The sequence below is a fragment of the Anomaloglossus baeobatrachus genome, chromosome 1 (assembly GCF_048569485.1).
Source record: "Anomaloglossus baeobatrachus isolate aAnoBae1 chromosome 1, aAnoBae1.hap1, whole genome shotgun sequence".
NCBI lineage: Eukaryota > Metazoa > Chordata > Amphibia > Anura > Aromobatidae > Anomaloglossus > Anomaloglossus baeobatrachus.
The window spans coordinates 651,548,483-651,620,571 of record NC_134353.1 but is presented as its reverse complement, the minus strand read 5'-3'; the positions used below and the strand labels follow the sequence as shown (position 1 = coordinate 651,620,571).

General features: G+C 48.3%; 1 protein-coding gene across 6 annotated transcripts; it reads right to left on the bottom strand.

The window, feature by feature from the left end:
- Positions 1–18,880: 18,880 nt before the first annotated feature.
- Positions 18,881–53,956, bottom strand: HNRNPC (heterogeneous nuclear ribonucleoprotein C). 6 transcript variants are annotated; one of them, XM_075319923.1, is made up of 11 exons: positions 53,752–53,956; positions 36,044–36,073; positions 35,458–35,569; positions 30,836–31,111; positions 30,417–30,492; positions 23,736–23,783; positions 23,497–23,654; positions 22,042–22,125; positions 20,950–21,060; positions 20,217–20,350; positions 18,881–19,376 (listed from the first exon to the last, which is right to left on the bottom strand). In XM_075319923.1, exons 3-11 carry the CDS (start codon positions 35,462–35,464, stop codon positions 19,296–19,298), a joined length of 975 nt encoding a protein of 324 aa, XP_075176038.1. In that variant the 5' UTR covers positions 35,465–35,569; positions 36,044–36,073; positions 53,752–53,956; the 3' UTR covers positions 18,881–19,295. The 6 variants fall into 6 exon arrangements, with proteins under 6 accessions (XP_075176038.1, XP_075176043.1, XP_075176041.1 ...); XM_075319928.1 differs by lacking the exon at positions 22,042–22,125; XM_075319926.1 differs by lacking the exon at positions 35,458–35,569.
- Positions 53,957–72,089: the final 18,133 nt, after the last annotated feature.

The window sequence follows — 72,089 nt, the reverse complement described above, 5'->3', positions numbered from 1 at the left end:
TGCGACCCACACAGAGGTAAAGGAGGGCGAGAGGGAGGAACCCGCAGCCTCAAAAGCAGAGCGGGCGAGGTGCTCCACCTGTCTGTCGGGTCCTTAATGGAAGAACCATCGGGTAAAGACAGGAGTGTCTTTGTGGTAAGGCGGGAGACCGGGGGGTCGACCGAGGGCGGATCGGCCCAGCCCTTAGGGGCAGGTGAGGCAAAAGGGTACCGAGAGTCCATGAGCTTTCGGTTACCGAAGCGTCTGTCAGGCTTCTCCCTTTGCTTTGTGAGGATATCCTGAAACTCTGGGTGATCAGCGAAAACCTTTTGGGGTTTCCTTGCCCTCTTAAAGGTGACCGCATGGTCAGTGGTAGTGGATGGGGGATCCTCCACATGCAGAGTTTGGTTGATTGCTGCTATAAGAGAGTCTATTGCAGTTTGATCATCTCGGGGTGATGAAACCCAGGAATCCTCCTGGTACAAACAGCATTCTCCCTCCTCCAGCTCTTCAGAAGCCATGGAGCGTGTGGGAGAGCCTGCCCTGTGTGCTCCGGAGGGAGAGCCCGCTGGAGACACCCGGCCGTGTGCCCTTTTCCTGATCCCTGCAACCGGTGAAGCATTTGCCTGGATTACCTCAGAAGGATCCTCCATAGGGGTATCCTCAGGCTGCGTTCTGTCCAGGGACCCAGAAGGGTCTGGAGGACGACATTGCATAGTCAGAACCAGGTTCTGTGACAGTTTTTCCATGGATTGGGGCAGAAACTGTGCCCATTCCGGTGGACTGGGGGCCCTAGGCTCTGGGCTGACGGTTGCGGCAGTGGTGGCAGGGGGGTCTTGGGGGGCTATAGGGGCACAGGACTCAGAGAGAAGAGGTGTGTTTACGTGGTAGCTCAACGTGGCAGGCAGCGCAGGCTGAATAATAGACTATGTGAGCCTTAGCCCTCTTAGTGCCTTTTGAATTCTGCATGTTCCTAATAGGAGTATGCCAGGAGGGGGAGCAATGCTCAGCAGAGCTACAATTGATAGCAAGCACCTCACCAGAATCAGCCGATGACACTGTCCTCAGGAAGGCTTAAGCTCTATGAAGATCTCGCATGCTTCCCTGGGGGGGCGGGGCTTATCGCGGCCACGGGGGCGGGGCTTAGCGCTAAAAGAGCGGGAAGATGAGTCAGTGTGCCCCCCCTGCTGTGGGTAGTGAAAACCGGCGGGAAGGGAGCTTCTGATAGTAATCCTCCCTCTCTCTACAGTCAGCACACAGCTTGTCAGCTGGTGGTTATCAGCTGGCTTTTGCTGGAGCAATTAAACAGAGCAGATAATACACAGCGTGAGTCCCTGAGCCCTGGGGCCTCCCCCCTGCCACCGGAAGTTATCTGCAAGACTTTCTGCAAACAGCAGAACTTCTCCCCAGCCAGCAAGCTAGAGAAAGTTAACACTGTGTGTGCAGGATCCTTGCTCCTTGCACATAAATACTGTAAATGGCCTGGGAAACTTCCCTTCAGCGTCCTTTCTCCCTTTGTCTGGGAAACCAGTCAGGGGGATCTCACCTTAAAAACACTGCTTTCCAGGCAGTGAAATAGCAGAGCCAGCTTGCTGTGTCGTCGTCATATTCAACTCAGAGCCTGCAGAGAGGGGCTGAGGAATCAGTGCCATCTTCATCTCAGAGCCTGCAGAGAGGGGCTGAGAAATCAGTGCCATCTTCATCTCAGAGCCTGCAGAGAGGGGCTGAGGAATCAGTGCCATCTTCATCTCAGAGCCTGCGGAGAGGGGCTGAGGAATCAATGCCATCTTCATCTCAGAGCCTGCGGAGAGGGGCTGAGGAATCAGTGCCATCTTCATCTCAGAGCCTGCGGAGAGGGGCTGAGGAATCAGTGCCACCTTCATCTCAGAGCCTGCGGAGAGGGGCTGAGGAATCAGTGCCATCTTCATCTCAGAGCCTGCGGAGAGGGGCTGAGGAATCAGTGCCATCTTCATCTCAGAGCCTGCAGAGAGGGGCTGAGGAACTGGGCTTTGGAAAATCAATGTCTGTGGAACCCGTCGTCCAGCCCAGGATCCAGCGTCGCAGGAGGGGGTACGTGTAGGCAACGCTTCACGTTCCTGCCCATTGATGGTAGTGGGAGATCGGTCCCAAAAAGAAACAGTCGCCCTCAAAAAATAACAAACCTTGAAAGGAAGTACCTCCTACAGACTCTAAGCTAAAACTGAGCTTGCCTGGCCCGGCCAGGGGGTGTATACTGCAGAGGAGGAGCTATGCTTTTGCATCTACTTAGTGTCCTTCTATGGATAGGCAGCATAACACCCATGGTCCTGTGTCCCCCAATGAGGCGTCAGAGAAATGTAGCTAACAATGTGAGATATAGAAGGAATCCAATCAATAATTAACAAAAAGAAAAATTCCTAAAATTACAATTTATACCAAAATAAACATTTTATAAACTTGTACCTTTTCTTATGCAAATTTCGTAAATCTTCCATGGGGGCGGGCTGCCTGGGGTACGTTGTTGTCCTCCTGTCGATTTACGCCGCCCCCGAACGCTGAATTTCAAAGCTCAGGACGCCGCCCCTGGGTGCCCGTGGTCCCGCGCATGCGCTGTTAAACTGTAGCGGTGCCGTGCACTGTGTGCACGTGTGACCGTTGGTGACACTTTGCGCGGGCACGAGGTTATGGGCGGCGCTGTGAGTGTCATCAGCAAGTGCCACCCATAACCTCGTGACCGCACTTTCCCCTATTACTTCAGCGTTATGCGCAAGCGCTCGCTGGCCCGATGACCGGACGTCACCTCCTTCCCATCCTGCTCAGCAGCAGGAAATAGATGGGAGGAGCGGACGGAGCAGGAGAGCATGACACTCACCGCGCCGCCCATAACCTCGTGCCCGCGCAAAGCGTCACCAGCGGTCCCACGTGCACACAGTGCACGGCACCGCTACAGTGGAACAGCGCATGCGCGGGACCACGGGCACCCAGGGGCGGCGTCCTGAGCTTTGAAATTCAGCGTTCGGGGGCGGCGTAAATCGGCAGGAGGACAGCAACGTACCCCAGGCAGCCCGCCCCCATGGAAGATTTACAAAATTTGTATAAGAAAAGGTACAAGTTTATAAAGTGTTTATTTTGGTATAAAAGGGGCCACAAGAACTATAGGAAGCTTCCTAGAATGCAGCCCAGGAGCTGCAGAGGGGGAAACTTTTAGCTTTATAGCTAAATTTCTGATGACAGGTTCCCTTTAATGGCTATATACACAACAGACAACAGGATCCACCTTTCACAGTGGGTGCTTTCACAGCTGCCTTTCCTCCCGCTCCCTACACAATGAGTTTTAGGCCTAGTGCGCACGCTTCGTTCTTTGCTGCATTTTTGCGTGTTTTTCATTTTGCGGTTTACCTGCGGTAATGTACATCGCCGCCTGCGGTTTACAGGGAAGTGATGTCAAGACAGGAAGAGGAAGCGGAGCAGAGTAAACACACATCACAGACATACAATACACACAGATCGCACTCACACACAGACATATAGAATACACATAGAAATCAAACGTGGGCTCTGCCGTATTTTTTTTTACTGTCCAGCCGAGGTAAGCACACAGTGGCGGCCCGGTATTCTCAGACTGGGGAGGATGGGGGGCAGGGTTAATGCCCTCCTCCCTCCCGCAGCCGAGAATATCAGCCCGCAGCTGCCCTGGGACTGTCGCATCCATTATGCGGCAGTACCAGAGTGTCCCCAGCTCTTCCTGTTGCCGTGATTCGGTGGCAGACAGGGTAATAAGGCGTTAATGGCGGCGAATCGCCGCCACTAAGTCCAGGCTTGATCATGGCAGCGTCCATGTGACAGCTGACATGATCAACCTGTAAGTAAAGTAAAAAAAAAAAAAAAAAAAATCCTTTATTTTAAATAAAACACAAATAAGGCTGCTTTCACACTACGTTTTTTTAACATGCGTCATGAACGTTTTTTTGCTGTAAAAGCGGATCCTGCTTTTACAGCAAAAAACGCATGCTAACGCATGTGTTATTTTGCAGGATCCTGTCACTGGATGTTTAGGGGCGGGCATTGGAGTCATGTGATCGGGAGTGAGGGGAACTAAACGTGCCAGACTGGGAGCCGGCTTCTTACAACTGCAGAGGTTCGTAACCAAGGTAAACATCGGGTAACTTGCTTGGATACCCGATATTTATCTTGGTTACGAGCGTCTGTACACGTAACCAACGTAAACATCGGGTAACTAAGAGAAGTGGTTACCCGATATTTACCTTGGTTATGAGTGTCCGCAGCTCTCAGGTGGGAGAGAGACAGGAGAGGGAAGGGGAGAGACAGAGAGAGAGGGAGAAATGAGAGGGTGGAGGGAGAGAGTGAGAGAGGGAGGAGACAGAGGGACTGATCACCCGAGACTGGTTTCTGTGCATGCTCAGTAGAGCAAGCAGGATCCTGTCTATCAGCATGCCAGCGTTCACATGCGTTTGCATGCAGTTTAGTCAGGATCCAGCAATTTGCAGTATTTGGACACAGCTCAAAAACGCTACAAGTAGCGTTTTTGAAAAATGTTAAAAAACTGCAAGTCGCTGGATTCTCACTATAACGCACGCAAACGCAGGTGAACGCATGTTAACGCGAGTCCATTGCAAATGCATTGAAATGAAAACGCATTTGCACTGGATCCGCTTTTGCGTTAAAAAAAACGTTCATGACGGATGTTAAAAAAAAAAACGTAGTGTGAAAGCAGCCTAAGCCTCCTCGTTCACCCTTTTATTAACCCCCGAAACACAGCTCCGGCGTAATCCACGTCCTGCGATGCTTGCATCCAGCCGCGACTGACACTGCTGAATGCAGCCTCGCAGCGATACAGCAGAGGTAACCACAGGGCATTTCCCACGGCTGGTAATATGAACTCACCGCTCGGGAGAAGTCCGTCCGTCCCAGAAGGAAATGTTTTGGTTTTTTTTTTTCAATGTGCTTTACTGCATTGAATGCAATAAAGAGAATTTTGTTACTTACCGTAAATTCTTTTTCTTATAGTTCCGTCAAGGGAGACCCAGACCATGGGTGTATAGCTACTGCCCCCGGAGGACACACAAAGTTACTACACTCAAAACGTGTAGCTCCTCCCTCCTAGCATATACACCCCCTGCTAGCCAGTCCTAGCCAGTTTAGTGCAAAAGCTGAAGGAGGACATCCACCCACAAGAAGAGACAGAGTAAAATCCGGAAGAACCGGAACCTCTGTCTACAACAATAACAGCCGGTGAAGACACACGGAACAAGAAACCTGCCAACAGGCAATAGGGAGGGTGCTGGGTCTCCCATGACGGAACTATAAGAAAAAGAATTTACGGTAAGTAACAAAATTCTCTTTTTCTTTATCGTTCCTATGGGAGACCCAGACCATGGGACGTTCAAAAGCAGTCCATGGGTGGGAATAAACAGACAACTGAGAAGCAGGCAAACCTAACTTCACAAATGGGCGACAGACGCCGGACAAATGCGTCTGCCCAAGCCCGCGTCTGCCAAAGCATGAGCATGCCTTGGGTAGTGCTTCGAAAAAGTATGCAGACTAATTCGAGCTGCAGTCTGACAGACCTACTGAGCCGTAACCTGGTGCCTGAAAGCCCAAAAAGGCGCCGACAGGTCTGATCAAATGTGCTCTGATCCCCGGCGGGGAAGGCACTTGAGTACACTTGTAGGTCTCGGAAATGGCCGACCTAAGCCAACGAACCAGGGTCGGCTTAGATGCCGAGAGACCGCTACGCTGACTAGCAGTCAGCACTAGAGAGAGGTGCACCGCCTAATAACGGCGGTGCGAGACACATAGATCCGGAGCGCCCTCACCAGATCCAGGATATGCAACGCTTCCTCAAGCGATGAACAGGAGCCGGACAAAAGGAAGGCCGGAAAATTGCCCCGGATAAGGTGGAAGCAGTAACCGCCTTAGGGAAAAAAGTCCGGAGTCGGATGAAGACCACCTTGTCTTGATGCAAAAGACCAAAAAAGGGGGTGACTCCGAGAGAGTGCAGCCAGAACTCTCTGGCGGGAAATTATAGCCACTAGAAAGACTACTTTCTGTGAAAGATGAAACAAAGAAACCTCCCCAAGAGGCGCAAAGGGGGGTTTCCGGGAACCGGGAGGACCGGATTAAGGTCCCAGGGCTCCATAGGCCGCCGGAAAGGCGGAATGATGTGAGATGCGCCCTTAAAGGAGCGCACCGGAGCCAGCCGGACGATACGCCGCTGGCACATACTGACAGAGCCGAGACCTGTCCCTTAATGAGGGATAGTCCTAGCTGTAGACCGGACTGTGGAAGGGACAGGAGGGTCGGCAAGGCCAAAAAGGTCAAAGGACACTTTGGAGCTCGAGTCATAGCGGAGATGACTTCAGGAAGGATATCAGAAGTCGCCAAGATCCAGGACTCAAGAGCTACGCCGTCAATCTGAGAATCCAGAATTCTGACGGAAAAAACGGACCCTTTGAGAAAAGGTCTGAACGGTCTGGAAGACGCCATGGCAACCCAACGGACAGAAGGAGCAGGTCAGAGTACCAAGCCTGCCTGGGTCAGTCTGGAGTATGAGAATGACCCGACGGCCCCCTTTACTGATCTTGCGCAGGACTCTGGACAAGAGGTAGAGGGTGAAATACGTAAAGAGACGAAGCTGGGATCAAACATGAACCAGTGTGTCTACCGCAAAACCTGAGGATTGTGGACCACGGTTGGACAGCTGAAACAGTCTGCCTCGCAGTTTTCACCTCTAGCATGTGGGCTGCGGATACGGTGGACTAGGAGTCCCTTGTCCACTGAAGAATGTTGAGCCGCCAAGATTGCCAGGCGGCTGAGTGTCCCGCCCCGGAAGCTGATGTAGGAAAACGCTGTCACGTTGTCCGACTGGACTCGAATGTGCCTAGCCGACAACAGATGGTGAAGGCTTAGAGAGCTAGAAATACAGCTCTGATTTCCAGCACATTGATCCAGAGGGCTGATTCGGACAGAGTCCAAGCGCCCTGCGCTCCACGGTGGAGATATACTGCTCCCAAGGCGGATAGGCTTCCATTGACGCCACCGTCTGACCAGCGCCTGTATAAGGTGTCTGATAGAACGACGTCGACCGCCAGCGGAGGGACTACTGATCGACTAAGAGCAGCTTCACAAGTGCCGACAGAGTCTCGAATTGCGTCCCTGAGAACCTCTGGTTCGAAGTCAGAGTGGACTTGGACAGAAAGACAAGCCACCCGAATAGGTTAGAGTGGCGAGAGTGAGCGAAGCACTCTACTAAGAGTCAGCACTGGATGAAGCCCCAACAAGAAGGCCGTCCAGGGCAAAAGATCACTGCCAATCCCTAGGGGTGCAGGACCCTAATCACAGCTGCCCCAATGAGAATACTCGAGGGGCCATGGCTAACCCCAAGGGAAGAGCCACGAACTGGACCACTCCGATTGTCAAAACGTAGTCAACGCTGGTGTGAAACTGCGATTGACTCCTGCAGATAGGCATCTCTGATGCCGATGGCTGCTAGGGAATCTCCTTGGGTTCTTGATTGATCCGGTGAAAAACACACGGAACAAAACCGAGACTCCATGTGAAAACGCCACACCTGACTATGCTTGAAAAGCTAAAGATCCAGGTCGGAAGGCACCGCCCTCTTCGGGGACTAGGAATAGATTTAAGCAAAAATCTCAGAACCGTTCCCAGTCGGGAACCGGTACAATTACTCCATTGGCCTGCAAGAAATGCCACGGCCTGTGAGAAGGCGGCGGCCTTGGAGCCGGGAGGAGTTGACAGAAAAAATCTGTTTGGCGGGTGGACAGAATTCCATCCTGTAGCCATGGGGGATATAATCCCGCCCCCACTGAACGGAGACGTGTTAGAACCCTACGTCGCCAAGTGGAGAGAGCCTGCCACCGACCAAGGAGGTTGTTGGCGTGGCTAGATAGCTCGGAGGAAGCTGACTCAGTGGCAGCATCTCCTGCGGTCTTCTGAAGACGCAGCTTCGAGCCATTTGGTTCTATGAACCTAGGCCGAGCTAGAGGACGATCAGATAGAGGAACGGAAACCACCGAAACCTCAACTGATTCCTGCCCTGGACAGGTTCCCTGGTTTAGGTTTGTGGCAAGGAAGAACACTCCCCGCCAAGAGCTTCCTTAATTTCATCCAGTTGGTTCCGAGGAAACTGGTCCCTCCGAAGCCACAGGAGCCTGCGGATAGCGAGGAAAGTAGCCAAGACCACCGCCGTGCGGTGTCCAGCAAGGCAGACCTGGCAGAGGATGAAAAGACTGAAGTCTGGAAGTTCAGGCAACCGTTTTGGGCATAGAGTCCCTGTGAGGGAATGCATCTCCTCCAGAGAAGCAGAGAAGGTATAAAAAAACCGCACTGCTGTAAAGCTGAGGAGAACGAAGCTCCTGCCGCCCCCATACCGACTTGGCCAAAAGGACAACCGGGCGGACCGCAAAACCTTAAGTGAGGAGCCATCAGCCACTGACATAACGGTCCGGGCTGAGCCACCTGAGGTGAATGAGCCCACTTCTTGACCACCATTGGTGGACAGGGGAAACACAGTCCTCAGAATCACGCTTCATGGGAAGCGACTGTCAGAGCGGAACCTGGGCTGGTCACAGGGGCCTGAAAACTGGAGTGGTTAAGGAACACACGTTGTGTTCACCTAGATAAGGTAACTCCGGCGGATTGAGGTCCAGTACAAAATTAATGTACCGTGGGATCCTTATAGAGGTGCCGTCAGCCACTGATACAACTATCCGGGCTGAAAGTCTAGACACCGGAGTGGCCACCCTTGGCGAATGAGTACACTCCTTGACCCCTCTGATGGGAGGGGGAGACAGGCAGCAGAACCCCGCTGTGGGGTCTGCAGGACAGGCTGTGGGCTTGGACGCAGCGGGCTGAAAACTGGAGTGGTTAAGGAACACACTCCTCGTCCTGTTAAAGGTATACTGATGCCTTTCTGCCAGCGGGGAATACTCCCGTGATACAGGCGGATGGAGGTCCAGTACAAGTATAATGGACGCAATCCAATCATTCGCATCTGCGTCACCTACGGACGGATCATTGTACATAAAGTAGCGTCCGAGCCCCTGGTAGAGACATCCTCCTCGTCCAGTGAGTCAGCTCGTAATCGGAGCTGCGGGACGGGGAGGACAGGGGACCCTGCGTCTCCCTGTCAGGAGGACGGGGTCTGAGCCCAGAAGGAGAGTCCCTTGTGAGCTTTGCTGAGCGAGCTGAGGCAGAAAACGCCCTGAGAAGGGGGCTGCATGCTCAGCAGATGCCGGGACAGCAGACCCCTGGAAATAGGATTCCCTCAGGGGTCAGCCACCGAAACCGGAGCAGCTGGAGGGACCATTAATGAGCCTCCAAGCTGAGGGGCCACAGATGGTTATGAGCTCGGTACAGTCGTACGAGACTACCTGCAGTGGATAATAAAAACAGCCTGCAGCCTCGCTCTGTGAGACATGCTGCAGAGGTGGGGGCTCTGTCTAGAATGTCTAGAATACCCAAGACAGGGGTTCAGCCTGGGGAGACTCCAGGCTGAGGCACCACCACATAAGAACCATTACAGTGTGGGTCTGTGCCGGTTCAGGTAATATGAGTTTACATGCAGAACATGTAGTGTACAGCCTTGGAGCTTTGCTCCTAGTGTGAGACATGCTGCTGAGGAGGAGGTTCTATAATAAAGAATTAACTCCTTCAGAATGCCCTGAGAGTGTATAAAAGTGCACAACCAGAGGTTGTGACTTATCAGGCCGCTATTATGAGTGCCCTCCGGATACCAAGCCTGGACCCCCAGCCAGATATTCACTCCCTCTGCACTGCAGAGCAGCCAGCGCCGACCAGTGTACTAAGAACGCTGAGAAAATGGCGCCAGAGTGAGGGGGGGGGCGGGGGTTAACCCAGGAGCGGGAATCGGAGGGCTAAGGAGATGTACAGGGGAGGGAATCATCTCAAAAAGGAGTGTCCTCCCCTGTGCAGAGCGGCCGGCGGGCGGCGCTGCAGTGTCCCCCTGCATGACTGACATGCAGGGGAACGAAACGAAACTAGGCCGCGGCTGAAGCCGGGGCCTAGAGTTAAGCATGCGGCCGACAATCAGGCATCATCGGCGCGGTTCTCAGTAAAAACCGTGGAACCGGCCGGAAACACAGTAAAAAGCAGCATTATCAAAGTAAATCACTGTCCCCCCCAATAAAAGTGCCCCACATTGCAGAAGGACCCTCTGAATAACGTCTCTATACTTAGCTTTGAGACGCAGGGCCCAGTCCCTGGTGGGGTGGGGGTTCAGTGCTCCGTCCAGCAGGGTCCTGCAAAAGGGCTGCGGATGGAGGCCGGTCTCCTGCAAGGCAGTGAGAACCGTGTTGGCTCTAACTTCAAGCCAGAGCCCCTAAGGGATGGTGAAGGAGCGCGGCATGAAGGGCTCCTGCCCTGAAGTCAACCTTAACAGCACCGCCGCCAGGGGGGTGAGAAGGGACATGCCGGGAGTCCAGTGGACCCGCTTTTCTTCCAAATCTTTAGAAAAAATGAAAAATCAAAACAGGATGCATGTGTGTGTGTGATCCTCCTGACACAAAGAATGAAACTGGCTAGGACTGGCTAGCAGGGGGTGTATATGCTAGGAGGGAGGAGCTACACGTTTTGAGTGTAGTAACTTTGTGTGTCCTCCGGGGGCAGTAGCTATACACCCATGGTCTGGGTCTCCCATAGGAACGATAAAGAAAAAACACATGTACCAACCCGCACGCGGCAAAACCGCAGCAATACCGCGGTAAAACTGCGGCAAACCGCATGCGGTTTTCGGGTGCGGTTTTTTACCGTGGGTGCGGTAATCGTTCAGACCCTGCGGAATTTTCATAAGAAAATTCCGTTTTCCAGTGCGCACAGGGCCTTACACTGGATCATTCTCTGGCCAGATGATGGCCTGGATCACTAAGACGGAAGTAATAGCCAGATCCCAAACAATTGTTTGTTTTATAAAACAAAATTAAGTAAAAAAAAATAAAAATAAAAATTGTGTCTTCAGTCTAGGAGTCCCTCTCCAGCACCTATTCCTTGTAAGGTGGTCATGAGTGGAGTCTTAGGCTATGTGCCCACGGGACTCTGCATCCGCAGCTAAATCCGAAGCATTCCCCCGGAAACCGCACCTTTGCATAGGTGCGGATTTGGCGCTGATTTGACGCGGATTTCGTTATGGATTTTGCTTTTTTTTTTTTTTTACATTCACTTGCATGGTCAAACTCCGCAGGTAAATCCACAGGAATAATTGACATGCTGCTGATTTTTCCGCAGGGAAATCCACATTATTTCCGCTGCGGAAGAAGGGAATTTTGTTTACTTACCGTAAATTCTTTTTCTTCTAGCTCCAATTGGGAGACCCAGACAATTGGGTGTATAGGCTATGCCTCCGGAGGCCGCACAAAGTATTACACTTAAAAGTGTTAAGCCCCTCCCCTTCTGCCTATACACCCCCCGTGCTCCCACGGGCTCCTCAGTTTTGGTGCAAAAGCAAGAAGGAGGAAAAGAATTAAAAACTGGTTTAAAGTAACTTCAATCCGAAGGAATATCGGAGAACTGAAACCATTCAACATGAACAACATGTGTACACAAAAAAACAGGGGCGGGCGCTGGGTCACCCAATTGGAGCTAGAAGAAAAGGAATTTACGGTAAGTAAACAAAATTCCCTTCTTCTTTGTCGCTCCATTGGGAGACCCAGACAATTGGGACGTCCAAAAGCAGTCCCTGGGTGGGTAAAATAATACCTTGTAAGAGAGCCGTAAAACGGCCTCTTCCTACAGGTGGGCAACCGCCGCCTGAAGGACTCGTCTACCTAGGCTGGCATCCGCCGAAGCATAGGTATGCACCTGATAGTGTTTCGTGAAAGTGTGCAGGCTCGACCAGGTAGCCGCCTGACACACCTGCTGAGCCGTAGCCTGGTGCCTCAAAGCCCAGGACGCGCCCACGGCTCTGGTAGAATGGGCCTTCAGCCCTGAGGGAACTGGAAGCCCAGCCGAACGGTAGGCTTCGAGAATTGGCTCCTTGATCCACCGAGCCAAGGTTGATTTGGAAGCCTGTGACCCTTTACGCTGGCCAGCGACAAGGACAAAGAGTGCATCCGAGCGGCGCAGGGGCGCCGTACGAGAAATGTAGAGTCTGAGTGCTCTCACCAGATCTAACAAGTGCAAATCCTTTTCACATTGGTGAACTGGATGAGGACAAAAAGAAGGTAAGGAGATATCCTGATTGAGATGAAAGGGGGATACCACCTTAGGGAGAAATTCCGGAACCGGACGCAGAACCACCTTGTCCTGGTGAAAAACCAGGAAAGGGGCTTTGCATGACAGCGCTGCTAGCTCAGACACTCTCCGAAGTGAAGTGACTGCTACTAGAAAAACCACTTTCTGCGAAAGGCATGAGAGAGAAATATCTCTCATTGGCTCGAATGGTGGTTTCTGAAGAACCAGCAGCACCCTGTTCAGATCCCAGGGTTCTAACGGCCGCTTGTAAGGAGGAACGATGTGACAAACCCCCTGCAGGAACGTGCGTACCTGTGGAAGTCTGGCTAGGCGCTTCTGGAAAAACACAGAGAGCGCTGAGACTTGTCCCTTAAGGGAGCCGAGCGACAAACCCTTTTCCAGTCCAGATTGAAGGAAGGACAGAAAAGTGGGCAAGGCAAAAGGCCAGGGAGAAAAACCCTGAGCAGAGCACCACGACAGGAAAATTTTCCACGTCCTGTGGTAGATCTTGGCGGACGTTGGTTTCCTAGCCTGTCTCATAGTGGCAATGACGTCTTGAGATAACCCTGAAGACGCTAGGATCCAGGACTCAATGGCCACACAGTCAGGTTGAGGGCCGCAGAATTCAGATGGAAAAACGGCCCTTGAGATAGCAAGTCTGGTCGGTCTGGTAGTGCCCACGGTTGGCCGACCGTGAGATGCCACAGATCCGGGTACCACGACCGCCTCGGCCAGTCTGGAGCGACGAGGATGACGCGGCGGCAGTCGGCCCTGATCTTGCGTAACACTCTGGGCAACAGTGCCAGCGGAGGAAACACATAAGGGAGCTGAAACTGCGACCAATCCTGAACTAAGGCGTCTGCCGCCAGAGCTCTGGGATCTTGAGACCGTGCCATGAACACCGGTACCTTGTTGTTGTGCCGGGACGCCATGAGGTCGACGTCCGTCACCCCCCAGCGGCAACAGATCTCCTGAAACACGTCCGGGTGAAGGGACCATTCCCCTGCGTCCATGCCCTGGCGACTGAGATAGTCTGCTTCCCAGTTTTCCACGCCTGGAATGTGAACTGCAGAGATGGTGGAGGCCGTGGCTTCCACCCACATCAAAATCCGCCGGACTTCCTGGAAGGCTTGCCGACTGCGTGTGCCGCCTTGGTGATTGATGTATGCCACCGCTGTGGAATTGTCCGACTGAATTCTGATCTGCTTGCCTTCCAGCCACTGCTGGAACGCCTTCAGGGCAAGATACACTGCCCGTATTTCCAGCACATTGATCTGAAGCGAGGACTCTTGCTGGGTCCACGTACCCTGAGCCCTGTGGTGGAGAAAAACCGCTCCCCACCCTGACAGACTCGCGTCCGTCGTGACCACCTCCCAGGATGGGGGTAGGAAGGATTTCCCCTTCGATAATGAAGTGGGAAGAAGCCACCACCGAAGGGAAGCTTTGGTCGCCTGAGAGAGGGAGACGTTCCTGTCGCGGGACGTCGGCTTCCTGTCCCATTTGCGTAGGATGTCCCATTGAAGTGGACGCAGGTGAAACTGCGCGAACGGAACTGCCTCCATTGCTGCCACCATCTTCCCCAGGAAGTGCATGAGGCGCCTCAAGGGGTGTGACTGGCCTTGAAGGAGAGATTGTACCCCTTTCTGTAGTGACCGCTGCTTGATCAGTGGAAGCTTCACTATCGCTGAGAGGGTATGAAACTCCATGCCAAGATATGTCAGCGATTGGGCCGGTGTCAGATTTGACTTTGGAAAATTGATGATCCACCCGAAACTCTGGAGAGTCTCCAGGGTAGCGTCGAGGCTGTGCTGGCATGCCTCTAGAGAGGGTGCCTTGATCAACAGATTGTCCAAGTACGGGATCACCGAGTGACCCTGAGAGTGGAGGACCGCTACTACAGTAGCCATCACCTTGGTGAAAACCCGTGGGGCTGTTGCTATGCAGATGTTCGTTTTCTATGGCGAAGCGCAAGAAGCGCTGGTGCTCTGGAGCAATCGGTACGTGGAGATATGCATCCTTGATATCGATCGATGCAAGGAAATCTCCTTGGGACATTGAGGCGATGACGGAGCGGAGGGATTCCATCCGGAACCGCCTGGTCTTTACATGTTTGTTGAGAAGTTTCAGGTCCAGGACAGGACGGAAAGACCCGTCCTTCTTTGGGACCACAAACAAGTTGGAGTAAAAACCGTGACCCTGTTGCTGAATAGGAACAGGGACCACCACTCCTTCTGCCTTCAGAGTGCCCAGCGCCTGCACAAGAGCCTCAGCTCGCTCAGGAGGCGGGGATGACCTCAAGAATCGAGTCGGGGGACGAGAGGTGAACTCTATCTTGTAACCGTGAGACAGAATGTCTCTCACCCAACGGTCTTTTACCCGTGGCAGCCAGGTGTCGCAAAAGCGGGAGAGCCTGCCACCGACCGAAGATGCGGAGTGGGGAGGCCGAAAGTCATGAGGAAGCCGCTTTGGTAGCGGCACCTCCGGTGGCCTTTTTAGGACGTGACTTAGACCGCCATGCATCAGAGTTCCTTTGATCTTTCTGAGGCCTTGTGGACGAGGAGAATTGGGACCTGCCCGCGCCCCGAAAGGACCGAAAACTCGACTGCCCCCTCCTCTGTTGGGGTATTTTCGGTTTGGGCTGGGGTAAGGATGTATCCTTTCCCTTGGATTGTTTGATGATTTCATCCAAACGCTCGCCAAACAATCGGTTGGCAGAAATTGGCAAACTGGTTAAGCGCTTTTTGGAAACAGAATCTGCCTTCCATTCCCGTAGCCACAAGGCCCTGCGGAGTACCACCGAATTGGCGGCTGCAACCGCCGTACGGCTCGCAGAGTCCAGAACAGCATTAATAGCGTAAGACGCAAATGCCGAAGTCTGTGTGGTTATGGACGCCACCTGTGGCGCGGACGTGCGTGTGGCTGCGTCGATTTGCGCTTGACCTGCTGAGATAGCTTGCAGCGCCCATACGGCTGCGAATGCTGGGGCAAAAGAAGCGCCGATAGCTTCATAGATGGATTTCAACCAGAGCTCCATCTGCCTGTCAGTGGCATCTTTGAGTGAAGCCTCGTCTTCCACTGCAAGTATGGATCTAGCTGCCAGTCTGGAGATTGGAGGATCCACTTTGGGACACTGAGCCCAACTTTTGACCACGTCAGGGGGAAAGGGATAACGTGTATCCTTAAGGCGCTTAGAAAAACGCTTATCTGGACAAGCATGGTGATTCTGGACTGCCTCTCTGAAATCAGAGTGGTCCAGAAACATACTCTGTGTACGCTTGGGAAACCTGAAACGGAATTTCTCCTGCTGTAAAGCTGACTCCTCCACCGGAGGAGCTGAGGGAGAAATATCCAACATACGATTGATGGACGCAATAAGGTCGTTCACTATGGCGTCCCCGTCCGGAGTATCAAGATTGAGAGCGGCCTCAGGATCAGAATCCTGATCAGCTGTGTCCGCATCATCAACTAGAGATTCCCCCCGCTGAGACCCTGAACAATATGAGGATGTCAAGGGAATTGTCAAGCGAGCTCGCTTAGTCGGTCTGGGGCCGGGGTCTGTGTCAGAACCCTCAGCCTGGGATCCATGAGACACCCCAGGAGAACATTGTTGGTCCAACTGAGGTGGGCCAGGGGACAAAGATCCAACAGAGTCCCTGTGCTGAGATACCGGCCTGGACTGCAAGGCTTCTAGTATCTTAGCCATAGTCTGAGAGTTTTGCAAACTCTGTCCCCGTCACCTGAACAGTGTCAGCAGGTGGCTCCCCCTGGGCCCCCCTTAGCAGAGGCTCTAGCTGAGTAAGTGCCACAGGGGCCGAACAGTGCACACAATGAGGGTCAGTGGAACCTGCCGGTAGCGTGGTCATACATGCGGCGCAGGCAGCATAATAAGCCTGTTTTGGCACCCCTGCCTTTCGTGGGCGCCATGCTATTATCTTCCCTGAGTAACACAATAGGGTATATAGCCAGAAATCAACTGTGCACCATACAGTGTAAAATATGTATACCATAAACATATAATGTTACACTACTGCACAATGGGGCTAGCACCACAGGTGCTGCTTACCACCCGCTTAAAGCGGTTGTGAGGCCACCAGAGTCCCTGCCTGAGTCTCCCAGACTTTGTCCCCCTCTGTAGCGTCCAAGGAGCTGACAGGCATGGCTGCCGGCGTCCTGAGGAGAGGTGGGAGCCGTGGGCGTGGCTCAGAAAGAGCGGGAGCTGGTGCCTGCACTGTGCACAGTGAGGGGAGTGGAGTATGCAAAGCATGCTCCAGCCCTCAGTGCTGCTCGTTCTGTGCAGCGTCCCACCCTTCCCCTGCCTGTCAGGGCTGTGGGCGGGAGGAAAGGAAACTAGGCCGCAAAAACTGAGGAGCCCGTGGGAGCACGGGGGGTGTATAGGCAGAAGGGGAGGGGCTTAACACTTTTAAGTGTAATACTTTGTGCGGCCTCCGGAGGCATAGCCTATACACCCAATTGTCTGGGTCTCCCAATGGAGCGACAAAAAAAAAACGCAGCGTGGGCATAGCAGTTCCCAAATGCCATAGAAATGGCTGGGGAGTAGCTGTGCTTGCAGATTGTTGAAAAATCTGCAGCAAATTCCGCGCATTTTTCGCAGTGTGGGCACAGTCCCGTGGGCACAGCCTTAGGCTATGTGCCCGTGGATTTTGCCGCGGCAAAATCTGGATTTTCTAGATAAATCCGCAGGTTTTAGCAAGTACAGAGACTCCCCATGTTATCCTATGGGACATGGGGAGTGCTGTGTCCATGCTGCGGTATTGTGCGGCTGTGGAACATGCTGCGGATGTCCCGCAACTGCAGGTCAATTATTCCTGCGTAAATCCCACCTCTCCACTATGGAGATAGAGGCCGGGACTTCTGCAGGTAAGTTGCATGACTGTCCGCAGGTTTACTGCAGATATTTTGCTGGAATCCTGCAGCTATGTATAGCTGCGGATTCCAGGGAGCTGCTGCAGGAAACCTGCGGACATACCTGCGAATATATCTGCAGGTACATAGTCCTGTGGGCACATAGCCTTAATCTCTGTTTCTGTCCAGTGGTCAAGGAAGACAACCTCGTGGTGTGTGGCCATGAGAGCCTTTAACCCCTTTCCAGCATAATAGTATGTCATATACAGCTCCCTGACCCTGAAGTGGGTAAAATGGACTGTTTTTTTCAGGTGACTTATGCTTTAAAACCACTACTATACAAGTAAAGGCGGCCTTTTTCCCCTTCCAATAAAGGCTGTTTCGTCATTGAAAAATATGCAAAAAACACTTCAGTTTACCAAACACTGAAGGAAAAAAGCAATTCCTGAAGTGTTTTGCACTGAAAAACTGATGATTTTGGCTGACTGAAGAGACATTTAGCCAGATCATTTGCATTTGTCACTTCTGGCTGATTTAATCAAAATTGAATAGCCGGTTGATGAATTATGAAAAGAAAAAGCGCACACACAATTTGCTGTCTAACTGGTTTTGTTACTTTAGTACGAAAAGTTGCATGTTTTGCAAAAAAAAAAACAAAAAAACCTGGAGTACAGGAAATCATATCAGGGAAAAGTCAAGAAATGCTATGATTGATTGGGCCCATTGTGTTTTACTTAAGGCCCCGTCACACACGGAGATAAATCTTTGGCAGATCTGTGGTTGCAGTGAAATCATGGACATATTGTTCCATTGTACACAGCCACAAACCTGGCACTGATTGTCTACAATATTACTGCAACCACAGATCTGCCGCAGATTTATCTGTGTGTGACAGGGCCTATACTCTTGGGGACCCAACCTACTCGAGAAGGATCAGGTGCTTTAATCCTGCTCCATAAAGCAGATAATGGGGGAAGTAAATGCACAAATGCCATAATCTTATCGCACTTGAAATGTAACATTAATAGTAGACTAGTAGGTGAAGCTATATAAGGCTAAGTTCACATTTCCGTTTTGTATCAGTCACATGCGTCGCTTGACGCATGTGACTGATGCGCTGTACAACGGATGACAAAGAACAGAATTCTTTGTCGGATTCCGTTGTGTGCGGGGGGCGGAGTTCGGGTGGGGAGGGGAGCAGAGCCGTGGCACTGAGGAAGTCAGTGCCGCAGGGACTGCAGGACAGGTGTGTGTGTGTGTGTGTGTGTGTGTGCGCGCGCGCACACACGTGCGGAGTGCGGGAGGGGGCGGGGCCGAGCGGGGCAGTGTCTGCCTCCCTGCACACGTAACCAGCCTAAATATCGGGTAACAGCAAAGCACCCGATGTTTACCTTGGTTACCCGATATTTACCTTGGTTACGGGCCTACACCGCTTAGCGCTGGCTCCTTGCACTGTAACCAGGGTAAATATCGGGTAACCAACCAAAGCTGGTGACGTGTGCAGGGAGCCAGAGAGCATGCGCAGCGAAATCCAACGGATCTCGCTGCTCAAAAAACGTTACATGCTGCGTTCCTCCCGCCCGGCGGTCAGTCGTTCCACGACTGATCAGTCGGGCGGAGGGTGCAACGCAGCATCATCAGTCACAATCCGCTGCTCATACAAGTCTATGGGAGCAGCAGAATCCGCTAAACGGATTCCGTTGTTTACAAGAGCAGCGGATTGTGACTGATACATTTTAGCGGAAATGTGAACTTAGCCTAAAAGAAACCAAGTATTAAGCATTTTTTGTACAGATTTTTGCTTGCTTTTTTTTATTTATAGGCAAGACTATTACGTTATAAAAACAAAGTTTATTTCTAAAGAAATGTCATTTTCCATTTCAAATTTTACACCAACTTCAACTGTAGCAACACAATGCTAAGAACGTTGTCAAAGGTATACCATAGTGGATATGTTTAATCATGAATGAAAAATGAGAAAAAAAAAACAAAAACAGATAAAGACATCCTAAAAGAAAAAAAAAAAAATGGGGGAAAAAAAAAAAAACCAAAACGCTAGAGACCGCAAGACAATGTAAAAACAATAGTTATTCTAGAAGTTGCAAATAGTTATCAAAATGAAAAGGAGGCAGAGGAAATGCAGAGTGCATAATAAACAGGCTTGAAGAGCTGGTGGTGCGACTGATGGTACAGGGTGAAGCTATGGATAAACTATACACAACAGGCTGAAGAGTTCATTGGGGACTTTAAGATTCTTCCTCATTTACGCTGTCCCCTTCATCTTCTCCTTCTTCTGTTTCTTTATCACCATCTTTTATTTCTTCAAGCTAAAAAAAAAAAAAAAATGAAGTCATTTTAGTTTGATAGCAAGTAGTGTCATGCACTTTATCTTCAGTAGGACAAGTGTACCATTGAGAGATATTACGAGGAGCATTTAATATCTATTTAATATATTTAGTATTTAATATATTTAATATAATTACCATTTAATATCTGTATCATTAGACAAATCGCGCACTTACCACAGGTAAAAGCAACGCAACAAATACTACTGTAATATAATCTCCACCAGCAATCCGTAATGAATGTGCAGTGTCAAAGTGGCCTTAACTGACAGATTTCAAAGTCATTAATATTGACCACTGACAGGGAACGCTATGTGAAGGACCAGTTAATTAAGGGACATTATGACATATTCAAGGCAGTTTGTAGACTTAAAAGTAAAACACAATTATTTGCATTGTACTACACTAAAGTGTTTTGACTGCCACAAGTGATAACTATTTGCTTATCTTTTAGTAACATGGAATTGAATGTAAAGCAGCCCCACATTAGTGAAGGACGCAGGGTTTTTTCCTTTTTTTTGTAATTCACTCAATCTAAAAAGGTTAAAAATCCATATACTCACCTTACCGCTCACTTCTGGTCCCTCCACGTCACCAGTCCAGTTCTCTCCAGGCCAGCGTGAGCGGTGGCGATCTGAAGATGCGGCTGAGTGCGCTATTGTACATCTATAATCTTATGCTTATTGTGTGAGACCCCAGAGCATGAGGGACACTTGCCTTCACAGAGGTGAACTGGTAATTTTTTATATTTTTTTTATTATCTGAATTGTGTCTGAGCCACTCATCTCTAGCGACTACCAATTAAAATAGTTCAGTCCTTACCGTTTCCTCTCCCTGATCATCGTCATCCAACAGGTCTCCCTCTTCTCCTGAGTCACCAGCTTCCTCTGCCACCATTTTCACATTTGTTTCATCTTTCTTTAAAGAGCTACTCTGATCATCATCTAGTTTGGTCTCTGAAGTAGAAAAATGTTCACAATCACATTGCTGCACAACAACTGCTTCTTGGGCTACTTTCACACATCCGGTTTTTGCAGTGCGGCTCAATCCGGCTGTGAAACCTATGCAACGGATGCAGCGAAAACACCGCATCCTTTGCATAAGTTTTTACATGCGGCCCGTCCGTTTTTTTTCCGGTTGCGGCACGCTACTGAGCATGTGCAGTGGAAGAAACCGCATGCGGCGTCCGGATGTGGTTTTTACCGCATCGCGCCGCATCCAGCGTCCATAGGCATGCAATGAAAAATGTGACGCGATGCGGTTTTTTCTGCCGGAGCAAAAACGTGCCAGGGAACGTTCCATCCTGCCGTCACATTGGCTAAATCTGCCGCATGCGGCAAAAACCGGACGGAACGCAAGCCCATGCGGCACCAATGCAAGTAAATGCTGGAAAAAAATAAACCGGTGGCAAATAAAAAAAAAAAGTGGTTTCTTTTTTTTAGCAGAGCGTCGGATTGTGCCGCGCACTGCTACAACCGGATGTGTGAACGTAGCCTAAGCATTTAAAATGGAAAACAGCTGTCATGTTACAAGAACCATAGAGAGAACGGCTTACCTGGTTTCGACTGCTCACGCTCAATACGTTCCAAACTTTCTAGTAGAGAATCCACCCTCTGCTTAATCTGACTGAGCTCCTTTTTAATGGTCTGTAAATCATCTCCCTTCACTGTTAAAAAACAAAAAAAAAAAACAAACAAAAAAACAACTTTTTCTAACAAGAGAAAATGCCAAGCTACTCCAAATGTAAAACCTCATTTGGCATGAATGATAATTAGCTTCTTACCCATAACAGTGAGAAATAAAAAAAAATATATAACCCTTTAAAATACAAATTTATTAGTTTCTACTTAAATATCCACAAACCCTGTGCAATTATAGAAGAAGAAAAGGGAGGAGGGTAAAATTCTCACCCTATCCGATATACCTCCCTCCTGTCCGCTACCTACCACGGGGGTTGGCACCCTGATTACGAAAGTGGCACCCCCACTCGACAGCGGCTGTCCCTATAAATTCCCTCGTAGGCCCTCAAGACAGTCGTGAAAGATAAGGCAAGAGAAAAGGGTAGGGCACATTCAAACCAGTGGACAGGATATATAGGACAGGCACATGTAACATGGTCTGGTACAAAGCCAGATTACAAAAATGGGTGCATACTGATATCTATGGGAGGGAGTGCTAAACTGCATACAACTCCTCTTGTCCCCAAGAAGGGACAATATCCCAGAAAGAAGAGATTGGTGACATCAAACTCAGACTAACCTCGAGTAGCCCTGATACACCCTGGAATAATTGAAAACCAGGGATATCAAAAGTGACAAGGTGCACAGAGATATGCGTACTAAGCTGCCATCTAAGCATTATTTGATAAAGTGCAAATAGTCAGCAAATTAAAGTGCAGAATGCAATAATATGTGCAAAATATACATTCAAAGCCTAGCTTCCAGAGCAGATAAAGTGCAATTGGTCAAACAGCTCACACGCTTCAGAAAACCAGACTTATGATAAAGTGTCAATGCACAACAAAGTGCAAATGCGTAATAAAGGGCAACCAATTTAGGGGCAAACAAATTGATAAAAAGGAGGTAGTCAAACACTTAGCGTGCAAAATGTCACATGTGCGTCCCAAAGATGCCTCAGAAATGCCTACGTTCCAAACTTTGTAGTAGAGAATCCACCCTCTGCTTTATCTGACTGATATCCTTTTTAATGGTCTGTAAATCATCTCCCTTCACTGTTAAAAAAACACAAACAAAAAAACAACTTTTTTTCTAATAAGAGAAAATTCCAAGCTACTCCAAATGTAAAACCTCATTTGGCATGAATGATAATTAGCTGCTTCTTACCCATAACACTGTCAGATAATAGAAGTTTCAGCGTACCATTAGTGTAGGAGGAACAATGTAAAGTTCTTTTAACTCCTATTTGAACATATCAATTCCTTGACAATTTTGTTCTGGGGTCCATTAAGCTTTCTATAGTGCTAAACTATCATCTCTTTAATTCCCATTTCTGCTTTCCCATCCAATCCATGCTCTACATTCTGCCAGTGATTTAAGACTAATCACAGAAACCTCCCAAACCAGTTTTACAGAATTAGTTACCTTGGACTATCAATTAACATTTTACCTTGCGTCTCAGCCCCTATTTCCTCAAATTATTAAAGTGAACCTGTCATCAGAAATTTTGCACTAAACCTAAAAGATTCCCCCTCTGCAGCTCCTGGGCTGCATTCTAGCAATATTCCTGTTCTTGTGCTCCCTTTCTGACCAAAATAAAGACTTTGTAAAGTGGTACCTTTTTGTATTCAGATCTTGATAATGGTACACGGGGGCGGGCTCTCTGGTGTCAGTTAGTCTGCCTCCCTGTCGCTTTAGGCCGTCCCCATCGTGCAATTTCAAAGAGGTGACGTGAGGTAAGCTGGCCAGTGGTTGCGCAGAACGGTGGAGGAGGCGGTGAAAGCGTGATTACGAAATTATGGGCGGGTACTTGCTGATGAAAATCACAGCGCCGCCCATAATCTCGCGCATGCGCCATGCCACTCTCGCAGGATTGCAAAGAGCAGTGTGACCGCTGGAGAAGTGTTGCGCATGTGCGAGATTATGGGCGGCGCTGTGACTTTCATCAGCATGTACCCGCCCATAATCTCGTGGTCGCGCTTTCACCGCCGCCTCCACCGTTCTGCGCAAGCGCTTGCCAGCTTACCTCACGTCCTCTTTGAAATTGCGCGATGGGGACGGCCTAAAGCGTCAGGGAGGCAGACTAACGGACACCAGAGAGCCCGCCCCCGTGTACCATTATCAAGATCTGAATACAAAAATACCACTTTATAAAGTCTTTTTTTTGGTCAGAAAGGGGGCACAAGAACAGGAACATTGCTAGAATGCAGCCCAGGAGCTGCAGAGGGGGAATCTTTTAGGTTTGATGACAGGTTCCCTTTAAACTTACACAACTGAGCCCTCCCTCCTACAATTTGAAATAACTAGTTTTAATTGGGTTGCAATGTCTGTGTAGATGTGCCACACATTAAGTGCTGCCAAGTATGCCGACACTGATTGAAAGTGACAGAAAGGTTAATAAAAGCAGTAAAATATTCAGCGCTTACATCTGGCAGACTTTGAAGAGCCACCACGTTGACCACTTTTGGAGTTGAAACCACTCTTCCCACGACGGGAAGTGTTCCCAGACACTCTCTGACGTTTTGAAGGTACAACAGCCCGAGCTATGGGTGGTGGTGGTGGCGGCACACGAGCTGCAGTATAGCTGTAAGAACAAGAAATAGTCAAAGAACCTGCACAGTGTGACACTTGCAAAGCTTTAATTGCAATAGAGGTATTAACATACGTGTCATAATAGTCCCGGTGAAAATCATAGTCCAAATCAAAGGAAGACCTAAAAAGAAAGTAAAAGCATAATACAAAACACTGCCAGACAGGTCTGCATACGTTTTCTCCCACACTCCCAACATACTAATATATACAATGTAGATTGTGAGCCCCATTCAGGACAGTAATTTCTGTTAAGTGCTGCAGAATGTAATTGTGATTTATAAGCAAAAGAAGGGAATTTTGTTTACTTACCGTAAATTCCTTTTCTTCTAGCTCCAATTGGGAGACCCAGACAATTGGGTGTATAGCTTCTGCCTACGGAGGCCACACAAAGTATTACACTTAAAAGTGTAAAGCCCCTCCCCTTCTGCCTATACACCCCCCGTGCATCACGGGTTCCTCAATTTTAGTGCAAAAGCAAGAAGGAGGAAAGCTAATAAAGTGGTTTAAAGTAACTTCAATCCGAATAAATTTCGGAGAACTGAAACCATTCAAAATGAACAACATGTGTACACGAAAAAAAAAACAGCCCGAAGGGAACAGGGCGGGTGCTGGGTCTCCCAATTGGAGCTAGAAGAAAAGGAATTTACGGTAAGTAAACAAAATTCCCTTCTTTGTCGCTCCATTGGGAGACCCAGACAATTGGGACGTCCAAAAGCTGTCCCTGGGTGGGTAAAATAATGCCTCGTAATAGAGCCGTAAAATGGCCCTTTCCTACAGGTGGGCAACCGCCGCCTGCAGGACTCGCCTACCTAGGCTGGCCTCCGCCGAAGCATAGGTATGCACCTGATAGTGTTTGGTGAAAGTGTGCAGGCTCGACCAGGTAGCCGCCTGGCACACCTGCTGAGCCGTAGCCTGGTGCCGCAAAGCCCAGGACGCACCCACGGCTCTGGTAGAATGGGCCTTCAGCCCTGAGGGAACCGGAAGTCCAGAAGAACGGTAGGCTTCGAGAATTGGTTCCTTGATCCACCGAGCCAGGGTGGATTTGGAAGCCTGTGACCCCTTACGCTGACCAGCGACAAGGACAAAGAGTGCCTCCGAGCGGCGCAGGGGCGCCGTACGGGAAATGTAGATTCTGAGCGCTCTCACCAGATCTAACAAATGCAAATCCCTTTCACATTGATGAACTGGATGAGGACAAAAAGAGGGTAAGGGGATATCCTGATTGAGATGAAAGGGGGATACCACCTTAGGAAGAAATTCCGGAACCGGGCGCAGCACCACCTTGTCCTGGTGAAACACCAGGAAAGGAGCCTTGCATGACAGCGCTGCTAGCTCAGACACTCTCCGAAGTGATGTGACTGCTACTAGGAAGACCACCTTCTGCGAAAGGCGAGAAAGAAATATCCTTCAACGGCTCGAAAGGTGGCTTCTGAAGGGCCATCAGAACCTTGTTCAGATCCCAGGGTTCTAACGGCCGCCTTTAAGGAGGGACTATGTGACAAACCCCCTGCAGGAACGTGCGTACCTGAGAAAGCCTGGCAAGACGCTTCTGAAAGAACACAGAGCGCTGAGACTTGTCCCTTAAGGGAGCCGAGCGACAAACCTTTTTCCAATCCTGATTGAAGAAAGGAAAGAAAAGTGGGCAAGGCAAATGGCCAGGGAGAAAACCCCTGATCAGAGCACCAAGATAAGAATATCTTCCACGTCCTGTGGTAGATCTTGGCAGACGTTGGTTTCCTGGCCTGTCTCATAGTGGCAATGACCTCTTGAGATAACCCTGAAGACGCTAGGATCCAGGACTCAATGGCCACACAGTCAGGTTGAGGGCCGCAGAATTCAGATGGAAAAACGGCCCTTGAGACAGCAAGTCTGGTCGGTCTGGTAGTGCCCACGGTTGGCCCACCGTGAGATGCCACAGATCCGGGTACCACAACCTCCTCGGCCAGTCTGGAGCGCCGAGAATGGCGCGGCGGCAGTCTGACCTGATCTTGCGTAACACTCTGGGCAACAGTGCCAGAGGTGGAAACACAAGGGAGTTGAAACTGCGACCAATCCTGAACTAAGGCGTCTGCCGCCAGAGCTCTATGATCGTGAGATCGTGCCATGAATGCCGGGACCTTGTTGTTGTGCCGGGACGCCATTAGGTCGACGTCCGGCATCCCCGGCATTCTTCCCAGCGGCAACAGATTTCCTGAAACACGTCCGGGTGAAGGGACCATTCCCCTGCGTCCATGCCCTGGCGACTGAGAAAGTCTGCTTCCCAGTTTTCTACGCCCGGGATGTGAACTGCGGATATGGTGGAGGCCATGGCTTCCACCCACATCAAAATCCGCCGGACTTCCTGGAAGGCTTGCCGACTGCGTGTTCCGCCTTGGTGGTTGATGTAAGCCACCGCTGTGGAGTTGTCCGACTGAATTCAGATCTGCTTGCCTTCCAGCCACTGCTGGAACGCTTTTAGGGCAAGATACACTGCCCTGATCTCCAGAACATTGATCTGAAGGGAGGACTCTTGCTGAGTCCACGTACCCTGAGCCCTGTGGTGGAGAAAGACTGCTCCCCACCCTGACAGACTCGCGTCCGTCGTGACCACCGCCCAGGATGGGGGTAGGAAGGATTTCCCCTTCGACAATGAAGTGGGAAGAAGCCACCACCGAAGGGAAGCTTTGGCTGCCTGAGAGAGGGACACGTTCCTGTCGAGGGACGTCGACTTCCTGTCCCATTTGCGTAGGATGTCCCATTGAAGAGGACGCAGGTGAAACTGCGCGAAAGGGACTGCCTCCATTGCTGCGACCATCTTCCCTAGGAAGTGCATGAGGCGCCTCAAGGGGTGTGACTGACCTTGAAGGAGAGATTGCAACCCTGTCTGCAGTGACCGCTGTTTGTTCAGCGGAAGCATCACCATCGCTGAGAGGGTATGAAACTCCATGCTAAGATATGTCAGCGATTGAGCCGGTGTCAGATTTGACTTTGGAAAATTGATGATCCACCCGAAACTCTGGAGAGTCTCCAGAGTAGCGTTGAGGCGGTGTTGGCATGCCTCTTGAGAGGGTGCCTTGACAAGCAGATCGTCTAAGTAAGGGATCACCGAGTGTCCCTGAGAGTGGAGGACCGCTACTACTGTAGCCATGACCTTGGTGAAAACCTGTGGGGCTGTCTCCAGGCCGAAAGGCAGTGCCACGAACTGAAGGTGTTCGTCTCCTATGGCGAAGCGCAAGAAGCGCTGATGCTCTGGAGCAATCGGTACGTGGAGATAAGCATATGGGTATGTTTGGTTTGGCCTGGGGTAAGGATGTATCCTTTCCCTTGGATTGTTTGATGATTTCATCCAATCGCTCACCAAACAAGCGGTCGCTTGAAAATGGCAAACTGGTTAAGCACTTTTTGGAAGCCGAATCTGCCTTCCATTCCCGTAGCCACAAGGCCCTGCGTATTGCCACCGAATTGGCGGATGCAACCGCCGTACGGCTCGCAGAGTCCAGGACAGCATTAATAGCGTAGGACGCAAATGCCGACGTCTGAGAGGTTAAGGACGCCACTTGCGGCGCAGACGTACGTGTGACTGCGTCAATTTGCGCTTGACCCGCTGAGATAGCTTGGAGTGCCCATACGGCTGCGAATGCTGGAGCAAAAGACGCGCCGATAGCTTCATAGATGGATTTCAACCAGAGCTCCATCTGTCTGTCAGTGGCATCTTTGAGTGAAGCCCCATCTTCCACTGCAACTATGGATCTAGCCGCCAGTCTAGAGATTGGAGGATCCACCTTGGGACACTGAGCCCAGCCCTTGACCACGTCAGGGGGGGAAGGGATAACGTGTATCCTTAAGGCGCTTGGAAAACGCTTATCTGGACAAGCTCGGTGTTTCTGGACTGCCTCTCTGAAGTCAGAGTGGTCCAGAAACATACTCGTACGCTTGGGGAACCTGAAACGGAATTTCTCCTGCTGAGAAGCTGACTCCTCCACTGGAGGAGCTGAGGGAGAAATATCCAACATTTGATTGATGGACGCGATAAGATCATTCACTATGGCGTCCCCATCAGGAGTATCTAGGTTGAGAGCGGCCTCAGGATCAGAATCCTGATCAGCTACCTCCGCTTCATCATACAGAGAGTCCTCCCGCTGAGACCCTGAACAATGTGATGATGTCGAGGGAATTTCCCAGCGAGCTCGCTTAGGCGGTCTGGGGCTGCGGTCCGTGTCAGAGACCTCACCCTGGGATCTATGAGACACCCCGGGAGCACATTGTTGTTCCAACTGAGGGGGACCAGGGTGCAATGATTCAACAGTGCCCATGGTCTGAGATACCGGTCTGGACTGCAAGGCTTCTAGTATCCTAGCCATAGTCTCAGAAAGTATTTCAGTAAAAACTGCAAACTCTGTCCCCGTCACCTGGACAGTGTTAACAGGTGGTTCCCCCTGGGCCACCCTTAGCAGAGGCTCCGGCTGAGAAAGTGCCACAGGGGCCGAGCATTGCACACAATGAGAGTCGGTGGCACCTGCCGGTAGTATAGCCGTACATGCGGCGCAGGCAGCATAGTAAGCCTGTGCTTTGGCACCCTTGCTTTTTGCGGACGACATGCTGTTGTCTCCTCTGAGCAATCCAGGAGGGTATATAGCCAAAAATCAACCGTGCGACCATACAGTGTAAAGTATAGCCTATAAGCATATAAATCTATATGTACACTACTGCACTAGTGGGGCCAGCACCTCAGGTGCTGCTTACCGCCCGCTCAAAGCGGTTGTGTGATCACCAGAATCCCTGCCTGGGTCTCCCAGAGCTTGTCTCCCCTCTCCAGCGTCAGAAGAGCTGACAGGAATGGCTGCCGGCGTCCTGTGGAGAGGAGGGGGCCGTGGGCGTGCCCTAGAAAGTGCGGGAATCTGGCGTCCCACTGTGCTCAGTGAGGGGGGTGGAGTATGCAAAGCATGTTCCAGCCCTCAGCGCTGACGTCCTGTGCAGCGTCCCGCCCTTCCCCTGACTGGCAGGCCTGGGGGCGGGGAAAAAGTGAGACTAGGCCGCAAAAGCCGGGGACTAAAGTTATAAGCGCGGCCGGCGTATAAGCGCGGTCGGCGCGGTAGTCCCCGGCGCACTAACACTCCCAGCCGCGCTGCAGTGTGAAATGGCAGCGCGCGGTCAGCGCGGTAGTCCCCAATAAACTAACACACCCAGCCACGCTGCAGTGTGTGATGGCACAAGCGCGGTCAGCGCTACGGTCCCCGGCGCACTAACACACCCAGCAATGCTGCAGTGTTTCTGTGCGCGGTCCCCACGGGGACACAGAGTACCTCAAAGTAGCAGGGCCTTGTCCCTGACGATACTCGGCTCCTTGTCCAGCAGAGTCCCCAGGGGCTGCGGATGGAGCACGGTCTCAGTGCCTGGAGACCGATTAGGATCCCACTTCACCCAGAGCCCTAAAGGGATGGGGAAGGAAAACAGCATGTGGGCTCCAGCCTCCGTACCCGCAATGGATACCTCAACCTTAACAACACCGCCGACAAGAGTGGGGTGAGAAGGGAGCATGCCGGGGGCCCTGTTATGGGCCCTCTTTTCTTCCATCCGACATAGTCAGCAGCTGCTGCTGACTAAGATGTGGAGCTATGCGTGCATGTCAGCCTCCTTCGCACAAAGCATGTAAACTGAGGAACCCGTGATGCACGGGGGGTGTATAGGCAGAGGGGAGGGGCTTTACACTTTTAAGTGTAATACTTCGTGTGGCCTCCGGAGGCAGAAGCTATACACCCAATTGTCTGGGTCTCCCAATGGAGCGACAAAGAAATACTTAAAATGGTTTTAGCAGTAACAAGTTCACACTGGAACAGTTTACTGACATGATCTTCAGGTGGTTAAGATGCTAAGTCTGAAGTGGCTTGGGCAGTACATTTTTTTCCAAGTCTGCCAGCATGATATTCTTTCCTTTATCAGACATTGTATTTCAAATACTTTAGCATTTATGGCTGTGAGCTTAAAGTGGCATTTCCATCTCCAAGATCTACCAAAATGAAGAAGCCATATTAGCAAATACTTCCAATTATAAATGTATAGTTCTCCTGATTCTCTGTCACCTCATGTTCAGGGCATTACAGTAGCTTTAGGTATCCATGGTTACGATCATGCATATAGTCAGTTAATTGCTAGTGATCATAACCATGGATACCTAAGGTCCTGCAATGCCCTGAACATAAGCGACAGTGAATCAGGAAAACTATACTACATCTCTAATTGGAAGTATTTTTTTATATTCTTATTACTACACCTACTACATATTCCGATTAGATCTTGAAGATAGGAATAATCCATTAAGCACCCTATGAGCTCACAACCTACAAAGTGCTTTCAAGGAATTGTAAAAACGTCTTGCAATCTTTAAGTCTTAAATTTCCCCATTATCTTAGATTTGTCCACCCTTCATGGTAATAAAAAAAAAATCGGTCAAGCAAGGTGAGAAATAAAATAAATAAATACATACTACAGCACACCTAGTAATACAAACTCCTCTACATCCAGGTGGTATTGCATATGACCTTTGTAGCCTGTGATTGAAGAGGTCACTGAGGGCATTTTAGTTATGCAAAGCTGTGACTTCTCAATCAAGTGTTGGTCAATGCAAGCTAGGAAAGGAACAATTGGCGGTGGGAGGGGATTGGTAGGCAATAAAGGTTTGTGGTATCTATCTTGCCACTTCAACATGAAGGGGATGACAATCCCTTAAGAAAGTTGCAATGTAACACTAAACTTCCTTTGCCCACACAGGACTCACCCATACATATCAGCTGCTGATCGCTTGATTCCTCCTTTCCCTCTGTTCACTTTGGGCTCAGCCGCCAAGTTGATATCTGAAAAAAAATGCAACAAAAGAAAACCCACTCTATAATGTGTATATGTACATCGGAAGGGTTAAAGTTTAAATCAAAATATATCTATAATTTATGGAAAATATGACTCGCAGCTGTAAAAAAAAAAAAAAAATGAAATCCCAATTTGGCTGTTAAAAAAAAAAAAAAAAAAAAAGACGAAGAAGAAGATTCCAGAATCAAAGCCATAAGACATTCACAAAAAAAAAAAAGAAGAAAGAAAAAAAAAAAAGACAATATTTTACAAATACGTCCAAAATGTCAACCAAAGTCCAAATAAGCTATTAAATAGCCTTTTAACAAACACTGGTTTCCAGTCACTCACCCAGGACCTGCCCAGCTATCATTCGTCCATCCTCCCCTGCTACAGCAGTACGGGCAGTGCGTTCATTGTTGTATTGCACAAATGCAAAGCCCTTGTGTACGGAGCAGCCCACAATCTTGCCATATTTAGAAAAGATTGCTTCTACATCTCCTTTCTTCACCACTAATGTGTTTAGGTTCCCAATAAATACTCTGGAGTTCAAAGAGCGAGGGTCTGTTTTATTAGTGACATTGCTCGCCATCTCTCTACTACTATCTACAGTAGCAATTTGGAACCCTAGAAAAAAAAAAATAGAAACTATTTAAAAACAAGTTTGTTAACAAGAAACTTTATAAAAAAATAACTGCTGCACGTTAAAGGCACATTAACCTACTAAGAGTAAGAATCAAGGTGTGAAAACCTAAATTTGAGTGTTCAAAACCTCTTACCTACAGATAGATGTGTGGGAAAAGTGATCATTTATCATACTAGGTGTGCCCATGTGCAGCATTATGCCACACGGCAAACGCCACACACCGTTTACAGCAGTTTAGCAGCAAATACAGGCGATTCACTTGCCGTGAAAAAAGTTGCCCTTTTTTGCCAGTAGCTGTTATGCCGAATGCTACAGGTATGGGAAACCATCAATGGCCATAACACATGTATCTATTAAAAACAAAGCCATGGGGTGGGGTCAGTGAGATAATTTATTAACATTTTGGAATCTCTGCAAGATATGAAACTTAATGAAAGGAATAATGGGATGCAGATGTAGGCGATCCTGACAAGGTGTTTAATACAAAAGGAAAAAAAGAATAAAATATTCATGTGGTTGCGTTTCACACACTTTTTAAACTTAAAAAAAAAAAAAAAAAAAAAAGAAGTGGATTCTAGGGATTTGTTTTAATTTGTATTTTTCAAATATTTAGTTCAGAAAAATATTGTGACCTATTAAAAAGCTAAAGGTTCCAAGCACATCGGACCAAATCTGCCAAACCCACCGGCGCCAGCAGGTTGGACAACCTAATTTGTATGGGGGTGTCCCCTCTCCCTACATGTATGACAGGGAGAAGGATCAGGGAGATAAGACTGTCAGGTCATTCTGGCAGCAGGGCTTAAAAAAAAACCAAACAAACACGAATGCTCAGGTAAGTGCCCGTGTATGGGTTGGATAGGCCAGCCAATGGCTACTTCATGTAAGGGGGTCTTAATGGGCATAAGTTCAGTTTAAAGGAACAATCTATCATGAGAACTCACTATTTCAGGGCAGTTATATACAAGGGAATAAATGTATTAAAAAGGTTCAGATTGAGTGGCGTCATGTGAGGGCCCATTCCACCTGCTCAGTGATAAATCTCCGAGGAGGCTGATGAAACCATCACGAGGCCATTAAAGCAAACAGGGCTTGTATGTATTTCTACCTATGGACCAGAGATTTATTTGATCAGCAGTACTGAGCAGCAGTGGCTGCAGGAAAAACACACAATTTCCATATAAAAGTTATTACATTCTTGTACATCAGGCATTTGGCTATGTTCACACATTGCAGATTTGCAACCTATTTTTATGCAGATTAAGGCCTTGTGCGCACTGCATTTTTTTGGTGCAGTTTGTTGCCGAAATCTGCATGTCTATCCTTATGGCAGCAAAGTCTATGAGAATTCTGAAGTGCTGTGCACACGTTTCTTCTTCCTTGCAGTTTTATGTGCAGAAATTAATCTGCAGCATGTCACTTTGTGCGTTTTTTTCCTGCGTTTTGTAACCCTTACAGATACGGATTTCACAAAAACTCATGGCATAATAAGGCAACATACATTTTTTTAATTTTTTTTCTGCCACAAGTTGCATTTTTTTGATGCAAAAACTATCTGCACCTAATTGTAGCATGTGCATATATCCTTAAAGCGGCTTTTTACAGCAACAGCTATGCGATTTTAAAAGTCTCATGCACACTTTTCCTCATGGAATTTGACAACTGCAGCGTTTTTTTTAATCTGCAGCACTTCAATTGTTTTTGTAACTTTTTCTCCAAAAAAAAAAAAAAAACCCGCAATGAGGAAGTGAAAAATTTGCTGTTTTAAAGCAGCTTCACTGCTGAGCAGGTTTTCTCCATAGAAAAAGAAAAAAAAAAAAAGCTGCAAAAACGCAACATGTGAACGTAGCCTTTACCCCATCTCTTGATATGACTATTCCATGATCTTGTGCTGGCCATACACATTAGACAGCGGTCTCACCCACCCAGTTTAGCATAATACTAGTTGCTGATAGAACTGCTCTGGTCGCACTTTTTCCAAAAGGAAACCAAGGCTCTTAAAGGGAACTTGGTAGCCACTGGCTGTATTACCTTAGTTAGGTATGTTTGAAACACCAGTGTTTCAGAGTCAAAGAAAAGCTTACATTCTTAGCTGTCCAGGGACCAAGCCTCACTGAGCCTGGTTGGACTGGCAGGTCCTTGATGGCTTCCTTAGGCTATGTGCGCACATGTGCGCTCTGCACCGCACTCAAAAGGTCCGCTTCAGAGCGCAGCTGAAAAGCTCCGTTCTGAAGCGCCTGGTGCCTGCAGAATTCGTGCGCTCTGCATGCTGCCTCTCCCTATAGACAGCATGCAAAGCGCACGAAAGAAGTGACATGTCACTTCTTAGAACGCACGCTTCGGGCAGCAGCCGAATCGCTGCGTTCTAATACGCCACGTGCGCACGTCTCATGCACATTCATAGATTGTGCTGGGGACGCAGGACGCATGCAGTTACGCTGCGGTGCAGGACGCAGCGTAACTGCATGCAATACGCACACATAGCCTAACCGGTCTTAGTCTAGACATGCGTGTATGCAGAGACCTGTCAGTCACAGTCAGCAGGCGGGGAGAGATCACCGGGCCCCTGCCTGTGCAACTAATCTACAGTGCAACTTGGTTCCCAGCATCTATTAAAAGTAAGTTTCTCTAAAATGCCGCAGTGTTTCAGAGTAATGCATACCTGGCTGTGGTAATCAAGCTAGTGGCTGATACCGGCTGCCTGCAGCTTGGGCAGCACAAATCAGCTGACAGATTCCCTTTAAGGCCAGTTTCACACATCCAGCGTTTCACCGGATGCCAAATCTGGAACGCATGCAGTACAGTACATTCATTTACAGTGGAAGCGCAACACCATGTGGACAAATGCGGTTGTGTATGAAGCACACAACGGCATGGTGTCGCGCTTCCACTGTAAATGAATCTACTGTACTGCATGCATGCCAGATCCGGCATCCGGTGAAATGTGCCAGACCCGGCTAAATGCCGGATGTGTGAAACGGGACTAACATGTTAAAAGTTTACTTCTAAACACATTAGGATATCTCTTGGATGACCAAACCTTTATCAAATGTTCACGGCCAGTAAAAAGATGTGGAATACTTCAGCTCTCAAAAATAGGCTGCATACACATCCACACAAACCACAGGTATCCTGTATGCCAATGAGATTGTTCGTTCAGGTGGAAAAACCTGCAGATGGCCCAGGGATTGTGGTCTGTACATTGACATAAAGGCAGCCTTAGGTCGGATTCACAAATCCATGTGTCAGGGTCTCAGGGACAAGCGACAAGTCTTCTAACTCAACAGCATCTTGGGTATATGTGAGGCTGAAAAGTTCTGGTCAGGAGACCCCCAAGCAAGTACATTCATTGCAGTTTGTGCTTGGATTCTGATACACTGATGTGTGAATCCAGTCTAAATCTGGGGCTGAGATAGCAACTTTAGCAGCAACATACGTCAAATCCAAAGATCACGCCATAATATACGTGAACATGGTCGTTATGTAAGAAATCTGCAGTAACTAACATGAGCACACAAGTGCATTATGGTGCGATGTAAGGCTAAGCTCACATGTCCAGAACTATAGTAATAATTAGGGATGATCGAATATCACAAATATTCGGCTTTGCGAATATCTGACGAATAGTTCACCGCTATGCGAATATTCGATGCGCAATGTAAGTGTATGGGAAGCCCGAATAGTTGCTATTCGGCAACTATTCAGGTTTCCCATAGACTTCCATTGCGCATCGAATATTCGCAAATCGAATAGTGGCGACCTAGTCGGCGAATATGGGCGTTGCCGAATATTTGCGGTATTCAATCATCCCTAGTAATAATCCTTCAGAATGGATCCAGCAGCAATCTGTTTACAAAAAAGTTAGGCAAATAACTTTTGTAGGTTTTGAAAGTTTTTTTTTTTTTTTTTAACATGTCTACGGAAAACAGATCAGTTAACTGCTAGATATTAATCATCCATTTGAAACTGATGCGTAAGCAGTTAATGGATGCATTTTCTATAGAATCGTAAAAAAACGGATCCTGCAAAAAACAATTTACCAACTGATTGCTGCTGGTTCCATTCTAATGGGAGATTACAGAACACGTGAACTTCGCCTAACAGCGGCATAATTATTGGTCATACCTTGCAGTTAAAGTCACTATTTAGCAGAAGCCGCATAGAACATTCAAAGTCCCCAGAGTGGAGCAGCAATTACTGACAAGACTTTCTACAACTATTGAATAAGATATGAACAAGTCTGTGGTAAATAAAGTGAGGGGCCTTGGTTAACAGTAACATGTTATTGATGTACATTTTTTTTTTACCATATTAAATCAACCAGTCTTACCAGGCATCAGTAGATTAACTTGTCAGTGGTCTTTCTCCGTTCCCTGCTGTAGATTGTCAGCGGTTGGGCAAAAAGGTATGGGAGGTGGAGTGGGGAGGGGCAGGGAAAGGGCCTAAATGAAGGGACATTAACTGCAACTGTCAAAAATGCCACTGCCCACAATGGTAATGCACAGTAGGAAATCACACGTGTTCCAACAGCATTACTAAAACTTTACCAAGGCTTGAAAATATTTAATAGTTCTAGCTGCAGAAAGTAAAACGTACAACAAAGCAAGAAAAATTGTAACATCTAAACATTGTAACTGGGAGAAATTTAAAGTTTAGCACAAAAATTGTAGATTAAGCATAACTAAAAATTATAGACTCCTTCCCAATCCAAACCCAACATGAAAAAAAAAATAAAAAAAAATAAAAATTAAAACAGTTAAAAAAAAATTAGCACCTGTACCAATATAAATACACAGTTTATATAAAAACTATAAAAAATTAGAAATACAATGTTAAAAAGGAGACCAGTAAGGTAGGAAAAATTTTGAAAAAAAAAAAAAAAAACAATTTAAAAACACAGGAAATGCGAGACTTACTGTAGTTGGTGTTTCAAAAAAAATTCTTCGCTGTGAAAAAAAAGGGAAAAAAAATTATGAAAATCATCCAAATCAGGAGAAAAAAAAAAAGTTTGTAGAGAATTTCAGTAAAAAGTCCACTTAAAAATACTAGGCAATTCTTAAAAATGATTTTCTTGCAAAACGTCACTTGTCAACATGATTAGGTAATACACCCCAAAAATTTTGCATTGAAGGGATGGGAAAGGGAGGGTTGGGGGAAGGCGGGAAATGAAAGGTTGTTCTGAGCACTTAGGTGCAGCATTCTGTTCTTCTGTATTATGTAAAAAAAAGTTAAAATTTATAATAGCAGCAAATATTGGAGAAGTGGTTAGATTAATTTTGCCAGTCTCCCAAAGGGATGGTGCTAGAGCTACTGAAAGCACCTGGACTGCTACTTGGCCACTTCTCTACTGGATATACTGAGAGGCGAGGGGACTGTATACAAGTTCTTTCAAAACAGGTCAGGGGAGGTAGAGGGGAAATTTGGAGAACTGCTCAGATCTCTGTCCTGTGAAAAGGAGAATGGGAGAATAGTTTAGATTCAGGGGAATTGGAATAAGGTATACTTTGGGGGGTGGGAGAAAAAAAAAAAAGCTACTAATTAACATGTAGCACTGCCTCCATCCAAACAGATAATGAACAAACTTGAACTAAATACTGCACACTCAGTTATGATTTACATGTACCATATATAAAAATAAACAGGCACTCCTGAGATACTGACAGCAGGCACTTTATACTTAAGGTAACAGCCTGAAGCTCCCCAAGCAGCCAACGCAAGAACACGTTTCTCTCGCACCCATTCAAGTGAATGGGGCGAGAGAAAAATCGCACTGCACTCGCGGTACACCGGTGTACCGCGAGTGCAGTGCGAGAATGGCAATAGCCGGCTACACAGGAGAGAAGGAGAGAAATCCCTCCCTCCCCTCCTGAGTGCCGGCCTGCACCCCGCAGCTGAGGTCTGCTCGCACGAACGGACCTCAGTTGCAAGGACACACGCATGACACTCGGCTCTGCTGTACTGCCAGCACGAGCCGAGTGTCATGCAAGGGGATCGCAGTAGTCCCCGTGTGGCCCCAGCCCAACCAGAAGAAGTGTTCAATTTAAGGCTATGTGCACAGTGAGCATGTTTTTGATGCAGATTTTGATAAGTTTGAGAAATTAGCACCAAAATCTGCATGCCTGTCCTGAAGCCAGCAAAGTCTGAGATTCCTAAAGTGCAGTGCACAGGTTTGGTGCAGGGAAGAAAAAAAAAAATAAAAATCTGCAGCATGTCAGTTGTTGGGGTGTTTTTTGCCCCGACTTCATAAAAACAAACCAAAGCTCGCATACATATTTTCTGCCAGACTGTGCAGATTTCATGCAGAAAATTTCGGCAAACCAACATGTGCACATACCCTAACATTGTGCCACCACTGGGAAGAACAGGCAAGCAGTCAGTAATCTGTTAGCAACTGCCTGCCTGTTTTATTATGTGCTTAACAACAAATTCCTGGACAGCCCCTTTAAGAGCCCTAAACCAGGGGTGCAAGCTTTTTTTTGTCCGAGGGCCAGATGGACAAATTGAACAAACCCATCCCCAGAAATACATCAAATAGGGGCAAAATCCATTTTTAGGGTCCCATCTAATAATTTTTAGATCTATAGCACCAACATAATTTACAGCTCTTTACAATTCAGAGGGGACATATACAGATATGAGACATTACAGAGTAGCCAACTCCAATACCAAGAGGAGTGAGGGCCCTACTCGTAAGCTTACAGTCTGAGGAAATAGGGGAGGCATTAAGGTGCTTGAATCGTATGGTCCAGCCATCAATATAATAAAGAAGAGGGTATTCACATAACTGTACATGACCAGGTCACCTGCCAATTTATGTACAAGTAAAGAGCGCTAAAGTGCATAGAGGGTTTGTAAACATGATCTAAAGGCCCCGTCACACTAAGCAACATCGCTAGCAACATCGCTGCTAACGAACATCTTTTGTGACGTTGCTAGCGATGTTGCTGTGTGCGACATCCAGCAACAACCTGGCCCCTGCTGTGAGGTCGTTGGTTGTTGCTGAATGTCCTGGGCCATTTTTTAGTTGTTGCTGTCCCGCTGTGAAGCACAGATCGCTGTGTGTGACAGCAAGACAGCAACAACTAAATGTGCAGGCAGCAGGAGCCGGCTTCTGCGGACACTGGTAACCACGGTAAACATCGGGTTACCAAGAAGCCCTGTCCTTGGTTACCCGATATTTACCTTCGTTACCAGCCTCCTCCGCTCTCACTGTCAGTGCCGGCTCCTGCTTCTTGCACATGTAGCTACAGCACACATCGGGTAATTAACCCGATGTGTGCTGTAACTAGGAGAGCAGGGAGCCAGCACTAAGCAGTGTGCGCTGCTCCCTGCACGTGTAGCAGCGTGCACTGGTAACCAAGGTAAATATCGGGTTGGTTACCCAATATTTACCTTAGTTACCAAGCGCAGCATCTTCCACGCGGCGCTGCTGGCTGGGGGCTGGTCACTGGTGACAGCTCACCAGCAACTCGTGTAGCCACGCTCCAGCGATCCCTGCCAGGTCAGGTTGTTTGTGGGATTGCTGGAGCGTCGCAGTGTGACATCTCACCAGCAACCTCCTAACAACTTACCAGCGATCCCTATCAGGTTGGATCGTTGTTGGGATCGCTGGTAAGTTGTTTAGTGTGACTGGGCCTTAAGGAACTAGATTTGGAAGGAATTTGGGAATACAAAAAAAAAAAAAAAAAAAAAAACACCTTAAAAAGGGTCGAACCCTACTAGGACAACCCTTTTCTATTCCATGTTTCCCCAAGGTAAAATAAAGACAGTACTTGCTTCCCGTGGCTGCAGCGTTCCCAGGGCTCGTTTATTAACTTGTTTAGCCCAAAGGCGGGGAGACAGAAGCTGGCGCTGATTGGACGTGGGGCTCGAATGACATCACAACCCCATGTGAGACCAGTCACCGCAAGCCCGGACACTGCTGGAATGGTACCGGTACAGGAGGAGAGTATAGTCTACGTTACCTGGGGGAAACCTGTGGAATCAGAAGGTTGTGCTAGTAGTAGACAACCCCTTTTAAACAGTTACATAAATGAGGGGAGATAGGACAGTCCAAAGAAATTGGTTTTAAGCCACGCTTAAATCTGGGTATTGGGAGTTAATTCCATTGCCCTGGACAGTGCATTCCAGAAAATAGGCAGCTCATGAGAAATCTTGGAGACAGAAGTGGGAGGTTTAAATTATTGAGGATGTCAGTCTAAGGCTATATGTCCACGGTAGAATGTACCTGCGGATTTTTCTGCATGAAAATCCGCGACTTTCGCGGCAAATCCGCACCCGCGGATTTCTTTTTTTTTCCCCATTCTATACCCAAAATCCGCACCAAATAATTGACATGCTGCAGATTTTTCCGCATCAAAATCCGCGGCAAATCCGCAGCGGAAAAATCCGCAGCATGGACACAGCATTTCCAAAATGCCATTGAAATGGCTTGGAAGTGCCGCTGCTGCAGATTTTCGGGAAATCCGCGGCAAAATCCGCGGTAAATCCGCAGTGTGGGCACATAAGCCTGAAGGTACCGTCACACTAAACTTACCAGCGATCCCAACAACGATACAACCTGATAGGGATCGCTGGTAAGTTGCTAGTAGGTTGCTGGTGAGAGGTCACACAGTCAGACGCTCCAGCGATCCCACCAGCAACCTGACCTGGCAGGGATCGCTGGAGCATCGCTACACGGGTTGCTGGTGAGCTGTCAAGGCAGATCTTACCAGCAACCAGTGACCAGCCCCCAGCGACACACTGAAGCGATGCTGCGCTTGGTAACTAAGGTAAATATCGGGTAACCAACCCGATATTTACCTTGGTTACCAGCGCACGCAGCTACACGTGCAGAGAGCAGGGGAGCAGCGCACACTGCTTAGCGCTGGCTCCCTGCTCTCCTAGCTACAGTACGGCGGAGGCTGGTAACGAAGGTAAATATCGGGTAACCAAAGACAGGGCTTCTTGGTTACCCGATGTTTACCGTGGTTACCAGTGTCCGCAGAAGCCGGCTCCTGCTGCCTGCACATTTAAGTCCCCTTTACACACTGAGACTTTCTAGTGATCATGCTGCACAGTGAGAAACAAAGGACCAGAGAATGGTCCTGAACGATTTGTAGCGATCAGCAACTTCACAGCAGGGGCCAGGTCGCTGATGTGTTTCACACACTGCAATGTCGCTGGGGAGGTCGCCATTACGTCACAAAACCGGTGACGTTACAGCGATGTCGTTTGCGATGTTGCAGTGTGTAAAGGGGCCTTTAGGTCATTAGTGGAACTGAGGGCATAAGTGGGGTGATAGATGAGGGAGGTGCAGAACTGTGGAGAGCTTTGTGGGTGAGTGTAATAGGTTTATATTGTACTCTGTAGCGAACGGTCAACCAGTGCAACGACTGTCATAGGGTACAGGCAACGGGTGAAGGATCAATATGATCTTTCCTTCTGCATTCAGGACGGATTAAAGAGGAGAGAGGTTAGTATATTTAAAAAAAAAAAAAAAAAAAAAGCTGTATCCCCAAATTCCACACAAATTGATCAGTTTTTCTTGTCTATGAATCCCACTATGGTAACATCTCTCCAGGTTGAATGAATTGATCAACCCAGGAGGGGAAAGGATTGGCTGAAAGTGCTTCTAACCATGGAGGCATTTGGGACCCTGCAATTTAATGTGTGGTACTAAACCATAGAATGATTTGATTTATTTTTAAATCTAGTTAATATTTTCTGACATTACTGTTTTGTATATGTATTGATGTAGAGGTGTTCATATTGACAGAATCATATCACAAAATAAAGTTCGAAGGTGAAATTAATGGACTCACGTCTACGTCAGTACCTGGGACAATTTTAGGGTACATATTCATTAAAGTGAACCTGTCAGGTCTGTATGTACACAGAGCCACGAGCAGTTCTGGCTGCATATTGCCAATCCCTGCCTAACCGTCCTTGTATACACTAGCATAGATAAAGAGATCTTTAGAAAAAATATCTAAAGATGTTTTACCATATGCTAATGAGCTTGGGGACTAGTCCCCTGGACGGCCGTGCTAACATGTTAATGAATGTGCAGCGTCAGAGAATGATGTCACTCACCTCTCCGCCACCATCGCGTCAGACACTGGATTTCGGCTCAGTGCGCATGACCCCGGAGGTTTTGAAATGCGCACTATGAAGCCAGGTGTACACGTCCTGGGCTTCAAACTGAAGAAGTGCGCATAACTGAACCGGGGTCATGCACCCTGAGCTGAAATCCAGTGTCGGCGGCGGAGAGGTGAGTGAGATCATCCTGTGACGCTGCACATTCATTAGCACACCCACAGGGACGTACTAACATGCTAATGGAGCCGACTAGCCTGGGGAACTAACGCTCAGGGGACTAGTCCCCAAGCTCATTAGCATACGGTAAAACATCTTTAGAAATACTTTTTCTAAAGATCTATCTATGCTAGTGTATACAGGGACTGTTAGGCAGGGATTAGCAATATGCACCCAGAACAGCTCATGGCTCTGGGTGTATATTGGACCTGACAGGTTCCATATAAGATTACTTCACATGACATAGCCCTTAAAAGATGCAAGTGCCACATCTCAAAATTTGCTTTAGTTTTGTTATGCTTTTTTTTTTAAATAAAATAAAGAATTGTTCTTACGAACTCTGTGCTGGACCTTATCACCCCTGACCTCGGTTTCACATTAGTAAGAGGGAGACAGATTAGTAGAGTTGCTAGTCCAGACGAGAATGAATTAGAACAGTAAATTTTTGAAGTGTGAAAAGTAAGAAAAAAATTCAAAATTCTAGAGATGTCTTTGAAGTCTAGGTGACATGAGTAAGCGAGCGTGAATGTACACAGTGAAGACCAGAGTCCAATAAAATCCCAAGTGCTGCTGGGGAGAAATGGTAGAACCACACACAAATGGTAATATTGGGATTAGGAAGGTTAGTGGGAGGAAATAAGATGATTAGGCCTATCTGATGGATAGAAGTCCTCTTCTCTCCCATGTGCATTCTAAACATAAAAGACCACAGATTCAGCTTTCTTCATTGTAGTTTCTACAGGACAAAAGCCAGAGGCACTATCTATCCCTTACCTATATGACATGGCCACACAACACACCATTAATAACCCATCCCTAGCATGCTAATTGACACCTCTACTCCAACATGAAAAACCATCTGAGCAGCCTCCAGATACTGTCAGGTATATCTGCGACCGTATAGTTAAGGGCCAAAGACCTCAAAGGCTGCTGGTTGCGCACCCCTGCTTTTGACAAAGATCTGCCACAAAAGCGGTCTAAGGCTATGTGCACATAGCATTCTTTAGATGGCAAAGTAGCCACATCATTTCTGAACACCTAGTCCTTTTTTTTTCCCACTCCATATATAAACTAGTGTCTGCTTCCAAGCAGAAGCAGCCAGAAGAATGGACAAGTCACTTAGCAGCTTCACAGCTTTGAAAGCCAGATACAGTTAGGCTATGTGCGCAGTGCGTTTTTCGCGGCGTTTTTCAGGTGCGTTTTTGGCCTCAAAACTGCAGGACTTTGCTTCCCCAGCAAAGTCTATGAGTTTTCATTTTTGCTGTCCGCACACAACTGTTTTTTTTACCTGCGTTTTTGAGTTTAAAAAAAAAAATGGACATGTCAGTTCTTTCCTGCGTTTTCCCCCCATGCAATGCATTGGAAAAACGCAGCAAAACGCAGAGATCAAAAACGCAGCAAAACGCAGCCAAAAACGCACCAAATCGCGGCAAAAATGCATGCGTTTTTTGATGCGTTTTTTCGACGCAGGTGCGTTTGTGCGTTTTTAGCGGCCAAAAACACAAAAACGCAGCGTCAAAAAGACGCAGTGTGCGAACCTAGCCTTAGTAGTGACAAGAACAATGCACAGCAAATCCTCTTCACATTGCTGTGCATGCTAACTTTGACTTTGTTGGTGCTTTTTAAAGGAGGAAACCACTGGAAAGACATTGTGTGCATATACCCTAAAATCATAGACCGCCTCAGCCAGGAAACCACTGGAAAGACATTGTGTGCATATACGCTAAAATCATAGCCCGCCTCAGCCAGGAAACCACTGGAAAGACATTGTGTGCATATACCCTAAAATCATAGCCCGCCTCAGCCAGGAAACCACTGGAAAGACATTGTGTGCATATACCCTAAAATCATAGCCCGCCTCAGCCAAGCCAGTGTGCACATTTCAATTGTGAGACCCGTCACATAATACATATAGCCAACTTTAGACTACTTTTGCATGTCCTACTTCCTGTTGAATAAAGCTGTGTGCATTCCATAGACAACTGAACATCAATGGGACAGCACTCCACTATCTCTGGCAATTCCAGACTCAGAGGAGCGGTGGTATACACCAGAAGAGATTTCTTCATTTAAACAGTGGAGAGGAGAAGGAGAAGATTTTTTTTGTGATCAGAAGTGAATTTACACAACGTCGGGGCATGCCCAGAAACAAAAAAACAGATCAGTTGCCTGATTCCGTCATTTGACGGATCCGGCACCCATAGGCTTCGAATCTAAAAAAAGACAAACGGCGCCGGATCTGTCGCCTTCTGTTTTTTTTGCAGGTCCCCAAAAAAAAAAAAAAAATAATTTGCTTTTGACGTTGCTTCCAGTGGCCGCACAGACAATTTTCGCCAGGTCCGTCGTACAACGGATGAAACAAGGCCATACGGCACAATCCAGCACTAATATTCTATGAGGAAAAAAAAAAAACTGATCCGGTGACATCAGTTTTATCTGCAATTCGCCAGATTGTGCCTGATGGCAAAAAACTGGTGTGAAAGATGCCTAAGAATCAGTTTCCCATGAGATTTCCTCAAATAAAAACCTGTAGCAGTGTAGGAATGTAACGGAGTAAGGTTATGTTCACACAGTATCTTTTAGGGTATGTTCACACGCGGCATTTTTTACCACAATGATGCAATGTTTTTGTTCCAAAAAAATGCAAAAACAATGCGTTTTTGCCGCATTTTTTTTTTAAGTCAAATCTATTGACTGGAAGGGCTCAAAAACGCTGGAAAAACGCAAAAAGAATTGACATGCTGCATCTTGGGTGCATCTTTTCAAAAACACAGCCAACAAAAGATGCCCAGTGTGGACAGCAAAATAGAAATCTCAGACTTTGCTGGGAGAAGAAAATGCATGCATTTTGGGTCATCTTTGTGACCTCAAACACACCAAAAACGCAGCAAAAGATGCCATGTTGAACTTAGCCGTACTGCGTTTTTGGTGAATTTTTGGGGTCACAAAGATGCACCTAACTATGCATTTTCATGTCCCAGCGAAGTCAATGAGGTCTCTATTTTGCTGTCTACACAGTGCATCTTGACTGCGTTTTTGAAGATGCAGCAGGTCAACTCTTTTTGCGTTTTTCCAGCGTTTGAGCCCTTCCAGACATAGGGCAAAGAAGGGAATTTTGTTTACTTACCGTAAATTCCTTTTCTTCTAGCTCCAATTGGGAGACCCAGACAATTGGGTGTATAGCTATGCCTCCGGAGGCCACACAAAGTATTACACTAAAAGTGTAAAGCCCCTCCCCTTCAGCCTATACACCCCCCGTACTGCTACGGGCTCATCAGTTTTGGTGCAAAAGCCAGAAGGAGGAAAAAATTATAAACTGGTTTAAAGTAAATTCAATCCGAAGGAATATCGGAGAACTGAAACCATTTAACATGAACAACATGTGTATACAAAAAACAGGGGCGGGTGCTGGGTCTCCCAATTGGAGCTAGAAGAAAAGGAATTTACGGTAAGTAAACAAAATTCCCTTCTTTGTCGCTCCTAATTGGGAGACCCAGACAATTGGGACGTCCAAAAGCAGTCCCTGGGTGGGTAAATAATACCTCATAATAGAGCCGTAACGGCTCCGTCCTACAGGTGGGCAACTGCCGCCTGAAGGACTCGCCTACCTAGGCTGGCATCTGCCGAAGCATAGGTATGCATCTGATAGTGTTTCGTGAAAGTGTGCAGGCTCGACCAGGTAGTTGCCTGACACATCTGCTGAGCCGTAGCCTGGTGTCGCAAGGCCCAGGACGCTCCCACGGCCCTGGTAGAATGGGCCTTCAGTCCTGAGGGAACCGGAAGCCCCGAGGAACGGTAAGCTTCGAGAATTGGTTCCTTGATCCACCGAGCCAGGGTTGATTTGGAAGCTTGTGTCCCTTTACGCTGGCCAGCGACAAGGACAAAGAGAGCATCGGAGCGGCGCAGGGGCGCCGTACGAGAAATGTAGAGTCTGAGTGCTCTCACCAGATCTAACAAGTGCAAATCCTTTTCACATTGGTGAACTGGATGAGGACAAAACGAGGGTAAGGAGATGTCCTGATTGAGATGAAAAGTGGGCAAGGCAAATGGCCAGGGAGAAAACGCCTGAGCAGAGCACCACGACAGGAATATTTTCCACGTCCTGTGGTAGATCTTGGCGGACGTTGGTTTCCTAGCCTGTCTCATAGTGGCAATGACCTCTTGAGATAATCCTGAAGACGCTAGGATCCAGGACTCAATGGCCACACAGTCAGGTTGAGGGCTGCAGAATTCAGATGGAAAAACGGCCCTTGAGACAGCAAATCTGGTCGGTCTGGCAGTGCCCACGGTTGGCCGACCGTGAGATGCCACAGATCCGGGTACCACGACCTCCTCGGCCAGTCTGGAGCGACGAGGATGGCGCGGCGGCAGTCGGCTCTTATCTTGCGTAACACTCTGGGCAACAGAGCCAGAGGAAGAAACACATAAGGAAGCTGAAACTGCGACCAATCCTGAACTAAGGCGTCTGCCGCCAGAGCTCTGTGATCTTGAGATCGAGCCATGAATGTTGGGACCTTGTTGTTGTGCCGTGACGCCATTAGGTCGACGTCCGGCTTCCCCCAGCGGCAACAGATCTCCTGAAACACGTCCGGGTGAAGGGACCATTCCCCTGCGTCCATGCCCTGGCGACTGAGAAAGTCTGCTTCCCAGTTTTCTACGCCCGGGATGTGAACTGCGGATATGGTGGATGCTGTGGCTTCCACCCACAGCAGAATCCTCCGGACTTCCTGGAAGGCTTGCCGACTGCGTGTCCCACCTTGGTGGTTGATGTAAGCCACCGCTGTGGAGTTGTCCGACTGAATTCGGATCTGCTTGCCTTCCAGCCACTGCTGGAACGCTTTTAGGGCAAGATACACTGCCCTGATCTCCAGAACATTGATCTGAAGTGAGGACTCTTGCTGAGTCCACGTACCCTGAGCCCTGTGGTGGAGAAAAACTGCTCCCCACCCTGACAGGCTCGCGTCCGTCGTGACCACCGCCCAGGATGGGGGTAGGAAGGATTTCCCTTTCGATAATGAGGTGGGAAGAAGCCACCACCGAAGGGAAGCTTTGGTTGCTTGAGAGAGGGAGACGTTCCTGTCTAGGGACGTCGGCCTCCTGTCCCACTTGCGTAGGATGTCCCATTGAAGAGGACGCAGGTGAAACTGCGCGAAAGGGACTGCTTCCATTGCTGCCACCATCTTCCCCAGGAAGTGCATGAGGTGCGTCAAGGGGTGTGACCGACCTTGAAGGAGAGATTGTACCCCTGTGTGTAGTGAACGCTGTTTGTCCAGCGGAAGCTTCACTATCGCTGGAAGAGTATGAAACTCCATGCCAAGATATGTCAGCGATTGGACCGGTGTCAGATTTGACTTTGGAAAATTGATGATCCACCCGAAACTCTGGAGGATCTCCAGAGTAACGTTGAGGCTGTGTTGGCATGCCTCTTGAGAGGGTGCCTTGACCAGCAGATCGTCTAAGTAAGGGATCACTGAGTGACCCTGAGAGTGGAGGACCGCAACTACTGTAGCCATGACCTTTGTGACAACCCTTGGGGCTGTCGCCAGGCCGAACGGCAGTGCCGCGAACTGAAGGTGTTCGTCTCCTATGGCGAAGCGCAAGAAGCGCTGATGCTCTGGAGCAATTGGTACGTGGAGATAAGCATCCTTGATATCGATCGATGCTAGGAAATCTCCTTGGGACATTGAGGCGATGACGGAGCGGAGGGATTCCATCCGGAACCGCCTGGTCCTTACGTGTTTGTTGAGCAGTTTTAGGTCCAAAACAGGACGGAAGGACCCGTCCTTCTTTGGAACCACAAACAGGTTGGAGTAGAAACCGTGACCCTGTTGCTGAAGAGGAACCGGGACCACCACTCCTTCTGCCTTCAGAATGCCCACCGCCTGCAGAAGAGCCTCGGCTCGCTCGGGAGGCGGAGATGTTCTGAAGAATCGAGTCGGAGGACGAGAGCTGAACTCTATCCTGTAACCGTGAGACAAAAGGTCTCTCACCCAACGGTCTTTTACTTGTGGCAGCCAGGTGTCGCAAAAGCGGGAGAGCCTGCCACCGACCGAGGATGCGGTGTGAGGAGGCCGTAAGTCATGAGGAAGCCGCCTTGGTAGCGGCACCTCCGGCGGTCTTTTTAGGGCGTGATTTAGACCGCCATGTGTCGGCGTTCCTCTGATCCTTCTGAGGCCTTTTGGACGAGGAGAATTGTGACCTGCCCGCACCCCGAAAGGACCGAAACCTCGACTGTCCCCTCCTCTGTTGGGGTGTTTTTGGTTTGGCTTGGGGTAAGGATGTTTCCTTTCCCTTGGATTGTTTGATGATTTCATCCAATCTCTCACCAAACAAACGGTCGCCAGAAAATGGCAATCCAGTTAAGCACTTTTTGGAAGCCGAATCTGCCTTCCATTCCCGCAGTCACAAGGCCCTGCGTATTACCACCGAATTGGCGGCTGCAACCGCCGTACGGGTCGCAGAGTCCAGGACAGCATTAATAGCGTAGGACGCAAATGCCGACGTTTGAGAGGTTATGGACGCCACCTGCGGCGCAGACGTACGTGAGTGCGTCAATTTGCGCCTGACCAGCTGAGATAGCTTGGAGTGCCCATACAGCTGCGAATGCTGGAGCAAAAGACACGCCGATAGCTTCATAGATGGATTTCAACCAGAGCTCCATCTGTCAGTCAGTGGCATCTTTGAGTGAAGCTCCATCTTCCACTGCAACTATGGATCTAGCCGCCAGTCTGGAGATTGGAGGATCCACCTTGGGACACTGAGTCCAGCCCTTGACCACGTCAGGGGGAAAAGGGTAACGTGTATCCTTAAGGCGCTTGGAAAAACGCTTATCTGGATAAGCTCGGTGTTTCTGGACTGCCTCTCTGAAGTCAGAGTGGTCCAGAAACATACTCTTTGTACGCTTGGGAAACCTGAAACGGAATTTCTCCTGCTGAGAAGCTGACTCCTCCACTGGAGGAGCGGAGGGAGAAATATTCAACATTTCATTGATGGACGCAATAAGATCATTCACTATGGCGTCCCCATCAGGAGTATCAAGGTTGAGAGCGGCTTCAGGATCAGAATCCTGATCAGCTACCTCCGCTTCATCATACAGAGAGTCCTCTCGCTGAGACCCTGAACATCGCTTAGTCGGTCTGGGGCTGCGGTCCGTGTCAGAGACCTCACCCTGGGATCCATGAGACACCCCGGGAAGACATTGCTGTTCCAACTGAGGGGGACCAGGGGGCAATGATTCCACAGTGCCCCTGGCTTGAGATGCCGGCCTGGACTGCAAGGCTTCTAATATCTTAGCCATAGTCTCAGAAAGTCTTTCAGTAAAAACTGCAAACTCCGTCCCTGTCACCTGGACAGTGTTAACAGGTGGTTCTCCCTGGGCCGCCCTTAGCAGAGGCTCCGGCTGAGAAAGTGCCACAGGGGCCGAGCATTGCACACAATGAGGGTCAGTGGAACCTGCCGGCAGTAAAGCCGTACATGCTGCACAGGCAGCATAGTAAGTCTGTGCTTTGGCACCCTTGCTATTTGTGGACGACATGCTGTTGTCTCCTCTGAGCAATACAGGAGGGTATATAGACAAAAATCAACAGTGCACCATACAGTGTAAAGTATAGTCTATAATCATGTAATCTATAAGTACACTTCTGCACTAGTGGGGCCAGCACCACAGGTGCTGCTTACCGCCTGCGCAAAGCGTTTGTGTGGGCACCAGAATTCCTGCCTGGGTCTCTTTGAGCTTGTCTCTCCTCTCCAGCGTTAGCAGAGCTGAGAGGAATGGCTGCCAGCGTCCTGGGGAGAGGAGGGAGCCGTGGGCGTGACCCAGAAAAGTGCGGGAACTGGTGCCCCACTGTGCAGAGTGAGGGGGGTGGAGTATGCAAAGCATGCTCCAGCCCTCAGTGCTGCCGACCTGTACAGCGTCCCGCCCTTCCCCTGACTGGCAGGGCTGGGGGCGGGAAAAGAATGAGACTAGGCCGCAGAAGCCGGGGACTATAGTTATAAGCGCGGCCGCCGTATAAGCGCGGTCGGCGCGGAAGTCCCCGGCGCACTAACAGTCCCAGCCGCGCCGCAGGGATAACCATGGCAGCGGCGGTCAGCGCGGCAGTCCCCCTACACAAATACACTCAGCGACGCTGAGTGTATAGTGGCACACATGCAGCCAGCGCTGCTGTCCCCGGTGCACTAGCACACCCAGCAATGCTGGAGTGTTGCTGTGCGCGGTCCCCACGGGGACACAGAGTACCTCCAAGTAGCAGGGCCATGTCCCTGAACGATACTCGGCTCCTATCCAGCAGGGTCCTCAGGAGCTGTGGATGGAGCACGGTCTCTTGTGCCTGGAGACCGATGGGATCCCACTTCACCCAGAGCCCTAATTGAGGGATGGGGAAGGAAAGCAGCATGTGGGCTCCAGCCTGCGTACCCGCAATGGATACCTCAACCTTAACAACACCGCCGACAAGAGTGGGGTGAGAAGGGAGCATGCTGGGGGCCCTGTTATGGCCCTCTTTTCTTCCATCCGACATAGTCAGCAGCTGCTGCTGACTAAGCTGTGGAGCTATGCGTGATGTCTGACCTCCTTCGCACAAAGCATAAAAACTGATGAGCCCGTAGCAGTACGGGGGGTGTATAGGCTGAAGGGGAGGGGCTTTACACTTTTAGTGTAATACTTTGTGTGGCCTCCGGAGGCATAGCTATACACCCAATTGTCTGGGTCTCCCAATTAGGAGCGACAAAGAAATGCATAAAAACAAGTCAAAAGCATATGATTTTTTTCTGCGTTTTTGCACAATTTTTGGGGCCAAAAATGCTGCATCTTAGTGGTTAGAAAAGATGCACTGTGTGAATATAGCCTAAAGGTTCATCATGCAAGTTGCAGTATGAGAGCCCTAAACAAGCATTATAGGAATTATCCCAAACCAGAAAACGGAAAAAAAACCCTCCTAAAAATGTACATGGCACATGGACCACAGTCCTTTACCAGCAGCAAATTGGACACAGACCAGGGAGACAGCTAGCATTTTTCCAAAAGTCCAAATTCCCCTTGAAAGCAGCACTAGTGTTTTTTTAGGTCACTGCTGGAGTGGTGCTTTAAATCTAATCCCCTCTTCCCAGCCTTGTACTCACCCTCCAGCATCTTCATCAGTTTTCAGACTTGCCCCGGTCAGTCTAGGGATCTTTGTAACCTGCTGGCTTGCCCATGTTTTTTCATGGAGCGTACAGAAGGTCACAACTTAATACAAATCTATAAAAGCTTTGTCCTCACTCTCCGACTGGTCCGGAGTGCTGTATGACAGAACTGACTTCCGGTCAGTCAAAAGTTTTTGGCACAAGATGGCCCCCCAGGGAAAGGAGTGGCACCAAAAAAGGTGACGAGTATGAGACAAGGGACAAGACACTTAGGCCACTTTCACATTGCATTTTTATCCATGTTCACTGGTCCCGTCGGGGCATCCATCCGAACCCCCCCTCCCCCCGCAAAAGGGGTTTCGGACACATATGCCAACAGGGCCATTGACTATAATGGAGCAGACAGAGCACACGCTCAGTCTTGCACCATTTTCGTGCATATACATTTTCTGCAGGTGGACACACGAACGTAGTCTACTACGTCGGTAGGGGGGGGGGGGGGGTTCAGATGGATGTCCTAACGGGACCAGTGAACGTAGGTAAAAAGGCAGTGTGAAAGCGGCCTTAGGTATAAAGCATCACTAGAGTGCTATGAAAAAAACAAAACACCGAAGCGTTGCTGTAACAAATGATACCCTGTTTCCCTGATAAGACCTACCCAGTAAATAAGCCCTAGAAGATTTTTGAGTATGCTTAAAATATAAACCCTAGTTGCGGTTCCATAAGGAGGGGGGGTAGCCCTACGCGCGCAAACCACAATCGGGGAGAGACGGGGGTAGCCCTACGCGCGCAAACCACAATCGGGGAGAGACGGGGGGTAGCCCTACGCGCGCAAACCACAAACGGGAGGGTATCCCTACACACACGCAGACTACAATCTGGTGGGGGGGGGGGGGAGGTAGCCCTACACACACGCAGACCACAATCTGGGGGGGGGGGGGAGGTAGCCCTACACACACGCAGACCACAATCTGGTGGGGGGGGGGGGGAGGTAGCCCTACACACACGCAGACCACAATCTGGTGGGGGGGGGGGGAGGTAGCCCTACACACACGCAGACCACAATCTGGTGGGGGGGGGGGTAGCCCTACACACACGCAGACCACAATCTGGTGGGGGGGGGGGGTAGCCCTACACACACGCGCAGACCACAATCTGGTGGGGGGGGGGGGGTAGCCCTACACACACGCAGACCACAATCTGGTGGGGGGGGGGGGGGGGTAGCCCCTACATACACAGTCCACAATCTGGTGGGGGGGGGGGGGGGTAGCCCTACATACACAGTCCACAATCTGGTGGGGGGGGGGGGGGGGGGGGTAGCCCTACATACACAGTCCACAATCTGGTGGTGGGGGGGGGGGGTAGCCCTACATACACAGTTCCACAATCTGGTGGTGGTGGGGGGGGGGGGGGTAGCCCTACATACACAGTCCACAATCTGGTGGGGGGGGGGGGGGGGGGGTAGCCCTACATACACAGTCCACAATCTGGTGGGGGGGGGGTAGCCCTACATACACAGTCCACAATCTGGTGGTGGGGGGGGGGGTAGCCCTACATACACAGTCCACAATCTGGTGGTGGTGGGGGGGGGGGGGGGGGGTAGCCCTACATACACAGTCCACAATCTGGTGGGGGGGGGGGGGGGGGGGTAAGCCCTACATACACAGTCCACAATCTGGTGGTGGGGGGGGGGGGGGTTAGCCCTACATACACAGTCCACAATCTGGTGGTGGTGGGGGGGGGGGGGTAGCCCTACATACACAGTCCACAATCTGGTGGTGGTGGGGGGGTAGGCCCTACATACACAGTCCCACAATCTGGTGGTGGTGGGGGGGTAGCCCTACATACACAGTCCACAATCTGGTGGTGGTGGGGGGGTAGCCCCTACATACACAGTCCACAATCTGGTGGTGGTGGGGGGGGTAGCCCTACATACACAGTCCACAATCTGGTGGTGGTGGGGGGGGTAGCCCTACATACACAGTCCACAATCTGGTGGTGGTGGGGGGGTAGCCCTACATACACAGTCCACAATCTGGTGGTGGTGGGGGGGTAGCCCTACATACACAGTCCACAATCTGGTGGTGGTGGAGGGGTAGCCCTACATACACAGTCCACAATCTGGTGGTGGTGGGGGGGTAGCCCTACATACACAGTCCACAATCTGGTGGTGGGGGGGTAGCCCTACATACACAGTCCACAATCTGGTGGTGGGGGGGTAGCCCTACATACACAGTCCACAATCTGGTGGTGGGGGGGTAGCCCTACATACACAGTCCACAATCTGGTGGTGGGGGGGTAGCCCTACATACACAGTCCACAATCTGGTGGTGGGGGGGTAGCCCTACATACACAGTCCACAATCTGGTGGTGGGGGGGTAGCCCTACATACACAGTCCACAATCTGGTGGTGGGGGGGTAGCCCTACATACACAGTCCACAATCTGTGGTGGTGGGGGGTAGCCCTACATACACAGTCCACAATCTGGTGGTGGGGGGGTAGCCCTACATACACAGTCCACAATCTGGTGGTGGGGGGGTAGCCCTACATACACAGTCCACAATCTGGTGGTGGGGGGGTAGCCCTACATACACAGTCCACAATCTGGTGGTGGGGGGGTAGCCCTACATACACAGTCCACAATCTGGTGGTGGGGGGGGTAGCCCTACATACACAGTCCACAAGCTGGTGGTGGGGGGGTAGCCCTACATACACAGTCCACAATCTGGTGGGGGGGGGTAGCCCTACATACACAGTCCACAATCTGGTGGGGGGGGGGGGGTAGCCCTACATACACAGTCCACAATCCTAATCAGGCTTATGGGGGATGGCGCGAAATTCCAACACTTCTACACACGCTCAGATGTATAAGCTATAGTGATACCGTGCCCTGGCACGCGTGTCGGCCGCAGTCTAGTCGGGCCCCTCACGGTACGCACACGGTGGCCGCCAGGCTGGAGAGTATCAATCCACACGCGCCGCCTCCACAGCGGCCTACCAGAAGGCTGAGCGGGCGCCATGTTCTAATCATGACGGGTAATGGACGCCAGGCAGCCTCTGTGGTAACTGCAGCATACGCGCCATCCCGCCTCCGGCCCACCCTGCACGACCCACTGTACGGAATAATGGCGCTCCCTCACAATAGGCGCTGTCGCTCGGGCTTCCCGCGGCCTTTGCAGGGGGCCACTTCCAGACTCGATGACTCACCTCTATCCGCCGCTCTACTGCTCGGTACCGCCGAGTCTCTGGCTTCAACGACTCGAAGACAACGCGGATAAAAACTACAGATTCAAGGAAAGCAACTAAGAGCTAGCGGGAACCGTCTATTACTCTCTGCGCCTCTAGCACAAAATGGCGCCGACACAATCTCCTCGCCTTCACCGTACCGTGGAGGGAAAAAAAAAGGACGTAATGAAAGACTAACGCGCACACGAAAGCCAACTGGACGGCCGAATCGCCAATCATAGGAAGAGGAAGTTAAGTCCACCAATAATAAAGGAGAGGCGGAGCTTATTAGTAAATCGTCACCCTGGAAATAATGCGGACCAATTAGCATTAAGTGAGCGGGAGCGCTCTTTCTAGCGCTTCTAGACCTTCGCTGACGTCACGTGGGTGCACGTTGCTATGGCGAAGACGATAGAGGAGCGCATGTGGGTGACGAGCAGGGCCCCTAGTGTGTAATTGTTCACTGAGGGCAGTTCAGCACGTGTAAAGGCGGGAAGTCCACAGGAAACCGTCTGCTGGAGGCCAGACTACTGCTCCTCATGTAATATATCCAGTCCTATTAAACAGAATATCACACTGGGAAGCTGACTGGAAATATTAGGGCTCATAAGTGTGGTGTGAATACATTTGTAAGGGCTGTCTGCGGTTTAACCCCTTCACCACCCTGCAATTTTTCGTCGTTTCCTCCCTTTCTTCCAAGAGTCTATAGCTTTTTGATTTTTCTGTCAGTATAGCCATGAGTTATTACCTCAACTAGAATACACAGGGCCATATTATATTGTATGACCGTACCACGTCCCAACTAACCGCTGTAGCACCGTATGATAGCACAATTCAGTACCAAAGTGGAATACAATTAACAAAATGAGCAATTTTATTATCCAGTTATAAACATACACCGTGCAGGAGGCAAGACCCCATCAAAACACGAAGAAAAACAAGCCAGGGCAGCATGGTGGTCATGACAATGAAATATATGACCTAAATATGCATAGAGGAATGTATAGAATAAGGCTAGGGCCCCACTTTGCGTTCTCCTACTTGCAGTTCTAACCACACGTTTTGGGCTTAATTGATTTGACCAAAGTTGCCTTTTCCAGAAATTTAGCGCTGAAAACGCATGCGTATTTACCGCGTTGTAGATGTTTTCAGCGCTTTTTACATGCTTTTCCACCTGCGTTTTGATAGATGCGTTTTGACCATCAAGTCACTGCTAAATAAAGTTTAAATAGTCAAACTCAATGAAAAAATTGTAAAAAAGAAACAAATCAATATTTTTGTGAAAAATAATGGAAATAAATTATTTTAATGAAATTATAGAGGTAATATGAGATTTAATGGAAAAATAGCACTAATTTAATAAAATTCTTATTTTTAATTGTCTGACTATGTGTGTGTGTAAAGGGACATATGAAATCATTTTTTTGATGTCCAAAGCGCATGTTTTCTGCACTGAAAAAGCAGGTAAAATGCAGGAATTTGAAGAAATCTTGGTTTTTGCCTTTTCTCATTGACTTCAATGTTAGCAAAACGCACCCAAAATGGCAAAAACAATTGACATGTTGCTTCTTTGAACGCATGGTTTTTGCTACAAAATATGCAAATTAAACGCAGCGTTTAGACACGCAAAGTGGGTTCTGGAAATCCACTTTTTCCATAGACTTTGCTGGTAAATCAATCAAAACGCATGCCTTTTGGCATGAAAAAGTTGCTTCTCAAAACAGACCTAAAAAGCACCTGAAACGCAGGTAAAAACGCAAAGTGGGGCCCTAGCCTTAAGGCTACTTTACACACTGCGATATCGGTCCCGATATCGCTAGTGTGGGTACCCGCCCCCATCTGTTGCGCGACACGTGCAAATCGCTGCCCGTGTCGCACAACAGCCGTCACACATACTTACCTGTCCGGCGACGTCGCTGTGACGGGCGAACCGCCTCCTTTCTAAGGGGGCGGTCCGTGCGGCGTCACAGCGACGTCACTGAAGCGTCACTGAACCGCCGCCCAATAGCAGCGGAGGGGCGGAGATGAGCGGGACGTAACATCCCGCCCACCTCCTTCCTTCTGCATAGCGGCCGGGAGGCAGGTAAGGAGAGCTTCCTCGTTCCTGCGGCGTCACACGCAGCGATGTGTGCTGCCGCAGGAACGAGGAACAACTTCGTTACTGCTGCAGTAACGATTTTTGAGAATGGACCCCCGTGTCGCCGATTAGCGATTTTGCACGTTTTTGCAACGATGCAAAATCGCTTATCGGTGTCACACGCAACGGCATCGCTAATGCGGCCCGGATGTGCGTCACAAATTCCGTGACCCCAACGACTCCGCATTAGCGATGTCGCAGCTGTGTAAAGCCCGCTTTAGACTTGTCCAAAAAAATGCAGATTCCTTATGTATGTACCTCACAGTCTCAAAAATCCACTATACAATGAAATGCAATAAATAGGCATGGAGCTAAGTAAAAAGAGATACCACATATAAAAGACTATAAATATGCAACATGTCGAGACAGTGCCCAATTACCCACCAGCAGTTGCTATGGGAGAAATGAAGACCACACTGCCCTGCACAACGGTGCACGTTTCGCCTAAACTTCGTCAGGAAGTGCAGGGACAGTGTTTATGGCTGTTATTTAGCATAAACCAAATGAACTCACCTGATGAAGCTTAGGCGAAAAGTGTGCCAAGGTGTAGGACAGTATGGTCTTCATTTCTCCCACGTAATTTTGGGCTATTTTTTTTTATTGCTGTGTCATGTACTGATCAAATTAATTGATTTTATATTTTGATAGATCGAGCATTTCTGTATGTGGGGATACCAAATATGTGTACATTTTTTCATTGTTTGATTTTTCAGTTGGTCGTAAGCGGGTGATTTGAACTTTTAGGTTCTTTTAATTTTATCATTTTTTTTAAACTTTTGTTTTTACTTTTTTATTGATTTTACTAGTCCCCTTTATCGCTCTGATCAGTGAAAATGCAGTGTTCCTGTGAGTGCAGCAACATGTCGTCTCTCACAGGAAATACATCATGGTAGCGTCAGAGGTCATCAGCTGACCCCTCGTTACCATGGCAACACCATGGGGCCCTGTGATCACATCACAGAGTGGCAGGGAATGGTGCGATCCTCACTGCGGCCATTTAAATCGTGCTGTCAGATTTTGACAGCACGATCTAAGTGGTTACAAGGTGCACAAGACTGCTGATCAGATCAGAAGACATCTGTGGGTGATTACCACTGGACACAATCTAGGACTATATATACATCCAAGGTCGTGAAGGGGTTAAACCCAGACAGAACCTTCACTTCAGAGTAGGTACCCAGTAATAGGAGATTGCCTTGACGCGACTACTGGGCAGATATAGAAATGGCCATTTAAGTATGCTAAATATCTCATTTTTGTCTTAGATTTCCCTTAGCAGTAATGTATGTCTATATTCTTACATTCATGGTTTGCATGCTTTAGCATTACACAGTGCAACTGTCAATTTTTGTGATTTTATATCATGTTTAGCTATACCGTCAACCTTTTTGTCTAGAACAGAAGTCAAACGCACTCCAAAGTAACTCATTATTTGGAGATTTAGATGTACAGTACCTTGCGAAAGCATTGGGCCCCCTTTAATTTTTTAACCTTTTTCCACATTTCAGGCCTCAAACATAAAGATAAAAATTTTAATGTTATGGTGAAGAATCAACAACAAGTGGGACACAAATGTGAAGTTGAACGAAATTTATTGCTTATTTTAAACTGTAGTAAAAAATAATAAACTGAAAAGTGGGGCATGCAATATTATTCATCCCATTTACTTTCAGTGCAGCAAACTCACTCCAGAAGTTCATTGAGGATCTCTGAATAATCCAATGTTGTCCTAAATGACTGATGATGATAAATATAAGCCACTTATGTGTAATCAAGTCTCCGTATAAATGCACTTGCTCTGTGACAGTCTTAGTGTTTTGTTTAAAGCGCAGATGGCATCATGAAGACCAAGGAACACAACAGGCAGGTCCGTGATACTGTTTTGGAGACGTTTAAAGCTGCATTTGGTTACAAAAAGATTTCCAAAATTTTAAAAATCCCAAGCACTGTGCAAGCGATCATATTGAAATGGAAGGAGTATCATACCACTGCTAATCTATCAAGACCTGGTCATCCCTCAAAAATTTAATCTCAAACAAGTAGAAGACTGATCAGAGATGCAGCCAAGAGGCCCATGATTACTCTGGATGAACTGCAGAGATCTACAGCTGAGGTGGGAGAGTCTGTCCATAGGACAACAATCAGTCGTACACTGCACAAATCTGGCCTTCATGGAAGAGTGACAAGAAGAAAGCCATTTCTCAAAGATATCCATAACAAGTGTCATTTAAAGTTTGCCACAAGCCACCTGGGAGACACACCAAACGTGGAAGAAGGTGCTCTGGTCAGATGAAACCAAAATTGAACTTTTTGGGCACAATGCTAAACGATATGTTTGGCGTAAAAGCAACACAGCTCATCACCCTGAACACACCATCCCCACTGTCAAACATGGTGGTAGCAGCATCATATTTTGGGCCTGCTTTTTTTCAGCAGGGACAGGAAGGATGGTTAAAATTGATGGGAATATGGATGGAGCCAAATACAGGACCATTCTTGAAGAAAACCTGTTGGAGTCTGCAAAACACCTAAGACTGGGACGGAGATTTGTCTTTCAACAAGACAATGATCCCAAACATAAAGCAATATCTACAATGGAATGGTTCACAAATAAACGTATCCAGGTGTTAGAATGGCCAAGTCAAAGTCCAGACCTGAATCCAATCGAGAATCTGAAGAAAGAGCTGAAAACTGCTGTTCACAAATGTTCTCCATCCAACCTCACTCAGCTCGAGCTGTTTGCAAAGGAAAAATAGGCAAAAATTTCAGTCTTTCAATGTGCAAAACTGATAAACACATACCCAAAGTGACTTGCAGATGTAATCGCAGCCAAAGGTGGCGCTACAAAATATTAACTTAAAGGGGATGAATAATATTGCACGCCCCACTTTTCAGTTTATTATTTTTTATAAAAGTATAAGGCTATGTGCGCACTTTGCGTCGAGGTAGTTGCAGTTCTAAACGCATCCTCTGGCAGAAATGGTTTTTGTCAAATTTGGTTTTGACCACAAAAACGCTATAAATACGCTTGCGTTTTTACCGTGTTTTTACCATGTTTTACATGCTTTTTCACTGCTTAAAATCAGATGCTTTTTGACTAAAAATACAATGTTAAATAAAGTTTAAACATACAAACACTATGAAAAAAAAGGAAAAACGATAACAAATATCATGATTATCATCAATCAAAAAATGGCTTATTTTATTAAAATGATAACTTTGTGTTAATAATTATGCATAAAATTACATTTATTTATGGATTTTCTTAAATTTAATTGTCGGACTATGTGTGTGTGTAAAGGGACATATCATGCCATTAATATTTTGCCAAAAACGCATGCAATTAATTGGTCCAAAAAGCATGTTTTCTGCATCAAAAAAAGCATGTAAAACGCTAGAATTTTGAAGTTGATTGCGTTTTGAAAGTTCTCATTGACTCCAATGTTAGCAAAACGCTGCCAAAATGGCAAAAACAATTGACATGCTGCTTCATTAAACACTGAGTTTTTGCCAAAATTTCTGCACCTAAAACGCTGCCATTTTAACAGCAAAGTGCGCACAAGAAATCCCTATTTCCCATAGACTTTGCTTGAAAATCAAAACGCATGCCTTTTGGCATTAAAACGCTGCAGTTCAAAGCGCTGCGGAAACGCATGAAAAAACGCAAAGTGCGCACATAGCCTAAAATAAGCAATGAATTTCGTTCAACTTCCCAATTGTGTCCCACTTGTTGTTGATTCTTCACCATAAAATGTAAATTTTTATCTTTATGTTTGAAGCCTATAATGTGGAAAAGGTTGAAAAATTCAAAGGGGCCGAATACTTTCGCAAGGCACTGTAAATAGCTCTGTTTTCCTCCCCAGTCTCAGTGTGTGGCTAAGCGGTGCTGTACAGCTACATATGGGGTATTGTCACATTCAGCAGAAATTGTGTGAAAAATATTGGTGCCATTTTTTAGCATTTACCTGTGTCAAAATGTAAACTTGATGGCTAAAACAATTTTTTTGTGATAAAAATGTAATTATTTTTTATTTATTGCCTAATGGTATACAATTCTGTGACATACCTGTGGTGTCAATATGATCACTGCACCCGTAGATGAATTAATCGAGAGGTATAGTCTTTAAGATGGGGTCACTTTTGTTGGGGTTCTGCTGTTCCAACACCTGTGACATGGCACCCGCAAAGCATAACACAAAAGCTGCACTATAATTTGGCAATCCTTCCCTTCTGAGCTTTGCACTGTGCCTCAAAAGTAGTCTTCAACCAAATATGGAATATTAGCGTAGGCAGGAGAAATTACATAACAAATTGCACCTTTCATTTTCTCCCATTTCCCATTCTGAAAATGAAAAACTTGGGGTCAAAGCAACATTTTAATGGAAAAATGGTTATTTTTTATTTACTCAGTCCGATGTTAAACTATTCTGTGAAGCGCCTGAGGGTTAAAAAAAAAAAAATACTCACTATTCCTCTAGATAAATTCCTCAGAGAGGTGTAGTTTCCAAAATGGGGTCACTTGTAGGGGTTGCTGTTGTATTTGGCATGTCAGGGGCTCTTCAAATGTGACATGGCATCCGCAACCTTTTCCAACCAAAATGGCACTCCTTCCCTTCCAAGCTGGGCCCTATGCCCAACCGTAGAATTCCACCACATATGGGGTATTGGTATACCCAAGAAAAATGGCATGTCAAATTGTAAGGTCCATTTTCTCTTGTTACCCTTATGAAAATGAAGAATTTAGGCCAAAAGCAACATTTTTTTTTTTTTTCATTTTCACGACTCAGCAGTCAAAAATTCTATGAAGCACCTGGGGGTTTCAAGGTGCACACCACACTTCTAAATAAATTCCTTTAAGGGAGTAGATTCCAAAATGGGGTACTTGTGGGGGTTTCCACTGTTTAGGTACCTCAGGGAATCTGCAAATGCAACATTGCATCCACTATCTATTTAAAGCCAATTTTCTGCTCCAAAAGTCAAATGGTGCTCCTTTCCTTTCAAACCCTGCCGTGGGTCCCAAACAGTAGTTTTCCTTCGTATGTGAGATATCTACATACGTAGGAGACATTGCCCAACAACTTGTATGGTCCATTTTCTCCTGTTACTCTTGTGAAAATGCAAAATTTTGGGCTAAAGCAACATTTTTGTGGAAAAAAGTAAAATTTTCATTTTTTTTCTTCTACAGTGCTTTAAAGGGAACCTGACAGGTCCCCTATGACATCCAACCCAGCAGCATTCATGTATGTATGACAAAATTAACTTCCTAACAAGTCTTGTCTAATGTTTTTCACTAAAATCAATGTCTTAAAAAAAAGGATTTATAAACTCCGCTGTTCGTATGCTAATTTGGTATGTGACTAGTCAATGGGGCATTATTTTCCCCAGACTCGTAGGCACACTTTCTATGTTATCACGCTCCTTGTGGGCGTGATAACCTGACTTCCACAAGCTGGTGTCATTACTAGCTCCTTGAAATCTAGGGCTATGTTCACACAGGGCATTTTTGCAGTATTTTTTTCCTGACCAAAACCTGATCTTGTGGCAGGATGTCTCCTGGGAGTCATCAGCGGTTTTGGAGCCGTTGTGGTGCGGTTTTTGTACTGTTTATTGTGGCGTTTTCACAGCAGTTTTTTTGCACTTCTGTGATGTTCAGACCAGCAGGGGTGCGAATATAAAGAGAGCGCCCTATACTTACCAGTCTCTGACGTCGCTATACCTGTTCGGTAGATGCTGGAGTGTATGGGCTCCTTCCAGGTATGCCGTCATTTTAACAGGCCTCTATCATATGGGGTGACAGGGTGGGCGAAGCATGATTGTAGTGGAAGGGAGAAAACATCTCCAAGCTCACTAACCAAGCCTGTCACGCCCACTAACCCAGCTGGTCACAACCACTAAATTGGAAGGAGCCCATACATTCTAGTCTAAACTGTACCTGCTCCTGCGGCCCCTCCTACCTCCGGTGCCGCTCATTAGCCTCATGCATATTTACTGCTTCCCCTCCCCCACTGGAGTCTGTGATTGCTTGCAGTCAGATGCGCCCCCAGCCTGTGTGACGGCGCCTGACTGCAACTAATCACAGACCCGGTCTGTGGGTCTATCGTACAGTAAAAAATAAATACCTACGGTCAGGGGCGTAACTACCGCTGTCGCAGCGGTCGTCATTGCGACCGGGCGGTTTGGGGCCCGCGGCCACCCAGCAGATCAGCAGTCAGCTCCTTTCTGTGAGAGAGGAGCTGCGCTGTTCTGCCGCATACCACGCGGCGCGGGGCCCGCTATATGACCCGGTCACCGCCGCTGAAACCGGGCCCCCCCTGCCTGGTGTCAGCGGTGACGTCACCGTGCTCCCGTCACCGCGCTCCCGTCGACGCACGCTGCTTTGATATTGCATAGAGCGACGCCGGCGTGCCTGCGTGGTGACGTCACTCCTCTGCGACTGCTGTGTGTGGTGAGAGCACAGAGCACAGCAGGACGCCAACTGGAGCCACGGGGGAACGAGGACAGAAGTGACGACGAGCAGCAATGAAACAAGTAGAGGACAGAGGTGAGGTGGAAGGAGAAGATATATGAGTACTTGTTTTTGTTTTTTTTGTTTTTTAATAAATCAGTGAGTGCACGGGGGGTTGGCTGCAGGACACATGGAGGCCGTGGGAGAGCTGGCTGCATGACACATGGAGGCCCTGGGGGGGGGCTGGCTGCATGACACATGGAGGCCCTGGGGGGGGCTGGCTGCATGACACATGGAGGCCCTGGGGGGGGCTGGCTGCATGACACATGGAGGCCCTGGGGGGGGGGCTGGCTGCATGACACATGGAGGCCCTGGGGGGGGGGCTGGCTGCATGACACATGGAGGCCCTGGGGGGGGCTGGCTGCATGACACATGGAGGCCCTGGGGGGGGCTGGCTGCATGACACATGGAGGCCCTGGGGGGGGGGGCTGGCTGCATGACACATGGAGGCCCTGGGGGGGGGCTGGCTGCATGACACATGGAGGCCCTGGGGGGGGCTGGCTGCATGACACATGGAGGCCCTGGGGGGGGCTGGCTGCATGACACATGGAGGCCCTGGGGGGGGGGGCTGGCTGCATGACACATGAAGGCCTATGGGGCTGCATTATACATCGAGGTCTATTGGGCTGCATAATAAACATGAAGGACACCTTATACATGGACTATATGGGTGCATTATACATGGAGGAGTATGGGGCTGCATAATACAATATGAAGGTTTATGGGGCTGCATTGTAATACATATAGGACTATGGGGGCTACATTATAATATATGGAGGGCTATGGAGGCTACTTTATACATGGAGGACTATGGGGGTGCGTTATAAAACATGGAGGACTGTGGTGCAGTATAATATATGGAGAACTATGGGGTGAATTGTAATACATGGAGGACTATGGGAAATGCATTATAATACATGGAGGACTATGGAGGTGCATTCTAATATATGAAGGATTATGTGGGACCCTTTATACTATATGGAAGGCTATGTGGGGGCCATTATAGTATTTGGAGAACTATATACAAGGGGGGACAAAGATACAAGCATGGGATGGGAATATTTTGTGCTGAGGGAAAAAGGCTCTTTCCCTCAGCACCCAGCTTTCCCATGCTCTGCTGTACATCTCTCAGCACCCAGCTTTCCCATGCTCTGCTGTACATCTCTCAGCACCCAGCTTTCCCATGCTCTGATATGGGAAAGCTGGGTGCTGAGGGAATGATGTATAGCAGAGCATGGGAAAGCTGGGTGCCAAGGGCAAGATGGATATCAGAACATCGGAAAGCTGTATGCTGCGGTTAAGAGCCAAGTGTCAGCATCATTATCTTGTACCCCGAGTGTCAGTGTCATTATCAGGTACCCTAAGTGGCGGTGTACATGGAGGGGGGGGGGCCCCGGTCGAAATTTTGCACCAGGGCCCATCAAACTCTAGTTACGCCACTGCCTACAGTATTTTCCATCCAATGAAAATACATTTGTACCATCCAATTAAAATATGTTTATTATAACGAGTAAAAAGAAAAATTGTGCACAGCACTGCTTACCACTTGTGGAGAGGTTGCAGTGAAATCCCGATCGGTTCTATTCAGTGTGGAGCCAGCCACATGGGCGCTCTGAATGCAGACTAGCTGCTGTCTTCTCACTTTGGCTTCACTGTATTGTACGGAGTAGTGGCAATGAGATGAAATGACGCTCCGCGGTGCTATTGCCACAGTAAAGCAGATACATCAAAGAAAGAGGTTGGCAGCACTCTGCGGTGTCAAAAATCTCGCTTTATTTTCTCTTGCAGACAGGTGAGAAAAACATGAGGGAGCAGAGGGAGGAGAAGCACGAGTACTGTCGTCCTCGTGCTTCTCCTCCCTCTGCTCCCTTATGTTTGTCTCACCTGTCAGCAAGAGAAAATAAAGCAAGATTTTTGACACCGCAGAGTGCTGCCAACCGCTCTCTTTAAAACGTTTGTTTACTGAGGTACATGCAGTAGTCACTTGTTTACACATAACCTGCTCTTGATCCTTCCTGCATGCAGCTCAGTCTAAACCATAATTTTGTGTCTTGCCCAGTGTTTTCTCGTGTGGTGTTTCTCATTGTCCTGCACATAATATTTATTTTTCATATGCTTTCACATGCACTTTGCAGGAGGATTTGGGATCTTTTCTTTTAATACCATATCCCTCCTCTTTTTTCTTATTCTCATGCACAATTGCACTGTATGATATTTTTCAATAAACACTTTTTCATTCAGCAATAACTCCTTGTCCTCTTGTTTTTTTCAGTAAAAATTAAATAAATAAAAAAAAATTGATGTAGTGTCCCCCCATTTTATGATATCCAGCACAGATAAAGCCTACAGCTACAGGTTGTAGCCACCAGCTGTGTACTTATCTTGGCTGTATATCAAAATAAGAGGGACCCCATGCCATTTATTTTTTATTACTAATTATTAATGAATAATTTAAAAAAAACAACCAAACAAAAAAAAAACACAAAACAGCGTGCACCCCCGTTACAAGGGGGACCCGGGGAAGCGTGCCAAGATGGGAAATAGACAGCTTCCGCCGGTCAAGGTCCACTGTGCGGTGTAAGGGACCGCTCCTATGGTCAGGAAAGAGTGAGCGGGTTGCTACTAGTGATCGTCTGGAATGTCACAGACGATCTATGTACACCGGTCCGCCCTAACCCGTGAGGGTTGTATGGCTCGGGGCTCCTCGTTCGGTGTACTTGTTGCACGGGGACACACAGAGGTGCCTACGCATGTGTGCCAGCGGGAGTCACTGGAATATGGCACAAGGGTAGCACAGAGGTGCCCACGCACATGTGCTTCAGTAATAGGTGAGTCCCACAGAGACTCTAGGAGCTCACCTGGGACAGGAACACAGCCTGCTAAACAGAATACTGCCAGAGCAGCAAGGCAGGGGCAAGACCTGCAAACCAGGTGCTGCCTAAGCAGCAAGGGCAAAGCCCACAAAAGACAGTGGCGTGGCGTGGCGTGGCGTGGCGTGGCGTGGCGTGGCGTGGCGTGGCGTGGCGTGGCGTGGCGTGGCGTGGCGTGGCGTGGCGTGGCGTGGCGTGGCGTGGCCAGACATCCAAACATAGAAGGACAGTCACACGCTGCCATGAAGGCAGGGGGAGCTTTTAAGGAGGCGTAGCTCCACCCAAGGGCGGGCGTGAGACGGACGTGACGCAATCAGGATTCGTGATGTCCTGGCCCAGCCAGTCAGGATTCAGCACATCACCAGCCTCGTTATCGGGCCGTGTGATATCAGTGAGCGAATCAGAAGGCGTCACGTGGGGCACATGCTCATCTTCCTGCCTCTGGGTCATAATGGCGGGATCCTCGGTTTCACAATGTGCAGAGATAAGGGAAGTCCTGCTGCTTCCCTGAGCATCCATCCTTTGCACACTGTGAAACCTCTCAGACAATCTGTGATGCTGAGCAGGAGGGCATGTGGCAGGCAAGGGATGGGAGACCGCTTCATTCCTTGTAAAGGGAGAACCACTAGGTGTCACCCTTCTGCTGTGTCTGTGAGCAGGCATCTCCTGCAGACTGCGCAGTCTCCTAGACCTTCGGCGCTGCTGAACAGAAGGGCTCGTGGGAGACTACCTCATTCCTTGCAACCGGAGAGCCATGAGGTGTAACACACCCCCCCTCTAAATTTGATACCCAGCCATGATAAAGCCGATAGTTGGGGGCTGGTGTTCTCAGATTGGGGAGACCCAGGCTAAAAATAACAGCCTGCAGCCGCCCAGGATTGTCACATACATTAGATGCCACAATCCCAGCTCTTTATCCGGCTCTTCCTGTTACCCTGGTGTGGTGGCAATAAGGGTAATATCAGAGGTTAATCGCAGCTGATAGCTGCGACTGAGCCCTAGATTGGTAATTGTAGGCGTCTATGAGACACCGCCATCACCAATCTGTAATAAGTAGAAAGAAATAAACACAAACATCGAAAAAATCCTTTATTTGAAATAAAATACAAAAATCCCCCTCTTTCACCACTTTATTAACCCCATAATCACACCACTCTTTATCTTTTGGTGCAGGACTCAACCCTCATGGTTCTGGGATCCTAACTTTTGGTATTGCTCCATCAGCATGCAAATCCTAGTCACACCTCACACCACACCCTGTCAGGCACACCAGTGGGTGGTCTAGCTGGAAAAGGGTCACTCGCCTAGGGGTCAGGCAGACTGGTGGGAGGGAGGAAGTCAGAGAAAGGAAGTAGAGAGCAAAGCTTAGTGAGAACTGGAGTAGTTCCCAAAGAGTGAGGAGCTGGGAGTTGGAGGTTCCTGAGGACTTTTGGCTAGGTCGCAGACAGTGGTCTGGGACCAGAGGAGTCGGAGACCCGGTCGCAGGGTATTGGAGATAGGTGCCAGGCTTAGTTTAGGGGGAACGGCGGGTACCGGAGTACCTAGTAACTGAACCGGACCGAGCACGGCAGGGTACTGGACCCTAGATCAGGGAGTAGCTTCACGCAACCTGATAATTAACCTGTGGAGGTTAGTTTCTTTATGGACTTTCCCCAAGAGCTCAGAGATCGAAGGCATCAACACAACGAGGGGGATAGGGCTTTCCAGCTTATGTGGCCCACTGAAATCCCAAGTGTCAAAGCCATCGAGAGCACAGCTTCACTACTTAACAGTGGGGAGCGGGACCCCGACAGCTTCAAGCATAGGGGGTCACAACAGACTCTAAAATACAGTGCATGGAGGCAAGGTACAGACCATAAGCAATACCAAAAAGAGCGGACTCCCGGACGAGCTCCCCTGAAGTGGCAGCAGCACCCAGAGACTTGGTTTACCTTTGTAACAAATGTTACTCACAGCACATTTTAGTTGTGGACATGTTGCTAATAGCAACAGGAGATGCACGCCCGGTCCAAGGGATCCACTTGGAACTTGCAGCAACAACAGAAGAAAGGACAGCTCCTCCAAAGTGATATGCAAAATTCTTTTCCTTTAATCCATTTGCAACGTTTCAACCTTCTGGTCTTTTTCAAGCATACAAAATAGCAATACAGGCTCCATTTAAATAGGTAGATGGTCAAAGCTGTTACCTATCACAAAAAAGACCTCCCCCACAAGAGACATCCTTCAATTACAAACAATGGTAGTATATTAAAGCGGGCTTTACACTCTACGATATCGCTAGCAATTGCTAGCGATATCTTACGCAAAAGCACCCGCCCCTGTCATGCATGCGATTTCGTGTGAACATTATCGCTACGGCAGCGTCACATGCACTTACCTGGTCGGCGTCGTCGCTGTGACTGCCGAACAATCTTTCCCTCAAGGGGGAGGGACGTTCAGCATTACAGCGACGTCACCGCGACGTTACTAAGCGGCCGGCCAATCAAAGCGGAGGGGCGGAGATGAGCGGGACGTAACATCCCGCCCATCTCCTTCCTTCCGCATTGCGGCCGGCGGCAGGTAAGGAGACGTTCCTCGCTCCTGCGGTGTCACACACAGCGATGTGTGCTGCCGTAGGAACGAGGAACAACATCGATAATCAACCATTACCGATTTTTGGTTTTGGGACGACCTCTCCATGGTGAACGATTTTCACCATTTTTGAGGTTGCTTAAGGTCGCTGGTAAGTGTCACACGCTGCGATATCGTTAATGACGCCGGATGTGCGTCACTAACAACGTGACACCGACGATAAAACATTAACAATATCATAGCGTGTCAAGCCCCCTTAAAACTCATAGAAAACCCTGTCTCTGGATATAAGATAAAAAACATCATAAAAGGTTACAGCCCATATAATGAAATACAGATATATAAAATATTATCACATGTACTTACTTTATCTATATATAGCTTTTAGATCTTTCCATCAGTATGATCTATCGCATGTCCGTTACCTCCAATTTTAATGCACCAAACTGTGCACGTGCGTTGGTGTCTTGATTTTGTTGGTGAATATCCCTCAGATTCTCACATCACGTGTTTATCCTCCATAGGTGCTGAAGGATGAAGTAATGGCCTGTCCCGGCTCCTCTTGACTGCGCAGACGCCGCACATCCAGCGGCGGTATAAACAAAAAAAAACCATTATATGTTTTGTGGGGGAGGTCTTTTTTGTGATTGGTAACAGCTTTGACTATTTACCTATTTAAATGGAGCCTGTATTGCTATCTTGTATGCTTGAAAAAGACTGGAAGGTTGAAACATTGCAAATGGATTAAAGGAAAAGAATTTTGGTTTACCTTTGTGTCAGAGTCTGCTTTGCGGTTGCAGCACTGCCAACACTGCCTAAGTGAGTATGCTGTCCTCCCCTGCTTCCAATCTGCACCACGCTCCCCTACACCTCCATCATCCAGAGTCTCGTGGCCTCCCCTACCTGTGGAGTGAACGTCATCTGGCTGCCCCACTCCATCTCCCCCGGGTACCTCCCATCGGCAGCGGCGGTACTCCCCTTACCGCGAACCACGGGTGGCGTCACAAACTCTTATCCCCTATAAATACCCCCTTTTCACTTGAAGAGGCCGCAAGCCCCCGGGTCCGGAGATCCTCAAGCCACAGCAGCAACCCCTGGATCCGAGCGGTTCGATCGCTGCAGGGGCGGTACATAATCCACATGAGGTCCCACGACGATTCAACTCTGCTACATCTGAAGATCACAGCGAGCGGCCATAGAACATGACTGCCCTCTGTGAGCTCCAGAGAATGAATGAGCTGCATGATCACCGTTCACTTCACTCAGGTGATTTCCAGTCACAGCTGTGACCGTAAATAGTCTGAGTGAGGTTACTGCTGAACGCACGGCTCATTCATTCTCTTTACAATAGACTCGCAGACCGGGTCTGTGATTGATTGCAGTCAGACGCGACACTGGCTGGGAGCGCATCTGACTGCAACCAATCACAGATAAAAGCAGTGAATATGTAATGAAGGTAATGAGTGGCTTGGGAAGTGAAGGCGGGGCCGTGGGAGCGTACAGCCGCGCCAGCGATTCTGTAAATATAGCGCACCTTCTCCAATCTCTCTATCCTTTCCACCACCATTTTTAAGTGCCTGCCAGATACCATGGATCAATTCCGGGCTGGAACCAGGTTTTTTATTAACCCAGTAAGACCCGCCATTCCAGGGTATCTGCGAGTCCACCTGTCACTAGGGTGAAAAAACGTGGCTGTAAAGAATTGACATGTTCATTCTTTTCCTAACGCAGCAAAACCAGAGGTGGTTCACAAAACCATCAGGAAAATCCTGAAGGTGATTTGTGTGTGTGTTTCAGAAATCTCATCGATTTGCTGGGACAGTGAAAGTAGCGTTTTATTAGCATGGATTTGTATAAAACCAAGGCAAATCTGCAGGTCAAAAATGCTACAAAAACACCCAGTGTGAACATAGCCTTACACATGTGCGCTGCTTTGTGCTCTCACATTGAACCTCTGAAGTCGGGTGTACACATCCCAACTTCAGAGAGTCGCACTGTGTATCCGAAGTGGAGAAATTGTATACCCAGCTTCAGAGGTTCAATGTGAGTAAATAACGCTTGTGAGATTTCCAGGAGCTGGTGATGACATTGGCTCCTGGAAATCATGTTATCACATCAACAGGGGCCTGATAATATGGAAAGATTGCCAACTAGTCTGGAGAAACCCATTGTCTAATCAAAGGTCTAATTAGCATAGGAATAGAGGAGTTTCTAAATCCTTTTTTTAAACATTGATTTTAGTGAATAACATCATACAGGGCTGGTTAGGCAAGGAATTTTGTCTTAAGGTGGCTTTACACACTGCAACATCGCAAACGACATCGCTGTAACGTCACCGGTTTTGTGACGTTATAGCGACCTCCCCAGCGACATTGCAGTGTGTGAAACACATCAGCGACCTGGCCCCTGCTGTGAAGTTGTGATCGCTACAAATCGTTCAGGACCATTCTTTGGTCCTTTGTTTCCCGCTGTGCAGCAAAGTTTTAGTGTGTAAAGGGGACTTTACAGTGACTTCGTTAGCAACGTCCCTTTCAAAAAGCTGCTTTACAACGTCCCCAATGACTAGCTAGGTCGTTCTGCAGGTCCGGATCGCTGTTGCGTCGTTGGCAAGGTTTGCCTGTTTGACAGCTCACCAGAGACTTTGTAGCGATCCCGGCCAGGTTGGGCTCGCTGGTAAGTTTCAGTGTGTAAAGGGGCCTTTACAGACATGAATGCTACTGGGTTGGAAGGAATAGGATATATGACAGGTTCCTTTTAATTCCTATAATGCACCTAAAAAAACTAATAAACTTATTGAATGTGGTTTTCAGCACTTTGAGGGGTTCAGTTTTGAGATTGGTGTCAATTTTAAGTATTTTCTGTCACATAGACCCCTTAAAAGGTAAGGTCTTACATTTTTTTATTTTTCTATTAAAAATAGTGATTATGAAATCAAGTAGTTTTAATACAAAATTAAATTCACTGTTTATTTAGTTTTTATTTAATTCTAATGTTACTGAAGCACTGGGGGCTGCCATCATGGATTTAGTGTTTGTAACGACAGTTACTCACCTCCTTTATGGCAGCCCCCTGGGCATAGAAGGCCGTTGTCGGACTCCGACCCTATACTGTAACATAGAGAAGGCGTCTGCTGTTCTGCTGTGAAATGGACGTGCCCCCTAGGCTGTCCAGATCATAGCAGAGGGAGGAGATCACCGCCATCTTTGTGGAGCACACAGCATATGCTGGACATTCAGCAATGAGCGGCGACCTCACAGCAGGGGCCAGCTTGTTGCTGGATGTCACACACAGTGACAGCGACGGGGCGTCGCTGGTACGTCACAGAAAATGGTGACGTAGCAGCGACGTCGTTGTCGTCGTCGCTGTGTGTGACACCACCTTAACCGTTCGTATTGATAAGTTTACATTATTAAAAAAAGATACCAGCGGCCTTGCTGCTGAAAAAAACAACTGAACAGACACTAGAAAATCTAACGCCACAAAAAAACTTTCCAGTTTTGCAGGTTTTTTTTTTTTAATCACTTAGCTTTTATTGAACACCATAGAAACATATTTTACATCAGGATAATTATTTTCCATATCTTCATGCAAAACATGTACATGAATAATATCTATATAAACCGATTGATCGCTTAATACCATTCAAATAATCGCCGTATAATTCTTCCCTTCCCAACCGAAAACTAACATCCCCCCATCACCCACAGTGTGCATTACGGTAAAACCATACTCATATAAAATTAGATGTTCCACTTTAGGCCATTAGACAATTACCTTATCCTCCTACTCAGACAGGTGAAACTCATAATTTTCAAGGTCAATTAATTATATCTGGCATCTCTAGCCGCCTCCTCCAAAACCACAGTTGCACACCTAATCTTGTCCCCACACTTTACTAAATTTACCAGTTGCCCCCTCTTGATAGAAACCTTTTTTTTTTCCATTACAATAGTAGTATTGAGAGCCTGAACCACTTCCTCTAAACAGGGAGGTCTGCTTGCCAGCCAATGTATGACAATGTATTTTCTAGTTTGGTAGAGGATTTTAGCAATAGCTAGCTGTACCTGGGGGGAACCAGCCACCTCTCCCATTAAACCTTAGGCTATGTGCGCACTTACCGGATTTTTCGCGGATTTTGCCGCGGATTTGCTGCATGTTTCGCTGCAGAAAATGTTCATAACATCTCTGCAGTGAATCACCAGCAAATCCTATGGAGAAAAAAAATCCTGTGCGCACT

Bases quoted from the DNA above. Each gene is read 5' to 3' on its own strand.
- HNRNPC (XM_075319923.1), bottom strand. The intron at 30,493-30,835 runs GTGAGTGACTGG...ATTTTTTTTCAG, and splicing joins GATAGCTGGGCAGGTCCTGG to ATATCAACTTGGCGGCTGAG. The intron at 23,655-23,735 runs GTATGTTAATAC...TTGTTCTTACAG, and splicing joins CACCGGGACTATTATGACAC to CTATACTGCAGCTCGTGTGC.